General features: G+C 47.0%; 1 pseudogene across 1 annotated transcript; it reads right to left on the minus strand.

Moving 5' to 3' along the window:
- Positions 1-4,277: 4,277 nt before the first annotated feature.
- Positions 4,278-36,617, minus strand: LOC149354991 (putative ATP-dependent RNA helicase DDX43; annotated as a pseudogene). Its single transcript, XR_016289342.1, has 17 exons — positions 36,529-36,617; positions 32,104-32,249; positions 30,220-30,402; positions 26,954-27,064; positions 26,461-26,542; positions 19,252-19,361; positions 17,440-17,495; positions 16,200-16,318; positions 12,890-13,000; positions 11,831-11,972; positions 10,634-10,822; positions 9,235-9,294; positions 9,068-9,135; positions 8,391-8,456; positions 6,418-6,525; positions 5,925-5,999; positions 4,278-4,643 (listed from the first exon to the last, which is right to left on the minus strand). The product of XR_016289342.1 is annotated as a putative ATP-dependent RNA helicase DDX43 (transcript).
- Between the last annotated feature and the right edge of the window lie 35,472 nt (positions 36,618-72,089).

The raw sequence follows: 72,089 nt of genomic DNA on the forward strand, positions 1-72,089 counted from the left end.
CGATAGCTCTGGTTTCAACAGTGCCCAGTTTTTGGTAAGGGAGGCCGTATGTTATCCTGCTCAGAACTAGGGCCTGGGCGAGTCTAAGGGTGTCCTCTTCTCTCATACCCTTGCGGTGCCAGGTAATGCGGCGGATCATTCTTGAGATTTGATTAACTGTTGTTTTGATGGTTCTGATCATATGGTCGGATCTGAGGTTACTTTGAAGCCAGAGCCCCACCCAGGAAAAGCTCAACTTCTCCTGGGGATGTGTAAGGGAGTTTGTGGAGTCTAATGACCTCAGACTTCTCCGGGGCACACTCCAGACCACTTTCCGCAGCAAATTCTTCAACCCTGTGTATGGCTTCTTGTAGGGCTTCTTCTTTTTGGGCTAAGGAGCCGTGTGTGGCCCATAGAGTTATATCATCGGCATAGACCGTGTAGCCTATGTCGGGCTGCGTTTGAAGCTTTCTTGCTAGCTTTAGCATGGCAATATTGAAGAGGAGGGGGGATATTATAGCCCCTTGAGGAGTACCCTTGTTAGGCATGGGGAAGGGATGAGAACGGACTTCACCAATGCCTATGGTGGCGGTTCTGTTGGAGAGGAAAGCCTTGATGTAGTTAAATATCCTCTCTCCACAGTTTAGACCACTCAGCTCCTCTAGGATAGCCTGATGGGAGACGTTGTCAAAGGCTCCTTTTAAATCCAGGGCTAAAAGAAGGTTTTCTCCGTGGGTGGGTATTGTATTAAGCACTTCTTCGCTAATCCTTAGGAAGGCATCTTGTGTAGAGAGACCTTTTCGGAATCCCACCATAGTGTAGGGGTAAAAGTTGTTATCTTCTATATAGTTCTGGAGTCTGGTGTGTATGATTCTTTCATACAGTTTGCCCAGACAGGAGGTTAAGGAGATTGGGCGGAGGGACTCTACTGCCGGGGGTTTCCCGGCCTTTGGAATCATGATGATGTCCGCATGGCGCCACTCAGCTGGAACCTGGCCTTTCTCCCATAACTCCTTGTTAATGTATTCTGTTAGGTCTTTCAGATGGTCGTTGCTGAGGTTTCGAATTATAGCGTTGGTAACCTTGTCTCCGCCCGGTGCTGTGTTCCGCTGAGCTATTCTTGCTGCAGCATAAACTTCAGATACCGTTATGGAGGCGTCTAAGCTTGGATTTTGTTGTCCTTCATAGGTCAGGGTGCATGGAGGGGTGTGGTCTCCTATGTACTTGCGATGCATGGCTGTTATGAGGTCTTGGTCTGTGCCTTGAAACTTATGGGCAACTGTTTGGAGAGTTCGGCTGGTAACTGATTTGGCCTTATTCGGGTCGAGCATGTATCTTAAGATGGTCCATGTCTGGGCTGTGCTTAGAGTGCCTTTCAGGGAAGCACAAAACTCAGACCAGTTTTGTCTACACAGTTGTATAGCATATGCTTGCGCTTGCTGTGTAATCTTAGCAATTCGTAGTTTTAGTTTTCTATTGAGACGCTGCTTTTTCCAGCGTCAAGTCAAGTAACAAATGCACACACACGATTGTCACAAAAGGTGCACAAAGCAAGATTCCAAAGCTGTCATCACTCGCTGCTGAAAATGCTCATCATTTAGAAGCTCGGAATTAAGCTTCCACAGTTCCCACTGCGGCTGAAATTTGGGACGGGCGCATTTTCCAATCCGCGCAATGACCATAGCATGATCTGAGAAAGAAACAGCTAGCTTGACATCACATGAAATGTGCCGTTTAAGGAGATCTACGGAAAGGTAAATGCGATCAAGGCGTGAATGTGAGGCTCCTCTGATGTATGTGAAGGCGGATGACAATCCGGCATCAATTAAACCTGCATTTTTGGTAATAGAGAATAATATACCAGAGCTCTTATCGGCGTTTTGGTTAGGACCTGTGCGATCGCGTGGGTCGCACACACAGTTGAAGTCACCCATGAAAATGACATAACGATCACATCCTAGGAGAGTTGCAATTGCATGAAAAAAAAATTGCTCGTTGCGCCGGATTATTTGAAGCATACACATTGATAACCCTCCACGACTCGCCATGCAGTCGAAAGTCACAACATATCAGACGCCCTTCTATGTCAACCTGGTACTCAAAGTCAGAAATAGGTAGACTCTTCGACACTTTAAAACACGACACTTCGATGTTTGAAGCTGTATAAAGGTGCGTCTAGTGAATGCACAGTCCTTAAGAACACATCTTCGAGATATGCATTAAGGCGTACATGAGTAATCATGAGCATGTTAATTATAGATGCTACAAAGAAGCAAGTACCAAATTTCCTCCGTTTCCAGTACATTTCCTCCATCATGGGTGGAAGCAGGCTCAAGCACTTCGGAGCAGCTCAGGGAGCAGTAATAATGCCATTCTGGAGCAGCTTTGAAGCACAAAAATTATGTTTTGGAGCATTGAAATTATGTCTTGCAGCATGTTTCTAGAGTAAAAGACCTGTAATAATTGCAATTTCACACTGACATATAAAATGAATGCAAAGAAAATAATCTTATTCAACATTCAATATGCTTGTTAGAATTACTTGTTAGATTCCAGCGTGGAACCTATCATTCTAATGCGCTCAAGCACCGCCGGCAATTTGGAGTTCACGACAACGAGCAGGACGTTTCCACTTTCCACGTTGTCCATGTCCTTCGATTTTACTCTTGTGCTGATGAGTTCCTCGGCACTGGTAAATAATGCCTTCAGGGAGGATAGATGGCACTGCAGGGTGGCCTTTTCCTCTTTCAGCCTTTTTTCTTGACTGCTTTCTGTCAGTGGCTCCCCACATTTTTGTTTGCGTGATTTTGATTCTTCTTCCAACACGTTTGCGATAACCACTGTATGACTTTCCATCACACTTTCTCTCTCGCACTCTGCGTTGCCATGTGGCAACGAAAGAACAGCCTTTGTGAGCCTTCCTAGTCTTGGATATTTGGGTTCGCCAGTGGGCATTTTTAGTGCAAACACATTCACCCAGTATTCAACAACATTTGTTGAAATATCCCAATCAAACATTTCACAGGAAAGGCGCAACCACTCAGCAGTTAGAGATAATACTTTCCTGGGGGGTACGACTTGTGGTAAGGCATTCGCAATGTAGCGCAGTGACGTTGTGTAGTGGTCTCCTACTACACCAGGCTTCAAAAATCTAATGTGGAACAGCACTTTGTTGTCCAAAGGTAACCTTGAGACGAGGTACCTTGTGCAGGATATATAAGAAGCTCTGGCCATGACATAGAGCGCCCTTTTCTGAGTTGGTGTCCAAAGCTCCATTTCATTCTCAGTATCTAAGCCAAGCTCAGGTTTCACTTTCCAGTTAGCTTGCGATTCAACTTGGACATTTCTCAACTGGAAACCAGTTACATCTACAAACGACTCCTGCCGCAAAAATCTCTAAGTGGCCGGTGTGGCGCAGTTATGGCGCAATATTGTGTTTTAGAGCAGGATGGCGCAGGGAAAGCAGTTTGGAGCAGGGTGGCGCAAATGGCGCACCCCTTCCACCCATGCTTGGCGTGTAGTAGAAGCGTCATCATGCGGCACCCACTGAAAACCCTCCTCACAATGTACGGCGCTGGCCCAGCAGATGGCGCAGGGGGCAGAGACCACACAGCTTCTGCGCCGCGTGAAAACAAGGTGAGAAAGGCTAATTAATCAGGCGGCCAAGACGTCCGAAGAACGACAGGAACGTCTCGCAAAGAGACGCCACTAAGCCGAGTGTCTCTGCCGAAATGTCAGTAGACGAAACTGCTTTCGCTACGTACATCCTGGCCTAGCTGGGCTAAGCCGAAAAACCCACAATGCATCATTGCATTTTCATCTGCAGAGGACCAGATGTCTGCTCGACTAAGGAACCACCTAGCTCACCACAGTGAAGGGCAAACAGACTAAGTCTGGGTGGAGCTCCTTGCAAGTCAAGTAACAAATGCACACACACGATTGTCACAAAAGGTGCACAAATCTGTGCTTTATATTTACAGCCTGCAATATGCAGATGGACAGTCGGACACACTTTGCTAAGCCTCAGTCAAAGATTAGGAATCAAAAGGTCGAAAGTGAACTATTGGAGCGATCATTGAATTTAACTCAAACCAAAGCGTTTAAACATCTGTAACCCTCATAAGTTCGAAACTGCACATCAAGCTAGACAATAAAAGTTGCCAGCAAATAAACTATTGAAGCACCCCTTCGATTAGACTTATATATATCAAAAAACAAGAATTGCAACTCTACAAAATTGGCTCTGGCACCATCATCACAAAGTAAAACAAACTGACAACAGTTTAATCAAAATCGAGTTTGCATGATACTGCACTGTTGACCTAAATGAGGCACTATAATTTAATGAAATTTGTGACGGTCCATGTGAGGCTTATGAAAATGAGCATGGTGAACAGGCCAGCCCTTCACCACCGGCTACGGTTGCCTCCCCGCCCCAACCACCGCCGCCGCCACCTCTTCGGAAACTGCCACCTCGGCTGCCACGGTCGAAGCCAAAGGCACGCTTCTCGTCATCACGTCGCTTCTTCCAGGCATCGAACCGTTCAGCCATGGAATACAGTTCCTGAGGAACCTGCTGGTTGGCCTCTTCCAGGATGCTGATTAGCTCGCGAGCCTGTCTCCAGTTCTCACGAGTAACCAGTGTGATCGACTCACCACGGCGCCTGCACGAACAGCAAAAGGAAGCAAGCATTTCACCTCAGTAACTGCATCAGCTGATGCCTGCCATCAACAGCAGGCAAAAAATCAATACAAAACACTTGAAGTACACAGAGTACTTCAAACCATATATGCCGCAACTGCAGAAATTTGGACAGATCAAAATATTTCTTGATATAACATGTTTATTTCACTTCAGGATTCAGAATCACCCTTTATTGGTGGAAATTTTTTCTCCGCACTGACTTTTAAGCCACCTACAATTTAGGATATTAGTCGGAAACAGTGCAGTGCAGCTCGGGCCTCATTTAGGACTGTCGCACAGAATGTTCGAACAGTATAGACAACATCCCACGATTAGAAATCATCTTCCAGACCTTCAAGAACAAAACTGGCAGCTGGAATTTCAATGTTCCTGCTCCACTCAATGGCTTGGTATCCCATTCTACAAGAAAGATCTGTTGAACTAGCAACGCCTCTAATTGCTCGTCTTCAACTGAAAAGTCCTTATCTTCTCCTATGCCAGTTTTACCCACCAACAACCGTTGGCTAGCTTTGCTAAAACCTAATCATAGACACACAGCAAGCCTACAAGTGAAAACAAGCAGGAAACACAGAAAAAGCAGAATGACCAACTCACAAAGCCACCCAGCACTTTAAACAAGTGACTAGCCATTGCCTCTAAGCTGGCCAGTCATAATAAAATGCCCAGGACCAGCACTGAGCACTCACAAGCTGCTCTTAGCTTAGTGAATTTAGCCCCTGGTTAGCCATAACACTTCCCACTTTCAATGAGCCATGAAGAAAGTCACAGGAAGGCAAATCCCTGGCATCACGGTGAGGTGTAACTTTCAACATTCTAGAAATCACGACAGGCAAATGTAAGCCCTCAAAACTGTGAAGGCATTTCGCTCTTTGCAAATATGCTGCAGATATGGACCTTGAGAAAGGCCTGCAAAACAATTTAAAAAAAGCCGTGAAATTCCTTGTGCATTAAGGAGCACCACATTTCACACATTTTTCTACGAAATCTTGAAAGCTTTTTCAGAGTAGAAACTTTTTATAACGTGGTGTCAAAAAAAAAGCAGTCTCGCAGCTTCGTTCAAATTATTTTGCAGAGCTAACTTAAGGTAGTTTATTCAGCGCTCGCTCAAGTTGACACTGACCACCAATAGGTGTGCTTGACTAGTTACAGATACAAGACTGAGTGAGCATGGTCCCTGAGAGGCGGACAAAGACAGCACACGACACATCTGAGAAAAAAAATAAAGAAGGAAGACTCTTACCCTGCTCGGCCCGTGCGGCCCACTCGATGAACGTATTCTTCGACGTTCCGAGGAAAATCATAATTGAATATGTGCCTGCAGTCAATATAAAGAGAGGGTTACATCACGCCATCAGCCACATCACAAACTTAACAATGTGGGCAACAAAGTGCAGCGAAGGATATCCTACATGCACTAAAATTTAGTGAAACATAGTTCCGAGGTTATACTGCAAAATTTTTGAAGTTTTCCTGCTCACTAGTAACAAAACAAAAAATGTGCATGAGGTACATGAGCTTTCTCCTGCTTCATGTGCACACTGAATGCGGGCACACAGAAGTTCTGATGGTGATTTCTGCAATTCCTATGGGCTACTGATCAGCAATCGAATAGGCTGTGGTGCAACAGTTCTGTAAAGGTAACACTTCATGTTGCGACGTTTAGCAGCAAAAATCATCTCCAAAATAAGGTGACTGCACTCATGGTGCTAGACTACCAAGCACCATTCACTCACGTCACATCCTTGATGTCCAACCCACGCGCTGCAACATCAGTGGCGATCAGTATCCGCACTCTACTGTCACGGAAGTCTTCGAGAGCTTGCTCCCGGTCGCACTGCTCCCTGCAAGGTCATGTGCGCACACAAAATGAATGCGAGAGCACTTTCTTGCAGCGACGACTATACTGCCGCAGCAAGGTAAACTCGATGAGAGACAAGCAGGCTTGCACAGGACCTGAACTAGCTCCAGCTTTTTGTGGCTGTCAAAGGCACAGGCGCTGTGGCAGCATGTTAGTTCACCGTACTTGTCACTTTCGTGAGCTGCTGCTCCGCATTACAATTGTTAGCACGATATGCAAGCACCTGAATAGCTACACGGCTGGGAGTTTGCTCTCGAACACGGCAAGCGTGCGGCAGGCCAGAAATACGACGTGACCGAGAAGTGCAGCAGTTGCAACTGTGGGGCACCTAAATTTTCGTATGCGACTCCAAGCGCCGAGGTTTTCGTGGGCCTAAGTCGGGAAGATTTCCAGCTGGAGACAAGTTTTCCAAACAGACGTGTAAAGTGAGCATCCCTGAAAACTGTGTACAGAATTCAGCTTGCTCAGCTGTTCCAAGCGATGTCATTGTGTGTGCTGTGGGTCTGCAGCAGCTACGACGGCAGCGACACTAGTGAGGACTAGTACAGTCTAGCCCGGTTATAACGAAGTCGGCGGAAATCGGAAATCACTTCGCTATATCTGCTATCTCGTTATATGTGGACTACGAAAAAAAAATGCAAACATCGGCATACCGATTTATTGCCGCTGAAAGAAGTCGTCCAGCGTCCCCTGAGCACGTTTCGCGAGTGCGGACTTCAGGATTGCGGCTTCCATACCATCCAACTGCGAACCAAAGATCTGGTCGAACTCCGCGATAACGCGATAACGATAAAAATGAGCCACGCTTCCAACATGCACAATGCTGCCGCGCTTTCTCCCTGCCTTGCGCACCGCGGCACCGACATAAAACAAAGCACGCGCTGCCACACCTCCTGCAGACTGCAGTCCAGCCGTGGCGCCGACTGCCTGGGAGAAATAGGGAACCGAGATTGGCCAAGACGGCTGCTCTCTGCGACATCATTGGAAAAAAAAATCGTCTCTGTTCTTTTTTACATTATTCCCCTGCGTGGCGTGCTCTACCGCTCTACGCCGTGACGCCATTCAAGGACGGCGCAACACGAGACCGGCGTGCCATGCGATGCAGTGAAGCAACCTTTCGCTCCACAGGAGAGCAGACGACGCCACGAAAGGACGCCGTCAGCCGAATTTTGCTCTTATTTTCGCGGAAAAATCGCCTCAAGGACGCAAAAATGTGTTGATTGGCAGATTATTTTTCGGTTGGTATTAAATCTCTTCGTTATATCCGCTGACGCGCTCTTATTTACTTCGTTAAAACCGGACCCAAAATGTATTGAAAATGCAAAAATGGGAATGGGAAATTGAAATCCCTTCGTTATAACCGCTATTTCGCTATAAGTGGCTTCGTTATAAACCGGCTGGACTGTACTTCAGAAAAACTTTGTTAAAATAAGCATAGGGTTGTGGAATGTGCATGCTTGTTTTTTTTTCTTTCCCCAACTGATTTTTTTGGGGGGCGTTGGCGTTGGCTGGCAATTGTGTATGCCAAGTTCAAGGTGCGCCATTATGCATGCTGTCTCGAGTCCCAGATACGCAAATAGGAGTGATTGAAAAGGAATAGAAAGGGGAAGTAATTACTTCCTAACATCCACCCCAGCACAGCCCTATGGCCAAAAACGGCGGATCTTAAAACACGACAGCCTAGCGTGTAAGCTGCCATACACTGGCGAACTTGCTCCAGGTGGCAAATGATAACATAATAGGGCTGTACACATGGCTATCAACAGAGCACACAGGTAAACACAACAGACCTCACGACAACACATTGAAAAAAAAAAGAAACCATAGAGACTGCTTTGTGCGCCTCACCTTCCCCCATGTATGGAATCACAATTGACTCCTGCCAGGATAAAGTCACTCGACAGGTGGTCCACCCTGCACGGACACAAGCCCAAAATTGAGTACAGTCAGCTAGGCACCAGGATTATGAGAGAATGACGGCAAATTGAACTTGGTCTCTATCAACAGATATCGGCATTTTGACAAAGAAGCTACCTTCAATGAAAACTGAGCTTTTGTCACCTAGAAAACATTTGGTTTATCGGGGTTTAACGTCCCAAAGAGACTCGGGCTATGAGGGATGCCGCAGTGGAGGGTTCTGGATGAGCTCACATGTAGCTCACACATGTAACCACACATGTAACCACACATGTAGCTCAGCGTTACAGCTATGGCTGTGTGCTCACACTGCGCAGCACAGTGACAACATTTGATAGTTTTTAGCTAATTCACTGCTAATTCAGTTTGGGGATTTTGAGGGACCATTCATCAGTATGCTTTTTGTTTTTTGCACGCATGTTATCCAATAAAGGATGGAAGCTTCCTCCTCAGCACTTATTGGCAACCACTGCAGTTAACCCAGAGAAACAAAAAGAATGTCAGACCCCTGGTATGAAAGCAACGGCAGCAAATTCAGGGTGCGACCTGACGGATACGTTCAGATTTCGCAAAGATTGGCAGAAAGGAAAAGCAGCCATGGCACTCACATGGCCTTTCTGTCGACGAACACAATCACCTTGTCGTCTGGCTGCATGGAGTCCAGGAAGGCTTTGAGCTGTGAAAAGCAAACAAAAAAGAAAATTGCATTCAGTAAAGTCACATTTCCAGCAAGAAGCCAAGCAAAATGCACCCAGCAAAGGGCATGCCACTTTACCTGCTCCCGCTTTTCCGTTTCGTCACACATGATGATAGTCTGCGTGACAGTGTGGACAGCCTGGAAAAAAATGCATACAATCAATGCAAAGCAGTACACATCCAAGGGTATGAAAAAAACATGCCAGTGTAATCTGCCACACTACCGTTGTGGAATAATTCAATACCATCCAGAACCCTTTATGCAATTTTCTTTCATTTCACACCACACACAAAGAATGCCAACCATGCTGCATCCACGCGAGCACTCAAGAGAACCACTGTTTCTGTTTCCACAGTGGCAGGATAACACAAAATTTGCTCGGCACCCGAAGTACGCTACGCAGAGGCGAGCCAAGGCACAGATGCACAAATATATGCAGAAACAAAAGGGACGTCGACTGCTGGCAAAAAGCGGAGAACGGAACCAAAAAAGTCATTCGTTTGCAGAAGCGGAAGAAAGGTGACAACCTGCTTCAAATGTTGGCAGTACTTAAAAAAGCGAAGAGCGTTGAGAGTCACGGAGGGACTTTAGCGCCCGAAAGGGCAAAGGGGCAAATCACCCGATAAATTTTGCGTGAAAATTAAGTCAGAGACATGCACATGTAAAAACTAGGATTCGGAATTCCACTGAAGCAATGATGGTTCAGCCAACAATGCGGCTGGTCAGTATGAGGCGGCTCTCACTTGGCGCGCTCTTAAGCTCACTTTGCTGCCGAGGGCATTGCGGAAGTCAATCATGCCTCCATTTTAATGCAAGTGACAGTAGACTGGCAACAGGATTAGGCCTCGTATTATAAGTGATCACTGGTTCAAAGACCTTTATCTGTGGCTTTGATGCAAAGCACATCAGGCCTAGAAACACTGCACAAGAGGCACTTTGTCACAGGGAAATGCATCGCTGGTATAAGATGCACCCCACTTAGGATTTCCCATAGGAGGGAATGGCGGGAATAAAGAAATGAATGTGTTCTTTTTTTGGTGCGAACACCCAGCATATAGGAAAAGTAAACAACGCAGCAACTATAATAATAAGATAAAATAAGATTATAATGAGATAACCGCTGGTCCTTATGGGTAATGGAGTGGATTCCAGGAGAAGGAAAGCGTAGCACGAAGAGGCAGAAAGTTAGGTGGGCGGATGAGATCAAGAAGTTTGCGGGGATACAGTGGCCGCAGCCGGCACAGGACAGGGTCGATTGGAGAGACATGGGAGAGGCCTTTGCGCTGCAGTGGGCGTAGTCAGGCTGATGATGATGATGAAACAACGCAGCAACAGGTGCCATTTGGGCTAAATGATACACGTGAAATGCAATTCTCCCGACTATTTTTTTTAAATTACCAACTGCCAAGCTGGGATACACAAGCCCTCACAAGTGTACACGGTGTAACCACAGACGACGGCTGCTGTGATAACTCACCGCCAAGTCAAGGGAGCCGATGAAAACCTGGAAGGGGTTGGTCATGTACTGCTGGCCGAGTCGACGCACGCCCTCAGGCCAGGTGGCACTGGTCATGACCGTCTGCCGGTCCGGCCGGATGTCCAGCAGAATTTTCTTGATCTGCGGCTCAAATCCCATGTCCAGCATGCGATCGGCTTCATCCAGGACCTGGCAGCAGCAGCATCACACACATGCAAATGAAAGCCATCAGTGCCCGCAGTATATAGGTACGGCGTTTTATGCACTGCAAATAATTCCAGCAGTCGCTCATGAGCAGTACCACAGCGGCCAGCCAATTTTTCGGATTTTAGTCATTTGGATATGCACAATATTTAAGACTTAACTGAGGAATCATCAGGCACCTCATGGAAGGTGCAGAAGCGAACAGATTCTTTGGACTCCATAATTTGTACTTGCTCAATGCAGTATAATCTCGGTGATAATGTTACGAAGAAGACGAAGCTGGCAGTGGCGCGGGACGGAGCGCTCGCGCTAGGCCAGCGGCTATTAAATAGTCTCTTGTCCATCGTTCATCACATCTCATTCTTCGGCTGGCCGCCACGTAACAATACAAACACTTAACACAAATTTCATGATGATACAAATTTGTAAAATCCTCTGGCTGTCCAGAATTTTGGACGTTCCAAACTCTCTTCTGCGACACTACAGCACAAAACACCAGCTGTACGTCACCAATGCCGCAATCGCTAATCTGCGAGTAGTGAGCTGCGGTGAGCGGCTAGCTCGCAAGTTGCCAAAGTCACGATCACTAATCTAAGCTCACCGCAAGCGGTGAACGGCGGTTCGTAGTCCGCACATCGCTGACATCATGATCACCAGTCAGTAGCGAGCTGTGGCCGCATGGCTGTGAATAAAAATTATGGGCATGCTTTTTTTTTCTTGTCATTAAACTTCATAGTGTCGCCCATAGAGTCAATCTATAGTCGCAACTGAAATATAGAAGCACCACAGCAGCCATGCCATAACATTTTGTTTGCACAGCGGAAACTCGCCAATTGAACCTGAAGATTACTGAAACCGTGACTGAATATATCAAAGTGTAAATTCAGAGGAGGTGCTTGCTTTACGAAGGGACCAATTCCTAGTCGGTCCACACAGAAAGACCAGCCGCACTGCGCACACATGAACATGAGCTTGAAATGCCATGGAACTAACCAAGAACGTGACGTAAGTGAGATCGATGATCTTGTTCATCACCAGATCATTGAGGCGGCCCGGTGTGGCAATGACGATCTCCACACCAAGGCTGACCGTCTGAATCTGCTCCCGCCGACTGCCGCCTCCATAAACACACACACTGCAAGAACAATGCCACCCATGTCATAAGACAGCTTTTCACTTCAACTACCATGCACAAAATGCGCACAAAAATCATCTTTCTCTCATCGTGCACAGGTACGAAGTGCAGAACTGCAGTTCGAAAAAACCTCGAAAAAAAAAATTAGTGAGAGCCCACCGCAACTACAGTGGCACAAAGTGTTGTTCACAAAAGCCCAGGCCAGAACTCATTGAAACTTGTAAAGTCGATTTTTTTTACATTTTTCAACACCAAAGCCCCGTGTCTCCCCTTAACATGAACTTTGGTAATGTAAAGCTTAACATGCTGCCATTATATTGAAGGCATCTTTGGATGTCCGAACAATGCCTAGATAAAAATATGAAAAAAACTGCCATGCTACAGTGCAGTGAGCATGAAAGATCATATTCGGGCAACAGAAGAGCAACCCCAACTGGCAACTGCAAAGAGAAAAAAAAAGGAAAAAGAAAAGCTAAGTGTAGTGAACTTGCTTCACGGCAGGCAGCTTGCCCATGAACAAAACTCCAAGCTGACAACACCCTCGCCACTCAGTGGCAGTGTTATGTGAGGCTTAATATCCCAAACCTGCACGTGGACCATAAGATACACCGCAGTTGGGGGGGAGGCCCCAGACTAATTATGACCGCTTAGGGGTCTTTAACGTGTGCCGTCATCATGCAGCACACGGGTGTTTTTGAATTTCATCTTCATTGAGATGTGGCCGCCATGGCCAGGAGTCGATCCGTTGACTCTCTGCTCAGCAGCCAAATGGGGAAGCCACTGAGTCATCGTGCGGGTACCCCTGTCACTCAGTGGAATTAGAACAGCCACAGGCACTCAACAGTTCGTCCGGCCGCATTCAAAACCAACAGCAGAGGTTAAAAACAAAAATAAAAAAGTCAGCCACGGTGACGCACCATTTGATCCCTCGGTAGTGGTACTTCTTGGCCTCGCGCTCGATCTGCTGGGCGAGCTCGCGAGTAGGCGCCAGCACCAGGCACGACGGCCCCGTCCTCTCCTCCCTCGGCCTGCACAGACGAGCACCACAAGATGAGCACCACAAGACCAATGCCTTCTGTACACCAGCTAACAATACGTGAACAAGAGCTCCCTATGTGCGCTCATATTTAAGGGACGGCTTGCATAAACACCCATGTGAAGCTGCTTGGTACCGAATACAGCAGCCACGCACAGAAAGACATCAATATATAGACAACCCTGTAAACCAGAAAAAAAGTTCCAAAGACAAGTGTGTACAGTAAAACTTCGTTACAGTGAACAGGTGAAAAAAAATCGTAAAATAATGCGATACAGCCTAAGCGTGTAATCGTAAAATAATGCGATACAGCCTAAGCGTGTATTATAACGTTTGCCACTCCATAAACAAGAATGATAACTTTTCTTTCCATTTCTAAAGCGGCAATTTCAAAACCTTACAACAATTTCTATGGCAGGCAGGATGATAATTTCACCCTTATTGCATTCCCTGATGTCAAGACAAATCAATCACATGCATTTCAGCAACATTTCCTACAAAACATTTCTTAAATGCTACAGTGGAACCTCGATTATACGTCCCCCGGTCATGCGACGACCCGCATTTTACGACGAATTTGTGCGGTCCCGGCAAAACCCCCATAGAGACAATGCATTATAAAAACCTCGGTTATACGACGCAAATTTTAGAAGGACCCCGCTTGACGCAAATTTTAGAAGGACCCCGCTTCGTACGACGGCTGGCTCGTACCGTCCGTCAAAAAAGGTCGTCAGAAACGCAGGCCGGGATGTACCGTATTTTCGCGATTCTAAGCGCCCCCCCCCCCCCCCCCCATTTTCGGAAAAAAAATTTCTGAAAAAAAACTTTGCATGCGAATCTAAGCACCCCCTTTTTTGCGCGGAAGAGAGCGTTGCCGAGGCCGCCAAGTGCACTTGCTCTCTTTTTCGTCCAGCCTGTGCAGTCGGAGTCCCGAGGAGGAGGAGGCGCGGCCTGCGCGTTGTTGTTGCGACTGAGAGAAGGATGAAAAGGAAATTGCACGGGCCTGCCTAGCCACCACCACTGCCAAGTGCAGATAGAGGACAGTTAAAAGATCAGAGGAAAGATAAGACGCGCGTCGCGTCGCAGCAACAAATGCGTCCGCGGGAGTGGACGCTGATGAAAAAACAGATAAGCGGGCGCGCTCGCCGAAGCGAGGACAGCGGGAGGACAGCGGCGTCCGCGGCGCTTTTTGTGTTACTGCGTTGTTCCGACACTACAAGACAGATGGCGGCACAGAACTGTCTGCAGCTATTTTTCTTTTGAATGTTTCCTAAATTTTTTCTCGCGCCCGTTTCATCGATATTTCGCCGCGAAAAGAGGGGCCCGGGGGGGGGGGGTCAGTGTAGATTTTTCGAATCTAAGCACCCCCTCTCACTTTGAGCATCGCGATCGTGAAAAAAAGGGGGTGCTTAGAATCGAGTAAATACGGTAGGCACACTTTAGCCAGTCGATAACCGGTGCGCCTTATCTTTCCACCTATCAAGAAAACCGCGCGAGCCGCTGCCCGGCTGCTCACGGCAGCCTCAACGGCCATTTTATCTTGTTTGTTGAAGACTAGCCCTCTGCCGGCAAAAATGTGCTGCATTTGTGTTCCGGAAAAAAAAAAGATGACGATGAAGTTCAGACGTTAAAAAAATATCACGCTTGATTTTCGATTATACGACACCCGGATTATACGACGGTTTCGCGCGGTCCCCTGAACGTCGTATAATCGAGGTTCCACTGTATCTCCAAAAAACTTGCATAACATATGTATACAAGCTCTTATTTTATATGAAACTAAATGACATATTTAGAATTGGCACACAAATAATACATGCTACCTGAAGATTTCAGGTGGCTTCATTAATAAAAAAGCTTTTTCTAGGACAAGTTTCCTCTTCAGCGCCTGTCTTAGGGAAATGGAAACCAAATCTCTAACCAACAGAATATAAAATTAAAACACCTATATGCAGCATATCTACAAACTAACTGTTGAAATGAGATTAACAGCAATGGGACTGCTACAACTCCATGCAGAAAAACAGAAAAGGTAAAAGTGTGTCATCAGTAACCATTTCAGATGCTGCTCCACTGACACGTTCGTCATCACCATCAGCCTGACTACTCCCACTGCAGGGCAAAGGCCTCTCCCCTGTCTCTCCAATTAACCCTGTCCTTTGACAGCAGAGGTCACCGTATCCCCGCAAACTTCTGAATCTCATCCGCCCACCTAACTTTCTGCTGCCCCTGCTATGCTTGCCTTCTCTTGGAATCCACCCCTTTACCATTAGGACCGGTGGTTATTCTGCCTTTGCATTACAAGCCCTGCCCAAGACCATTTCTTCCTCTTGATTGAAAAAATGCGCCAACTAAATTAACGTTTACTTTTTCGACTGAGGATACCCTGCTGTGCCCGATGTCGAGCACATTTCCTGAGTGTTGCTTCTCAAATCATATCAAAGCATTCATCGCTTCCGTATTTTTGCATGTCGGTTCCATTTCTTCCGAGCACTCAGCTGTGGTTGGCCTGAACATGCCAAGATTGCACCAAATTTTTTTTTTTGATGAGGTCTCTAACTCTCCCCTCGTGTTATGTACACGTAAATGCAGTATACAGCTGACTGTTTCACTCCACAGCCAGTTGTCACTGAATTAGTGCACTTCCTTGAAGGGCCAAGCATGCTTCTGTCCATAAGCATGTCAGACAGGAAGAGATTACAGCAGTGGCATGCAGGGTTCCTTGGATTCTTATGGAAGCTGTTGGTGATTTTCCGAGTCTAATAAGTATAGAGAGTAGTGATGCAAAACTATCGATAGTGCTATCGATACTATCGATAGTTGAGTCACTATCGAACTATCGATGCTAAAAAAAGACTATCGATGTCGATTATCGATAATGCACTACCAATAGTACTACCGATAGTACTTTCGATAGTTATATTGATAGTATTATCGATTCTATAAAATCGACCACGTGTACCCACTGCATACAAATGCATATCAATATTGTTACTGTCAATAGTCTTACCATAGACAGTATCACTGTCGATAGTCTTGCTATCGATAGCGGTAATATCGCTACTAATACTATCGATAGCAACACTATCGATAGTTTTTTTTACACTATCGATAGTTTCAGAAAAACTATCGATACTATCGATAGTCAATTTTCCGATAGTTTCGCACTGCATTTGGTACTTGCAACTCACACGGGCTGGCTGTCGATGTGGATCATGGCCGGCAAGAGGAATGCCAGCGTCTTGCCTGTGCCCGTCTGTGCAATGCCAATCATGTCTCTCCCCTGCAGTAAGATCGGCCAGGCCTGCCTCTGCGTAGAAGAGTGAAACCAAAGGTAGTGAGAATGCTTCATGACGGCTAACCACAGCCAGAATTCTCTCCAATAGTGCAAGCAAGTTTGTGAGGTGGTATGACGTAGCCTGGACGTGATACATACAGGCATGAGCACTTCAAGATACAAGAGGAGGACTTTTACACAGGAAAAGTGGTTTATAAAAGATAGCGATTACTTGTTTCATGAGCCCATGACCCTAAGAGAAACTTATTACACAAGGACAGAAAAGGGAACCTTAAACACAGACATGTCACACACATGAATCCATGTTGTACAACATATGCAAGGGTGGATAACTAAAGTATAAAGGCTATAATATTCTTCCTCACAATACACGGTCTGACTGTGCTGCTGGGTTACCGAAACTATGACGTTCCAATTTTTAATGGTGCAAAAGCACCGTGTATGCGTGCGTGGTTCTGCGCAATTTTCGTGGCAGCCTCTTTAATCTTACACAGACCCTGTCTACTGGAACCTAGAAACGGCATTTTTAAGCAGCAGGCTCGTACAGTGCTGCCTGTGTGGCATTTGCAAGGGGCATAGTTTCGTTTTCACGCTTTAGTTATTAGCACTCGCTCGGCAGCAGTGATGAAGAAGCACAAAGAGCCGAAACAAGATTCATGCTGCCTCTAAGTGTACTCGGTGTAAACATGGACGCAACATGTCGGAAGCTGGCAAACATGGTGGCAGCCAACCACCAATGGGGTATATGGTCCCCTCTTTGGCTGGCTGCTGGCGCTGTTCCACACGAGTGAAATATAGGCTGTCAAAACGCCAGCACACGGTCAAGAATCGTCGCGAAGTCACATTAGCGACGTAGCATGCTGGAACACTTCCGCATCTGCAATGTAACATCTACCCAGTATTGCATGGGTTCCTATGGAAGCTTGGGCAGAACTGGCTCATGAAAATGTTGCAGCTGGGAAAATGTAGCAGCCGAGAACATAACAGCAGGGTTCTACTGGACACAACATGTGAAATTTCGCTACTTATCACTTCAGCTGAAAAAATTGCAATTATCATGCTTCCAATGCAGAGGGAACAAACACGCCTTTACTGTTTTCATACAAGCTGCACGAGAGCAGCGCAGTTCTCACTTGTATAGGAGATGGGTTCACAAACTTGTTGGTGTAGATTTCATCCAAGATTTCAGCTGCAAGTAAAAAAAAAATTCATCACACTCACAGTACAGCTGATGATATCAGGGACACACAGCTGGCCTCCTCAGTAGATCCACACAAAATCAACACATACACAAGAAAATGTATAAATAGGGCCTTTCAATTTCAGGTTTGATTTTTTTTTTTCGCACATTGGATGGGGTTAAAATTAAGCCCTGAATTTTGAGTTCAAATCTGAGTACTAATCAGGTTACTGAACAAAAAGTTCCAAAATTCAGGTTTTTTTGGGGGGTTGTCTTTCTTAGCAATGATAATTGACCACTAATGCGCACTTTAACGGCACAAAACAAAGCAACATAATAAGCTACCGAGATTTTCCTTCTATGGAACACAGAAGTGTCTCTTCCCACCAAAACAGGTTCCAAGTGCCCACTTGCCAAGCACTGCAGGTGTCAGTGCAAGTCAGCTGCACCACCACACAATGGGCAATGTTATGAGGCAGGGTGGAATTTGAAAATGCCAAGAAGCAACTGCCACAAATGTACAGACCACACGCACTACAAAATGTTACCTCTCTGTTTGCCATGACCTGCCTTGCACTTTCCCCAACCATTCTCACCCTTTCACTGCCGACCGGCACCAAAACCAGGTCTAATACACTGTAATCCCCAAACGAGCCCTCTTGTAAAGCTGCTTTTTATTTGTGCCCTCAATTCTGCCACAGCCAATTCATACAGCAAGCACACTCTCAGTCAAAGTGAGCACATAAAGGAGGTCTGCATGCCTACAGTAAGGCTACAACAACATGCATAAAGATCTTCGATAAGCCTCGCAAACGTGTCAGAGCCAGCCACACACTGATGGCGTGTGCTGGCCAAAGAGACAGCCATGTTTGGCCACTGCAAGTCTCTCCATCTCATGCACCCTTGCTAATGACCTTCGCAATTAGCAACCTCCTCTCCTACACCTTCTTACCGTGCAATCTCACATCATCTCATACCATTCATGCTTGCAACAAAGCTTGATCAAGGCAAAGCTGCCCTTTTGTCACCTGCCCTCAACACCCAATTCCATGATGCTATGCTAACATGGAGATATGCTAAAGGGAAAACACCTGCGTTTATTGAAAGAAACAAAAAAAGAAGGAGTAAGCTACTGCCAAACAGTCACTGCTAAAAGTACCAATCCAAAGTACAAGGGCAAGCATCATTGTCACAGATAGGCCAGGTAGGGCAAAAACGGGTGAAAAGTGAGGTTGCTGCCAGGAGCGGAACTTCAGGTCTCTTCCGATTCGGTCGCACTAGCTGCACCAGTTCAAGGAGTGCAGTACTTTTGCATTCGTTTTGTCAGTGCAGCGCACACCCACTGCACTGCACTGGTCTATGAAAACACTTCACTGCGATTTGCTGCTTGAAAATTCTCCACGTGGTTTGGCATTCTAGCGACCACCGACGTCAGCAGCATGCAAGAGGCTGTAATTTGGCAGTGATGCCAAGGCAAGCAGATGACCAGGCCTGCACTCAACCATTCACTTTAAAGGCAGCCAGTGCTAAGCTGTAACTGAGCTGCCTTAACTGACGCTGCACATCACGGCACCACCATGGAGCTTCACTGTACTAGTGCAGCGAGTGCACCCAAATCAAGAGACCTTTACAAAAACTGATACCACACGTGTGGTTAGCACTTTCACACGCAAAGCAAAAAGCAGGTCTTGAAAACAAGAGCATGCTTCCGAACACTTCAAATCGCATCATCGATGCAAGAAGTAAGGGTCGCAAACGTGCTTACGATAGTTTGCAAAGGCCTGCTCAAACGTCGTCACTGGATTCGTAGCTACATCGGGAGGTGGATGTCCCTCCGGCCCAAGATACTTCACAACTATGTTGTTGTTCTCTAGCCTGCAATTACAAAAAGAAGGCACATGTTATCAGCTCTACATTTCACACAAGGTGCAAAAACAAGACAGCACTCAAGATGGAATACAGCGCTTCAGAAATGGCCAAGACAAATAAAGAAAAATTTCTCAGGCCTTCTCTGTTCAGGAAAACGGCACCCATGTGTGATTATACAGTAAAACCTGGATGCAACAATCCTCCACATAGCAATTTCTGCAATATTACAAAGTTTGCAAATATTGCAACGTTAACCTTGACGCAACGAACTCGCTACTGTGTCAACCATCTATCAGCCAGTGCTGTGCCAACTTAAATTTGGGCAACCCACGTGAAAGTTTCACAATAATAGAACACAACCTGCCATAAGAGGAGATTCTGTGATCGCAATGAGCAAACGCAGTTGTCAGGCAACATTTCAACACAAGTGGCGTCTCTCCGTGGCAAACACAGCAGTCTCCACACCACTTTCACAGCATCCTATCAAGTGGAATTACAACAGCTCAAGTTCAAAAGCAGCGTAGCACTGCAGGACACATATCACGAGTGGGGACAACAGAGAGCGCCAGCGACACAAGGCAAGGAAGGACTAGAGTCCATTTGCTAGAGCCATGGCACCAGGCAGACCAAGAGAAGGGTAACATAGAAAAAAATTCAGGGGGGCACTTTGTTGGCCTAAAGCGCTGTGAGGCGTAAGCCTTTTAGCGCGGTGTTGCTGCTTGTGTCACTGATGTGTGGTTAAGATGTAAGTACACAAATGTTTGTGAATCTTAAATGCTGGAGACACTGGAGGGCATTTGGGAGGCATCCGTCTGATTCGACGCCCTTCTGCAAACACTCTCCAGCATCCTAGACAAGGAGAACTACATGTGTGTTGGCAGGAAGTAGCGTAGCCATTAGAACGCTCAGCTGCGGAATGGAAGGATGGTGGTTCGAATTCCATCGTGCACAAATATTTTTTTCTGTTCAGATTAGAAAAGCATGACACCTCTGCTGACAACCTTCTGTCGACAATGATGAGGCATGGGGGTGCCTGATGAGGAAAAGGGGTGCTTCCAACTCGCAGACTCTCCCTGCCCCACACGCAGCAGCATCATGCGAGCCACGGTGAGATTGTGGTAGCTCCTACCACAGTTGTGCTTTCAACGTGACTATGAGGAGTTCTCCATGTTTATGACTTCAAGTAGTGACAATTTACTGTGAACATTTGCTAGGCTATTTCAACAACACTTATTTTTCATTTCGGTTTCTGTTCTGCATTGTCCTTTTCACGTCTTCAAATGAAACCTGCACATAACGAAAGGCTGTAAATAAAAAAAAAATGGGAGTTTTCTCAATTTCAGTATTTCAGGAATATACTGGGAGACATTCCACAACAGGGGGCGGCTGTGGGTAAGGTGGTCAGATGAGCTAAGGAAGTCTGTGAGGATAGGGTGCCCACAGCTGGCACAAAACAGAGCTAGGTACAATTGGAGAATGATGGAAAAGGCCTGTAATCTGCAGTGTGCTGTAGTAGGGCTGATGATGATGGTGGCAGAGATGAATGGATGCTTCTCAAGGTACATGTCAGTGTGATCATCTCACTACACAGGACAAAGCTTGCGCAGTTAATATAAAGGCCCACATTGTGCAGCAGCCGGTGCAAGATGAGCCAACATGTGCCTGACTGCTGCGACCAGAATAGGGCCATAAGATGATGGGAGCAAGCGAGCGATTAAATAGGACACCTTAAATCTAAAAAAGGATCAGTTCAGGACACCTGATACAACTGTCATGCCTACAGTCTCAAAAAATTCTCTGCCCTTTACTTAGTGCAAAGCATTACACTCAACTGAGAATGGAACTTTCAGGCCAGTATGCTACATGCTTCCAAACAGTGACATGAACCACTAGTCATCTAAATTGTTGTCAGCCTGCTTGCATGAACATGAACCAGTCCACCACACCAGCCACGGCAAATGACAGGATTACAGGTACTAAAGCAAAAAACAGTGCCCAAGGAGGAATGTGAGAAGAGTGCTGGGCAAGCAGACTAGACACTACCATAAGTCCTGCCCGCATGTAGCAGACAGTCTGTTGTCTTTTTGCACCAGTAAATACTACTCTTAATTCACCAAGTAACCCAACCCAATGCCCCAGAAACTGCCAGGGGAAGGAAGAAACTAGAGCCACAAAGACAGAGTTCTGAACAAAGGTGGCAAGAGAAGAGTACAAGACATAGGAAACATCTCTCTGCTCCAGCAACATCACCCCACATCTGCGCACATTCTCAAGCCAAGTGAATCAAGCAAGTCCACTCAACAATGCCCATCAGAGCACTGCACAGGCTGCATTCTCAGGCCCGAGCCCAGTCCAGCCGCGCGCTTCAGAATGCAGCCCATGCAGTCCTCTAGTGCCAATAACACCAGTGACAGCATTCAGCTTTTTCAGGTGAACAGCACCGTCCTCTCAATGCCCAGTATCTTATAAGTCAACAAGAATACGAAGGCTAAAAACGTTTAACCAAAAATTTGTATTTACTAAAGCCAACAAAAAGTTCCTTAACAGTGCATGAACATTCAACAAAAATGCTATCAAGGGAAGGTGATCATAGAACACATGAAGTATTAGTACCTCTTCCCTTTTGTTATGCAATCACGACAGCTGGAGATCAAGTGTGCAACCTCATGAAGTCTATCACTGCACCACACCATCGCGGGAGGTCGTAAACAAACTGGCAGGCTTGAATCTCAGACCAACGAATGGACTGATGAACAGCTCCAATCTCAACCATCAGCCCAGCAACATGCTAAAGCTAGTTGAGCCGAGTTGTTGTATGCTACAGGTGGGATTGTTCTACACTTGCTGCCTCCAATCAATGACAAGTTGTCCCCAGACTTCCAAGCAAGCTTTCCCAAGTGCTTACGGCCACCTCGCCAGTGTGGCCCTCGGGGTCCATGGCACAAGATTCATCGGCACATCGTCTCCTTCAAGGCCAGGCCACACCCGTTGCCGCTGCCCGCACAGACCTGGACTACGGGCACCTCTCCTTTGCCACAGCAGCAGCAGCAGCAGTTGAAGGCCAGGACTGCCTTTTAATCGCCACGACTTACCAGCACTGAATGGCAAGCAGCTATCCCCCCTCTCGTCGCAAGAAAGCGCACGTGATCCCAGTCTCTACTTGCACTTGCAACAATTTTAGCAGTTGGATGCAGGTGTGTTCCCCAACCTCACAACAATGGCCATGCATAATCACCGCCACAAGGTAAGCATGCATACGCAGCAAAAAGGGTTGCATGCAGATGCATCACATTGCTCTCAGAGCCTTCCTTCCACCACCCCTCCCCAGTTTTCCCCATTTCCTATTCTCTCGAAGCCAGATCTCCCTCCCCGTTTCGCTATTTCCTATTCCCTTGAAGCCAGATATCACTCCCCGTTTCCCTATTCCCTTGAAGCCAGATATCCCTCCCCGTTTCGCTATTTCCCGTTCCCTTGAAGCCAGATATCCCCCTCGTCCCTTGGGATAACAAAGAAGTCTGCAGACATACTTAAGAATGTTTACATGCGAGAAGGTGCAAGCTCGCTCACTCACATAGTAATCGCAGTGCCGTGTGCTGCGGCATGATGTAAACCACACACGTGACAATTCTACCTCTGCACGGCTCAAGTAGCAACCACCACACCCTTTCTGATCTGCGCGCTAACTTCATGAAGGCAGTCGCCGCCGTATCGCGGCCTGCGCTCCATCTTAAGGGTATGACATGATAGCTAGTGGGTTAATGCTGCCCATATATGCAGTATTGATCTTTCTCTGCTTAACATTCATACATTCCTGGGAGTACTCATACCACTCCTGGTGCAGTGGTGCAGAGTTTAAGTGATATGCCACTGCCCTGGGACGGCAGGTGCTGCCACCGGTGGGACTTGTGCGATCCAGGTTCTACTCAGCAACCCCGCGTGACCGATCACTAATTTAACCACCACCTTCCAGGTTGCATGAGGACACCATCTTTTATGGGTGCCATCGAGTTTATCATGCAGGCACACACGCACAGAGGGAGAGACAGACAGATGGGTTTTCGCTCAATGGGGCAAGTAAGGCTTATACCTTAAAATTCTCCGAGCACTGCCCTGCCTTTCATCAGGTAGAAATGGGTGCTTCTCTTTATTGGACTCCTGCCACGTGACATCACCACTACAACTCCTTACATGGCCACGAAGAGTTACTCAAGGCATGAACAAAGTGAGCCAACCCTTGTTGCCTCTCCTTGTGAGCCCTGTCTTGGCAACTTCTCCCATGCCCACTGCTGTGGCTTCTGTCTTTCAACACGGGGAAAGTTGGGGGTCACTGCCCTGACTGCTAGGCCTAGTTGAAGGCTCCACTAAGAGGGCAACTGCCACTGCTAGGCAATTTTGCGTTGTGCACAAAAAACCACAACACGTTAGGCTATTTTATAAGACCAGACATACCAGACCTCCTTTCCTTGACAGCTCTTCATTAAGGTTTCAAATCTCAATCACCAGGAATGTGTGAATAGGCAACTCTCTCTCTACTGTGGCATTAAACACACCCGAGAGCTACGGCAGGTTTCAGCGCAGGTTCCACAATGTCCTCCCCACCCAGAAGAGCAACCACGGATTAATATTTTATAATGAAACTGCTGCCAATTTCACTGTACGGCTCACATGGTACCACATCCATTGTTACACGTGCACAATGGATCTGAGCAGCTTTGTTATAATACCAAGGATAACAATGTTTTGACTTTTTCAGCATCATCCAGCAGGAACTAACCGTAAATATGGTGGATTTATGTGATTACAAAGAGATTCCTAGACTTGCCTAAACTACATAAATGTTGCTGCACATACCACAAATGCTATTCACGACTTCATACAGCCAGTTCACAAAAATGTACTGGAACACTGCTGGACAAAAAGGCAATACATTGGAATCTGGATGATACAAATTGTACGAGGTCACAAAAAATGTTTCTATCACCCGATATGAACAAAATCTCCATCGAAAGCAGAAGCGAAGGAAATTTCTTCACATAGATCTGTTTACAGCCGACACGATTTATCTACGCCCACGCACCGCTGCTTGTGGTGGGTACCAAACGACTGGCAATTGCACACCGGCACTGTGTGGGCAACAATTTGTGCTCAAGGGCACAGTCTTTGTTTGCACGTTCATATCATCCGGAGAGATGCAAGAGTCTGTTCAGAACACATGAAATTCTGCATACTATACACAATGCACTCCGGCTAGAGAATTTCACGAATTTGTATCAATAGGGATCGTATCACTGAGATTCTACTATAATGCAACTTTTTAAGCACAAATTTTGGTGTCCAGAAAAAGTAATTATCATGAAAATAAACCTACAGACCAGAATTCAGAGCAGTTTTATAATGCAGCCATTTTCTGCTGAGTGCCACGCAAGGGTAAGGAAGTTTCTTAGGGGTGCGGTAGCTCCGTGGCCACGCCTGCTTGATAGATGCAACTTACTGCCCTTTGGGTGCTAATAAACATTGCTGTGTATATTTCTACAGCACAGTTATGTTGCAGCAAGATTTTGTGTTATCGAAGAAGTAAAATCTGTGCATTAATAACGACATTTAGTTTGACATTCATGTTAATTGTGCCAGTGCCAGATTATTTTGATTGCAGTGATACATCAGCCCACAGACATCAGCACATTTCACTTCCAACGAGACGCAGATGCTGCAAGAAACTCCACATGGCATGTAAAAAGGAGACAAAATTAACAAGCAAGAAAAAAAAACTGAAAACTTGACAACGGCATTCTACAGGCTTCAATTTCACCTTACGCTTGAGCATGGAGCATCAGTGATTAACATTCTTCCCAGGCCTTTTGCACAGATCAAGCCACTTTCCTTCCAGCCAATTCTTCACAAGTGACGTCATCATTTGGTGTCAAAACCCAGTTTCAGCTACGATTACCTTGTTTTTGATCTTTTTAAATATTTCTACTCGGTTATTTTCAGAAACTTATTTGTACCAGAGAGAGGGGGCTCTGTGGATTGTGATGAGATTATCAAAACTAACTTTTAATTTATATGCAGGGCTTTGTATTTGTAGCTCTTGCGATCATTTGCATGCCTGGATGGCCCAAGCACCCTGTGATGGCTCAGTTGGCCTGAGGAGCTGTTGGTGGAGAGGAGGCTGAAGCAAAGAGGGAGGGTGCATGGAGCCGGCAAAGCCTGGGTACATGTGTGCGCTTCCACGCTGTTTGTTTTCATGGTGGCCACTTTAATCCTGCACAATCCTTGTCTATGGGAACCCAGGAACTGCACTTTTAAGGTACAGGCAACCGGGGAAATACGGATGACAAACACACCTCGGGGCCAGCCTGCACTGCCCCCCGCAAAGCACTGCCAACGCGGCGTTTGCCACAGCATAGTTTCGTTTTCGTGCCTTCGGTCGTTTGTGCTCACACTTCAGCGGTGACTCAACTGCACGAATGGCTGCAACCAGATCCACAATGTCCACAAGTGTGCTCGGCGTTAGCATAGGTACAACATGCCTCAAACTGCTGAACACGGTGCCTGCCAAGCACTGATGGAGTTCGGTTTGGATCTGTCGCCATTCCGCACACATCAAATGTTGACTGTCAGAATGCCGGCACGGACTGAATCCCCATCCTGAATGACAGTCGTGATGTAGCATGGGGGAAAGTTGGCACAGTTGCGATGTAACAGCATGGGTTTGTTTGAGAGCTCGGACAGAACTGGCTCACAAAAACATAGCAGCCAGGAAAATGTGGCACCCAGGACCTAGCAGAGGGCTGTTCTGCATTAAACAGCATTCTAAGCAGTCAAACACAGAGCCAACCTCATTTCACTTACTACTGTCATTCATTACACTCCTTTGCATCCTTTTCTTCAGAACAACGGTGAAAAACAGAATCAGACTCAGCCTGCAATCCTTTCAACAGCAGTCTCAGAATATTGTGCCATAACAAGAGGTTCTACCGAACTCAAATATGCCATGTGTTAGAATTTAGACAATGTGCCATTCTCATTTCTTGCTCCAAATATCATGCGCATTCAATCATGTGAGTTGAAACTCACAGCTTCAGCCTTGCCAACACAAACTCACCTGAACTGTTCCACCTCCGCTCTAGACATAGAAGCAACGCGTGGGTCTTCAGTATAGAAGTTCTTGATGATGGGTGTGAGCGCTGCAAGGAGATAAAAACTGAATGTTCAACTTAATCAACAAAGGTTTCCTTTTTTCCACTAAAATGCAAATGCACATGCAAACACACTCAACAGTTAGAAAAAGTTTTGAACATCTTGCAGCCCTTAAACTATACGCCTCCAATCAGAAAAGCTGAGCGAGATCCTTGTGCACTGCGTATTTCTGATGAGCCTGAAACACTGCCACATCCCTCGAGATGCATCTTAAGAAAAATTCCAGTCAAATAAATAAATCCTAAATTTCAAAACCAGCTATTCAAAGATGACAGCCCAAAGTACTTTTTATTCTCAAGGTGAGAAGGGAAAAGTCGCAAACCTGCAAACAAGAGGCCCCCTCCCCCAACTTTTTCCGAAAAAGAGGAAAATAGCTGCTCTACAAAAGCTGCACTCACAGGCCCAGTGCTTCTTCCGTTGTTCGTCGCACTCGGCTATCAGCCTGGCCCAGTCAATGACAGGCACCGGTTGTTCCTCGCTCGAGCTCGCCTCTCTCTTGCTGAAGCGAGCTGCAGTGGAGGAGTGGATACGCACCACGATGAACAAAAGAAAGCTCACATAAGAATCATTAACAAAGATTCAGTGGTGCCATTTACCAGCTTTTTCCAGAAGCAACTTTAGAACACAGAAAGAATGTCTCACCAGCGGAAGCTACAAACTGGTGTAAATAAAACTCAATCAAAAACCTAAATGACCCTAGCATATTAGAACAATCATTTCTTTCTGATGTGTTCATCTGTAATGTCTAAAATTAAGGCACACACTTATAGATACAGCCCCTGCCAAAAGTATACAGCCCAAGGGGTTTGCTTCTAAGCTGTTTAGCACGGCCTCCTAGCAGTCCAAAGCTTGGAAGGATTGTGGACATGAAGCCATTCCTCTTAAGAGAGATTATGGCTGCTGACAACCCATTAAGAGGCATTCTACAGGTCTCACAAGCAAACCCCTCGGGCTGTATACGTTCAATGGGGCTGTATCTCCCTGTATGATGTGTCACATGCAAACCTTTCCCCATGAAAACTGCCTTTCTCTGAAGCAAGAAACATATAAATACTACTACATACCTACTTCAGCTGCAGAGGAGAGCACAGAAAAGGCAAAGGCAAATCGGTATGTACAGTGTGCTTCAAAAGTTCTGTCCACTACACATGCTAGCAATAAAAAATGAACCAAAAAGTAAGGAGTCAAAACTCGTGGTGTTCCTGAAACATTCGGACACCCTAAAACCAGCAAAGAACAGTGTACATCATACAAATGAAGGGTTTAAAATTTAAATCTAATACATAAGTACACACCACAACACTCTTTAGTCTCATCTTGATGCTCTGGAAGGCAGATCCCGCCAAGATAACTTAGCTTCTATGGTTTTGCTAACTGAAAACAAACGCGGCAATAAACTGAAACAAAACTACTAACAGCTGCAATAACTTGTATTTTCCTAATTCTCGCTGGATGCACCAGTAGTAGTAGTAGTAGCATAAAACTTTATTCCACAAAATGGGACGGGGTTTAGGGGTTGGGGTCTTGAGCTGCATGTGGTGTTCCTAGGTACAGGATCCCATTGGTTCTTGCTGCCTCCCCGGCCCGCTCAACCAGCACAAGCTGGTCTTGCGGGTCGGAGCTGGACAGACGCTCCTTCCACTGCTCGAGTGACGGGTTTGTAATTTTGGGCTCTATCGGGCTTGCCCGACAGCCCCACGTGAAGGGGTAAGGGGTGGCTATCTCTCCACACCACATGCATTCTGGAGTGTAATGTGTAGGCCAAATCTTACTGTATCAAGCATGCCCACCGCTTCAGAACACACTCTTGTAAACAGCCCCACCCAGTATAGCTAGGTTTTTTTACTTATAATTTAAGAAATGGTGTTATCACTGCACCAGCAGTTCAAATCCAATGACACCACCATTTGTGAAGACTAACTAGCAATCATTCTTTTTTACCACAAATACCACAGGATTCGAATCTCCTTCCCTCTAGCAATGTTTCCACCTATGGTAATGCACAATTAAAAAATGCCTTAGCTAAAGCTTTATGATCAGAAGTTGCCATCCTTTGCCTTCTTATTTTTTCATATGCCCCAACACTTGTTGCTCACCCAAACCCTCCATAATGCTTCGTTCCCGAGGGTAAAAAATGTTAGAGATCACTGCGCCGACTTGGGGGAATGCGAAAGCAATGACGCCTGTTCCACATTGTCGACTCTCTTTGGTTCATTTGGTTCTATCATTTTCTTTTTTTACTTTTAAATCAACTGACACCTTTCTTTAACATGGTTTGTGCTTTTTTAATCTTTTTTTTTGTTTTATACTATTTCGACGTCCAAGGCTGTTTTAACGTCCACCCACTTTACTGGTGTCCATGGTTTTTTCAACAACTAATTGACTTTTTGCCTCTAATTACTTAACCGATTCCACATCAACCAAATTCGGTGCGCAGTGACATTTTGTCATCCTCTATCTCATACAATCATTCTTTTACACCTAAATCTTTTCTGAACGATGCAAGGCCCGCGGGTATAATGTGTGTCAAATTTCATCTGACACGAAACCGCGAATATAGACAATTAATGTTTTCGCATTAATACACAAATTAATGAATAAATGCTGCATGGAAGTGTAGAGTAGCACAATATGAGCAACCAACTCATTAAGATGACACAAGGACTGAACTCTAGGCAGCACTACGAAATAAAAGATGCAGCATGGGGTTCATCACCTGAGCAAGGTGGATGCAGACAAGCCCCAATAAATTTCTGGCAGTGACAAAGTTTAATAGTGACAAAGATATCATTCTCAGTGGTGCAGGAGCTATAGCCCGAAGGGGAATGAGCCCCCGAAGACTGCCAAGCAGCATAAACCAGCAGACTCAATTAAATGACTAACTGCTCGCTTCTCCACTAAGATCTAGGCCCAGCACGAAGTTTTCACATCACCCAGAAGCCACAAAACATTGCCAAAAATGGTGAGCTACGTGTGTCCAGTAGAAAATCGATGCATGGCACAAGTCAACAGAAAGAGAGCGTAACACATGCATAAAAAAACATGCGTCAAATTTTAGACACTCCTCCCATGCACAAAGCAAGGGTAAGTGGTCTCTTGGGCTAAAAGTAAGTGGTCTTTTGGGATAAAAGGTCTTGGTGAAAGCAAGGGTGAAAGGTCATGAAGTAAGCATTTTTTGTGCTCCCAATGTTCTGGGTGGTTTATAAGATGAACCATTTACATGAAGTCACCTCAGATAGTTTAGGAAGTAGCATATGTTTAAAAAAAATAGAATGCAACAAGGCACATGCAAACGAGAAGAATCAGACAGCCACAGCACACAGCTTTGTTTGCTTGCTGGCCATGCAGCCTCTCTAAGCAAGGTATCGGCGGCCCACCTACTACATCATAGCTCCAGCCCAGAATTTCCCCAGGCAAACTTTCGCACATCCTGCCACTGGTAGTCTTGGCACCATGGGGCAAAGTTATGGGCAACTCTCGGAGGGGCCAGTCCTACTTGCAGAATGCATGTCTGAAATTTTCGGCCTCAAAAAGTAGGGCTTCACATGTTATTGCCCATAAAAAATTTTCTTGCTTCAGGCACCCACAAGGCAAGGCACCCCTTCTGTCACTGAAACTCAATTTTTAAACTTTGCTAAGTGAGACAAAGGGCACTGTTACATACCTCCTGGAGGATAGATGAGCTCCTCGATGAGCTGCTGTGCCTTATGACGGGCTTCATTGGGGCCCGAAAGCTTCACTTTTGCTTCATGGTAGGTATCGTAGCCGCCATCATCCTCATCCCTCAAGACCTTGATGCGAGCACCGCTGGAATCCTGAAGCTCCCGTATCTTGGAGCCACCCTTGCCTGTAATCAGATGCAATAAGAGTGCTTACCCTGGGTACACGCCACACACAAACAGGTTTTTCAACATGTGACCCTCTCCGCAAGGAATTCGATCAGTGTGATGCAACCCTTCTTGCAATAATTTGCAGCCGATGTTTACATTGCTGGATGACTTGGTTCAGAACAGATTTGAAAGAAGCGAAGGGCCTTTTGATGCCACTGAAAACAGGAGGAAAAATTTGTTACTTTCTTAATCTTTTACTAGCAAGGAAACAAAATGAAGTGCTCATTTTAGACAGCAAATAGTCTGAAAAACTAGAAGAAAGAATGCACCACTGGCAAGACCAGCAGACTTGCTTGCTTCTTACAAAGATATCCTAGCAAGCCATTCATTTCCCCATTCTTCTATACTCGTTGGTTCAGAACAGTCATTTGAGTAGCTGTAATTGATTGCAGTAGGATACAAGTCAAGAAGGTAGCAGCTAATTCCCCTCAAAAGAGGCCATCCAGCCATAGGTGTAGACAGGTTGACATGACATCGCGGTTAATCCCACTTCACAAAGCCACTTACATACTAGTCGCCTGTGATTTCAAGCTATACTCAAGGACAACTTTTTATGGCAATGCAGCAGAGGCTAGGCAGAAAAGTGAAGGAGACTGTCCTTTGTCCCCGTGCCATGGAGAGCGGGCTCCTAAAAACTAGTGACCCTGCACCCTTTCCAACCTCTTTTCTTCACGCCTCTGCATCCCTAGCCCAAACAACCAACTACCCACTCAGATCAGCTTCGTTGCCCACTACATTAGACCACTACAGCTGAACATCTCGCTTGTTTAACTGCCAGTCTCTCGCACTGTGCTTTAGATGTTGGCTTCATCACCTTCCATCCTAAACAAGGGATCCAGAACACACCACTATCGCATTGTCCTCTTAAACCAAGCCTTCAACTAAAACCAAAGTGAAAAGCGAAGTGAGAGTGCACCTAATTCGCAGTTGGCCTAACCACGCTTAATTGTCCTTTTTTTTGTCTTCACATGTTCTCTGCCTTCCAGCCTCATATTTTTGAAGCACTGAGTTTGGTTGTAACGCATAGGTGTCAATATTTAAGAGGATGTTTTTGACGACGATGACGAATTTTTATGCCGCAAGGGCATCTGTAGCCAAAGAGTGCCAAGGCATATGGAGTTTTCATTTACTCAAGGTGGGGTCAAAGGCCCATTTCCCAAGTATTTCATCCCAGTGAAGCCAAGCACTAGGTCAGGGGAAAACCTGAACCCACATTATCACCACTGGGTACCTGAAAGCACTGGGGATTGAACGCTGCACCTCCCAAATGCAAGGCAGATGCCCAAGCCAATAGACCACTGCTGCAGTGAGATGACAGTTGTTAGTTGAAACAAAACGAAATCAGTTGAAAGTGAGTGCCTGTGTTTGTTCTCTTACCCCTCTGTCTTTTTATGGTGAAAATAGTACATATCAAGCTAAGTAATAGAAAAGCCCTTCATTAGTGCTAGTGCTACTTTTTGCTGAATTCTGGAATGTGACTCCTAACTGATGATAGCAAGAGCAAAACTGAACAAAATGAAAAAAAAACCTTAGCAAATCTTCATCTCTTTGTTAGCATGCATTTGGCCAAAAGAAACAAGGACAATTATGCTCGACAACCACACCCAAGTGTCACGCTGAATATCTCCTCACTCTTCATGTTAGCAGTGCAGACTCACCAATTATCTTGCCGATATCTTTTGCCGGCACAACGATCACCTCGGTATTTGCATTTGCGTCGGCCCCATTCCTCCAATTCCCTACACCGTCAGATCGCTGAACATGTCTTTCCGTGCCAAATCGGCCACGGCCCCTGCCAGGTCCTCTAAATATGGGACAGGAAGAAAATTGAAAAGAATACAAGCAGTTATCTATTCCTCCCTTGTCCCTTAGCAACAGGGGTGCACATTCATTTCAAAACCCCTGCCATATATGATGTGCAAAGAACTCGAATGACAGTGTTGTTAACATATACCCTCTTCACTCAATGTGCAGTTAATATTGCTTAATATTACAGTGCAACAGACCTAGCCACACACAAGGAACACAAACCAGGTGGCCACAGCAACTGGTTAGTGCTCCATGTGTGCAGCTAGGTCTCTTAAGCTGTTATAATAATTGTGTAGCCCTACCGGCTTGCCAAACTTACTACACTAATTCAATTAATATTGGCCAGTGATGACATGAGTGCCCTACGGTTCATGAATGTTAAAGGTTGGGCACAGTGATAATTTAACCAAGAATTATTGGTTAAAACATGAATAAGATGAATAGAAAATCACAAAGACTGTGCACATGTCCCATTTTTTTCCTTCATAGTTATTTTACAATCACTCTACACCTCAGCACAAGCAACATCAAACTGCTATTTTATAGCATGTAAATCTGACACAAGTTGGTCAACTGTTTCATGAAAACAAATCATAAAAGCCAAATCGCTAGACAAGATTTTAGCCTAGATCAGAGGGTGTCTTATACCCCTGTCAGACTAGCAAATTTAATGTCATCTGATCAGAATGGCATTCAAACCGTCGAATGTCATTCGGTCTCTTTCGGTGCTACACAGTAAAAAATGTCATTGGAAAATGATGGCCGCGGCGACCAGTGAAAAAAAATAGTGCAATTGAAAGACGTCAGCACACATGAAGATGTTTGAAATTGTTGGGTAGTGTTTCAAGAGCGGGTGAGAACATTTCTGTGCAATATTATAAGCTTAAAATATCATTTCCGGCCATTATCCAGCACTCTTGCCATCAGAAGCCAAGCCAAGTACAAAGTCAACCACATATTCGATACATGTAAACAAACAAAATGGCTGACACGGCGGCGCGCATGGAGGAAGAAAAAACTAGGAGGGAGCATGACGTCACAATCTTGAAGCCTAGTCATAAAAAATATAGTGGAAAGCATCATGGGAAAAGGGCCCTCACGTGACAAGGCAGCGGTAGCTCTTAGCCGGATTTTGGTTTCGGTTTCGCTCTCTCGCTCTACGAGCAACTGCGCGACCATCTGCTTGTGTTCACTGACGGCTCCGTGGTGAGCACAAACTGCTCGCTCGTCGCAGCGGCCACCATCCCCGAGCGACGCGTGCGCTGACTGCGGCGCAGTGGAGACATTGGAGCTCATTTTCCTTCGCTGTGCCGCGTCGCGAGATGCTCGCGGCCTACAGGGCGCTGGGAATCATCCCGGGCAGTCTCGAAGCGCTCCTGTGGCCGCGCGGCAGTGCGCGTATCCGTGACAGAACAATAGTGAGCCTTTGTGCGTTCATCGAGCAGGCGGACTTGACTTCCCGCTTGCTCTTCGTGACACGAACGCTCCGTGGGTGCTACCTCGGACGGTATACGCGGCCGGGCGCCCCACCCCGCCCGCTAGTGCAGTGTGCCGGGCGCGTGATTAGTCCGAGACAGGACGATACGTGCGCGCGGCTATGCAGTACATACGGTTTACTTCTTTTTGTAAGTGATTGTGCGCAGTGGCCGGGGGACCCCGCGCGGGGGCAGACGTAAAGCCGCCGGCTCTCTCTCTCTCGACAGCTAGAGAGACCAATACTTCACTGCTGCATTTCACGTCGGAACCGCGTATGTGCGCGAGCGTACTCGGCGCGACTTGTGCTTCGAGAATAGCGGAGAACGGCGGGCCCATGGGCCGGCCGAAGTCCGCCTGAGAAACAGAATCTTGCGCAGGGCGCCGGAGCGCTCGCTAAACACGTCCGTCCGCCGTGAGCGCTCTGGAAGCCGCTGCGCCCTTTTTTAGAGGCTCGTTTCTTCGCCTACTCTCGAGTTCTCCGCTTACAGCATGCGCTGAAATAAACGCTCCGTATGTGTGTATAACGACGAAAGGAATTCCTCTCCATTCTCTTTATGAACCACAGTTGAACAGTGACGAGGTCGCGGCCGCACCCTTTGATGAAAAGTTCACCTGCAGTTTTCTACAGTGCACCCAAAAACTCAAGAGTGTAATCAACAGAAGTGTTGAGACGCGGAGCCTTCAGACAACCTCGAGCTCGGTACGCATTCCGCCAAAGCTGCAACACAGGCGCTGCGCTTCTGCTCTACATCGGAGCACGGACGTTCACTAAAAAGCACCGCTGGTTGGCAGTCTGGTAACTGTGGAGGAGGGCCTATTTCCCAAGAGTCAGTGCGCAAAAGGGCCCTCGGCAGCGGCGTCAGAGGTGGATGGCTTGCAGAGGCTGAGCGCACTCTCTCCTAGTTTTTTTTCCTCCATGGCGGCGCGCGCAGGAGCACGGAGCGCGGAAATGACTTCCAAAAGGCGAACTGCTCAGCCATATCTTTAAGTACTTCCGAGCTAAACGAACATGGAACAACAACCGGCAAGAAACACGCAACCCAAAATGATCGACGGTCGCGGGAAAGGCCCTGCTTCACGCTTGCTGCTTGCGTTGGCTGCTGCTGAGACCGAGAGTAATAGCTATCCACAAGTGCCTCTAGTGTGAACAGGTTCACACCAAAATTAACATTTTTTTTAGCAGAACTAAATACCGGGTCTTGAATATTTGGGGGCAGGCTTTAAAAAAATTCCTATGCAAAATCTACTACCCCATGCGATTGGTTTAGTTTGGTTTAATGGGGTTTAACGTCCCAAAGCGACTGAGGCTATGAGAGACGCCGTAGTTGAGGTGGTCCGGAAATTTCGACCACCTGGGGTTCTTTAACGAGCACTGACATCGCACAGCACACGGGCCTCTAGAATTTCGCCTTCAATAAATTCAGCCGCCGCGGCCGGGTTCGAACCCGCGTCACTACTACCCCATTCGAGCTGAAATAACGTTCACAAAGTAGCAAAATATGGTCTGCGTTATCTGATAAGTAATTCAAAATCGGTACTTGCCTAGATTTTCCGGAATGGACGGAAAACTGTTCTCGGCGGCGTGCACAAATTTAGCAGAACCGAGTCGAGAAGCTGCTTTTACATGGTGCGCCATCTGTTGAGTGGCGAGGCAACCGCCATCTCCGGCAAGGCCGTTGGCGCGCTTGCTTCGAAGGTGCAGATCGTCTGCTCGTTAAAAATAATGCCACAAGGAAGAGTAAGAGAAGCGGTGACTCTTCCTTGTAGCATTATTTTCCACGAGCAGACGATCTGCACCTTCGAAGCAAGCGCGCCAACGGCCTTGCCGGCGATGGCGGTTGCCTCGCCGCTCGACAGATGGCGCACTATGTCAACGCAGCTTCTCGACTCGCTTCTGCGAAGATTGTGCACGCCGTCGAGAGCAGTCTTCCGTCCATTCCGAAAAATCTAGGCAAGTACCGATGTTAAATCACTGATCAGATAACGTAGACCATATTTTGCTACTTTGTGAACGTTATTTCAGTTCGAATGGGATAGTAGAGTAGGCATTCGGTTCGAGATCGAATGCGAATGAGTTCCCCAAACTCATTCGATGGCGAATGACATTCGAACTTACTGGCATTAAATGTTCCCGTGTAGCAGCCGATTAATGACATTAGGAGCCAATGCCATTCGATGCTCAAACCTTGAGCCTTCGTGGCGGAGTGTTAGCGTCGCCGCTTCAAATGCCAAAGGCCCTGGTTCGATTCCCAGCCTCGACGCAGTTTCTTTTTAAGTACTGTCGCCGAAACGCGGACAAATCTGCCGACACGGCTGTTAACGACAGTATGAGGCATTAAAGGCTTTCGCCTTAAAAGCCAAATCGCTAGACAAGATTTCGGCCTAGATGAGATAGTGTTACACTGATCATTTCCAATCTAGCACAAGAAAGTTACAGTCGCGTTCACAAGTGTCATTGGAACTGCGGGCCAGTTGTTCAGGTGCTTGAGCCACGTGGCAACGCGCATTCGGAAGAAAAAAGGCAACCATACAGGGTTGGAAATCAGCGCTGTGTCGTAGTAAACTACGTTCACCGAATTATCACAGCCTGATTTGCAACAAGTAAAAAACAAGTAACCCGGCACATTTCTTACGGCGCTGCAATCGACAAGGCAAACTTCAGCGCAGGTTCCCTGTAGAGACACTACATGTGCGGAAAGCATAACTCCGAATGAGTAGCACACTCGAGCTTCGAACGTTTGTGGCAAACATGGCGTTTTAAGCCTGCACGAGGTCAAAAATCGCCACAAAGAAATTACCTGTCACGGTTGCCGCCACCTCCAGCGCCATTATATCGGCCACCACACCGCGGAGCTTCACAAGTCGCTGGGTCGACAGACCTAGACATGCTGTGGTTTGATATCACCTGAAGCAAATCAAAGACGATGAGAACACTCAACGCAACGCCAAGCTTTCATTCGGTAAATACTAACCAAAAAAAACTAAAATAAAACGTCCTCTCAGCCTTGCACAAGAAAACAAAGCCGTGACTCTGTGCACACTGCAATTTCACCAAGGGAAACGCCACGTGTTCAAGCAAATCGAACATGCAAAGCTCGTGCAGCGAACTGTTGCATGGCACGAAGCGCGACAGTACATACCGCAGACGCACGCCATTCAAATGACAGCTATAAAAAGAGATGTTCAACTCACAGTTTGCTTTACTGTTAGTGATGAAACAAGGACACTTCGCTATCCTTTCGGACTGTACCAGAACCGCATTGGGTGCGCGACCAATCCACTTCTGAGAGGTTCTCGAAGTGCGGCGGCTGCGCGGCGATGCGTAGGTTAGGGGTAGCAGGTTAGCCACGCAGAGCACGCTGATTGGGCGACGAACGTGCGCTTACAGCGACGCCACGTTGACGTACGTCATAGCATTGGCATTGAAAGTTGCTGAGGCTCGGCTAATTCCCTTCTCAAAATAATTGCAGAGAGCTAGAATATTTTTTTAATTTTAGTTAACGGCAGTTAGAGAAGTAGTTATCTTTATTTGCAGTTGTTGCGAACCTCCGCCGTTTCCGCTTGAAACAAAGTCAATTTTCAGTGACCACACTTTAGATTGCTTTAGGTAAGCTCGGACATCAAGGATGAAAGCGCCACCTGAGAACCGCAAATAAAACTACAACAGTTCGTAACCAATCATAACCGTGCAGTTCTGAAGGGTTAAACTTTTCTTTATTTTTCAGACTGATACACATTTATTTATTTCCTGCTTCTGTTTCACTGATTTTATAGCTAGAGTACAGTTTGTTTCATTTCCCTCAGGTGGCGCGCCGATCAGGAAACTTTGATTCTTCAAGGCAGCGACCAAGGAGGTACTTGGCAGCGATGTACTACTCCTCGATCTGCCTCCCGCTGTGTGCGCACCCGCTGTGCACGGAAACCTCCTCTCCACTACCCTCCTCAAGTAGTAGTAGTTTGATTTTGATTTTATTGGGGTTTAGCATCCAAAAGCGACTCAGGCTATGAGGGACGCCGTCGTGGAGGGCTACGGAAATTTCGACCACCTGGGGTTCTTTAACGCGCACTGACATCGCACAGCACACGGGCCTCTAGAATTTCCCCTCCATAGAAATTCAGCCGCCGCGGCCGGGATCGAACCCGCGTCTTTCGGGCCAGCAGCCGAGCTCCGCAACCAATGAGCCACCGCGGCGGGTAAGTAGTAGTAGCGGTTTCAATAAACATATAAATAAAATGAAATACAACGATTTTTGCTAGCCCCGGCACTGCCATCGCTACGGGAAGCACCTGAGCTGGGCAGCGGAAAGTAGCAGGCAGGGTGTAGAAATGAAATGAAAGAGGTGAGGGCAACAGCATATTGACATATATATTATGTACAGGTCGTACGCGCGTGGTGATCTAGTTGAAGTTGAATACAAGCACACGCGTCATGCACAGTACAGCTGGAGAGGGGCGTCCGGCTGATCATCGGTAACACACGCGGATCGTTCGGTCACTGCGCGTCACTACCTGACGCAGAACATGCAGACGGGACGTCAAACCCGTCTGTTCGAGGAATGCACAGAGGAATCTCTTCTGTGTTCTCAGTCTGTCTCATCCACTCCACAATCCCCTCCCAGAATTTCGGGCGCTGGCGCTGATGGCGTTGGCACTGATTTGTGGCTCCCACATATACAACACCGCGCAAGCGATTTTGCTTTTATTGCTAAAGCAAAACTACGCTCATGACCGGCCTTTCGCGTAGCGGCGGCCGATACCCACGTTTGACCTTTAGAATGACATCTGACGTCATACCAGGGTGAGAGATGGCTACCAAGTCGAGTCGTCACGCAGCGGTGGCCGGTAGCCACGCGTGACATTTAGAATGACCTAATGTCATGCCTAGTGACGTCGTACAAGGGTGAGAGATGGGCTACCAAGTCGAGTCGTCACGCAGCGGTGGCCGGTAGCCACTACTACGCTCATGACCGGCCTTTCGCGTAGCGGCGGCCGATACCCACGTTTGACCTTTAGAATGACATCTGACGTCATACCAGGGTGAGAGATGGCTACCAAGTCGAGTCGTCACGCAGCGGTGGCCGGTAGCCACGCGTGACATTTAGAATGACCTAATGTCATGCCTAGTGACGTCGTACAAGGGTGAGAGATGGGCTACCAAGTCGAGTCGTCACGCAGCGGTGGCCGGTAGCCACGCGTGACATTTAGAATGACCTAATGTCATGCCTAGTGACGTCGTACAAGGGTGAGAGATGGGCTACCAAGTCGAGTCATCGCGCAGCGGCGGCCGGTTGCCACGCGTGACCTGTAGACGCGACGCACTGCGTTCCTTCTTTCGACGCGGCGCGTCGCGTTCCTTCCGTTAGAGGCGCTGTGCTCGCTTTCGCAACCTACAAGGCTTAACCAAAGCTAAGCCCCCGCCAATTTTTGACCATACGTACCATGAGTCAATATATGTATACTGCGGCGCATGCTGGCAATTTGATGTTTAAAAACGCTTCCTCTCTATGGATAGAGAGTTAAATGATATAGCGTTAATTTATGTCTGATTTCTAAATTTATTACCGCACTGACCTCAATACCATATTCGTTAGGATTGTGGTTACCAGCTATGTCTTAGCTTCCTCTGAAGCATGTTTTCTTTCGAATATAGCTAGGAGTTGGAGTTTTCGGTTTAAACTAAAAAAACGCTGAACGCGTATGCGGAATCCATTTTTTTTAATTAGCCGCGGTTTACTACTACTCAACCTCGTTAGAGAGCGAAAACTATGGCGTATCGGGCAACTATACGCGCCTTGGCGTCTGTAACGTTGAGTGAGACATTATGCAGCGCGCCCACCCTGGCAGGTGGAAGTTAATGGTTGATCGCGAAAGTTTGCTGCTCCCCCAAGAAACGCTGCGCCCTATTGCTGCAGTGCCGCGTTTGCCACAACGTTGTCAGCGCGCACGCATGTAGCCCACATATCTCATCACCACCCCATGCATACCTCAAATCGCGATTCAGGCGTCCACTGACCCAGGGAGCCAGTTAATGCACTTCCTTTCCGTAAAAAAAAATTCAGGTGGGGGGGGGGGGCACTTTGTTGACCTAAAGGGCGGTGAGGCGAAAGCCTTAAGCGCGGTGTTGCTGCTTGTGTCACTGATGTGTGGTTAAGATGTTAAGCTTCGCCTCTAAGAGTGGAACGCGACAGCGTCTTGCAACGCTGCCAGGGAGTCCAAAGAACGCCATCGCCCGTTCGGCTCTACGCCTTGCTCGTCGGTAAACTGGTTTTTGAGGAAAGGAAATGTATCTGTCTCGCATATCTCGGTGGACATCTGAACCTCGCCGTAAAGGGAAGGGGGAAAGACGGGAGTGAGCGAAGACACCATATTCACTAGACACGCCTTTGTTCATTACAAGCCCTCGAGCTGGCATGGTGGAGTGGTTAGCATGCTCAACTCGCACTCCGGAGACCCTAGTTCGATTCCCCAACTCGACCAATTTCCTACTCGGTTTTATTAATTTATCTGGTCTGACTAGAAAGGTTAATTAGGCTAATTGGTTAATTAAGCAATTAACGCAACTCAGACCCATTTACTTGGAGCATCACTACACAATCCATTTAATTGGTTGGATTGTTACTATTGATTGTAAAACATTTTATTCGCCGGGAAGAGCTCGGCAAGAGGTCGCGTTAAGTGGTCGAGAGTACATAGCCCTCGACGACTTTGTAAGCCCACTCCACCGCCAAAACTTGCGTTCTGGGGTCAGAGCTAGCCAAAGTACAATTGGCCTCGTTTGAAATTCGCGCACTGTGATGTCCCGACCATATCGACCAGTTGCATCTGTTAGGCGCGGCGGATGCTCCTCGAGGAGCAGGGGGGTCCACGGACCACGCGACGAGCGGTTAGACCTGGCGTAGTATTGCTTTCGCAATAATAATCGGAGTCTAAAATGCCAATGCCAACGCCAATGGACACAATGATCATCGCGATGGCCTATAGCTTCAGTGCCGCGTTTTTATTGCGTAAGCTACATACTGCCCGCAGTCTCGCCGTTTTGCGTGCTTTCTTGTACGACTATACTGCCCATGCGCGAGGAGCAAGTGACGTCACTACGCAAAGCTGGCGTGCCTCGCCGCGCTCCCTCGCCTTCATTTCCTTAAAATCATCCGAGTGTAAAACGTTGACAACGCCAATGCCAATTAACCCAATGAACGCCGACGGCCTAAGGCTTCAGCGCGGCGTTTCTGGCACCTTGTTTTTTATTAGGGTTAAACGTCCCAAAGCGACTAAAGCCTGTTTCACATGCCAGCGAAAATGCTAGCGAATCCTGTCGCCGCGGCGGAAAAACCTGTTTTGAGTCGTCGCTGCGACGAGCGGCGAGGTTTCAACAAGTTGGAAATTTTCGCTGCGACGCGCCGCTCAATCGCTCAGTCGCTTGCATGTGAACCGGCCTTAAGGCTATGAGGGACGCCGTAGTGACGGGTTCCGGAAATTTCGTCCACCTGGGGTTCTTTAACGTGCACTGACATCGCACAGTACACGGGCCTCTAGAATTTCGCCTCCATCGAAATTCGACCGCCGCGGCCGGGATCGAACCGTGTCTTTCGGGTCAGCAGCCGAGTGCCGTAACCACTGAGCCACCGCGGCGGGTAGACTCAACCTTGTCAATGCCTGAAGCCCACATTTCTCTCTCATCACCCCCCATACCTATAAGCACGATTCAGGTGTCCACTGACCCAGGGAGCCATTATGCTAATTCCTTTCCTTCAAATGATCGGAGTGTAAAACGTTGCCAGCGCCAATGAACACAACGAACGCCGACGGCCTATGGCTTCAGCGCCGCGTTTCTGGCACAACGTTGTCGATGCCAACGCATGCAGCGTACACCTGTCACTACCGCCACATTGCTTAAAGCACGGTTGGGGTGTTCTCTGTTCCAAGAGTGCAGTTATGCGCCTTCCCTCTGGTTCAGGTGTCCACCGAGATGTGGACACCTCGCCCTCACCTCACGCTACGTATATCCTGGCATAGCAGAGCTAAGCCACTGCCAATTTTTTGCCACAACGTTGTCAATGCCAACGAATGCAGCACACACTGTCACTACCGCTACATAGCTTAAAGCACGACTGAGATGTCCACTCTCCCAAGGGGCCAGTTAAGCGCCTTTCCTTTGCTTTCGCTCCATCCATTGGTTTCATAGCTTAAAGCGCCACTAAGGTGTTCACTGTATCAGGTGGTCAGTTTGCGCCTTCACTTTCGAAGCTCAAGGTCATTGATCCCGTAGTTCAAAATTCAGTTTTAACCGCAAAAGGTCAGTATTCTTTAAGGTACGCCAGCTTGCTGGCTATTAAGTTACAATATGTCCCCAGAGAAAGAGTGCAGACGCCAGGAGCGCAGAGAGACATGGGATAGTATAGTTCGGTTGTAAGTTCTGAGGCACTGCTCCACTACTTCAGATAAATACTGAGTGCAAATCGAGCATCATGCTTTGTCTACTAACATAACGCCTTCCATTCACAGGCTCTCGTCGCAACACCAAACGTCCCGACGACGTCCTATAATGGTCAGAACGTCCTCATCCCGAACAAGACATTCTGAGTACTTTTTGGGTGCGTCACGACCAAAAGTCCTCTTGATGATATCCTCAGTTTGTACTTTGCTGGACTAATCGAGGCTGAAAACTCCTCAAATGTCCTACAAACGTCCGATCGCAGGACAGTATTTTGGCATTAAACTGAGATAAAACAAGCTTTATCCCTCACTCTCGGCTTTCATTAATTAAAATTGGCAGGTTTATTAAAATATACTTGTGTACAATAGAAAGAAGCAATTTTGACTGAAGAAAATTATGTGCTTGAAGAGAGATATCTCAAGATATTTTCGCTTCTAAACCTGTTCTTATGTACTGCATGCTTCCACTGAGGTGGCAGTGTTCAACTCCTGAATGAGTTGTAGTCGTCCTTATATGAAAATAGTGCATGATGAGCAACCTGTATATGTACCAACAAATGCAGTAAATGAACCAGTGATGAGCATGGTGAAACTTTTGAAGCGGTAGCTTCACTACTAGAGGTCTCGGACTGAGACTGCCCTGCGTTGCCGATGACCTTCAAGGCTCAGCCAAGGTTAATCTTCAGTTTTATAAGTTTAGAGAACCGGTGGATGGTCAATGGCCAAGCAATTGGACAGGTCAAGGTCATTTCAAGGTCAAGACAATGTCAAGCCGGGGACATCAAGGTCAACCAAAATTTAGTCACATGATCGACCACGTACCTCAAAGCGCGAATCAGGTGACCACTGATCTAAGAAGCCAGTTATGCGCATTTCCTTTTGGCTCACCATAAACGTGGCGTTTAGGTGATAGGGCGTGACGTCACGCCATCTTTAACCGAGTACATGACGGAAGGAGTGCTGGCGCACCTAGGAATAAGTCGACGTGGTGTTCCAGTGCTAGGCCATGATATCAGGGCTTCCTAAACCAAGTATAACGAAGTAGCACCAGCACGCCTGGCAAGAAGTGCACGTGTTCACATGCTAGGCCGTGACGTCAGGGTCTGCAGCAGCGGCGCTCCTATGCACGAAGTCCACATGTGGTGTTCACGTGCTAGGCCGTGATGTCACGTGTTCAGGTGACCATAAAAAATTAACTAAAGCTTTCGTTAAACCGAGTGAGAAGTGGTAGCTTCGAGATGGTTTAGCCTGGAATACCAAAGAAACGCTCAACGAACAACATAACAAGACTTTGCCATGCTAAACCATCGTGAAGCTGTATACTGCTTCTGGCTCGCTTTAACCAAAGCTAAAGCACCACTAGCTTTTGCAAAATTTGTTTGCTAGAATCCAAGACAAATGAAGCAAAAAGCTGTTTCACAAAAGTAACCCCTGTGCACACAACCTACAACAACAAGCAGATAATGACCTACATTCTCTGGGCCCAGTCGTTATCTCACGTCCTCAAAACATACTGAGAAGGTCTTTCAGAGGTAATTTGAGGATGTCCTGAGGACTTGTTGAGCACGTCCTCAGGACAACAAAATGTGCTAAAAAAATAATCCTCAGGGTGTCCTGGCGATGTATATTCGTTATCTGGGTCAGCACGATATGCTTTCGTTTCAGAACACTCCACCTAGGCTCAAAACGAGCAAAGCTCTCTCCAGTGCTTAACACAGACTCTAGACTACGATAACCTAAGCTAGAGCAGTCTGCCGAATTGAGGGGAAAACATCAGGCGCTTCGCACCATGCTGAAGTAGCTGATGCCAGTCGATCCCGCAGCTGCCATCCACTGTTGGGCAAAGCCTCCCTACAATGTCACCACTATTGGGTCTAGGGCATCCTAGCCTGCTGCCACTGTTGCGCAGAGCTCAGCGATGAAACGGTCAAGGCGACAGTAAGTCAACAAAACATTTATATACAATAAATTGCAGCGCTCTAAGAGTGCTGCTTGTGGTTGAAGCAATGACTAGAGATTCATAGTTTGGCTTCGGGGAATGAATTAAGCTTTCGCTTACACACCAGGTTTTAGTAAAGATAAACCATCAGCAATTTTTTGAGAGCACAGCTCTTCGGTGCCCATTTCTGCGTTTCGCGGCGTCGCCGTCATAACCAGCAGTGGACACCTTAGCCGTGCTTTAAGCTGCGAAACCAATGGAGTGGTAGCTTGGAAAGCAAAAGAAAGGCGCATCTGCACTCTTGGAACAGTGGGCACCTCAATCGTGCTTTAAGCTATGTGGCGGTAGTGAGAGGTGTGTGCTGCATGCGTTGGCATTGACAACGTAGTGCCATTTTAAGGAAAGGAAGTGCGCATAATTGGCTCCCTGGGTCAGTAGACGCCTCAATCGCTGTTATAGGTATGTGGGGTGATGAGAGAGAGAGATGTGGGCTGCAGGCATTGACAAGGTTGTGCCAGAAATGCGGCACTGAAGCAGCTGTCGGCGTTCACTGGCGTCGTTTTACACTCCGATCATTTTAATGAAAGGAAGTGCACATAACCGGCTTCCTGGGTCAGTGGATGCCTGAATCGTGCTTATTCGTACGTAGGGGGATGAGAGAGAGATGTGGGCTGCAGGCATTGACAACGTTGTGCCAGAAATACAGCGCTGGAGCCATAGAGCATTGGCGTTGATTGTGTTCGTTGGCGTTGACCTTTTACCATTTTAAGGAAAGGAAGTGCGCATAAGCGGATGCCTAAATCACGCATATATATATATATATACGTGGGGTGATGAGAGAGAGGTGTGGGCTGCATGCGTTAGCGCTGACAACAGTAAGCGAACTCTCTCTATCATAAAGCTGAAATAGCTGATGAGCCGCACTCAAATTTCGCATTAGAAAGTAACGTAATGTCGGCAATTTTTTGTTTGACCTTGACCTGACCTTATGGGCCACCTTACTGTAGCACCATAGCAACACACCATGGCTGCACTGTGGTTTGACTTTTAAATTGTTTCAAGGTGAAAACAGTAAGCGCCACGAAGAAATCCTGAGGTCCCGTAGAGAAGCTTTCGCTTCAATATACAACGGTGTTACTGCACAGGGGCCGAGAGCACAACGGGCTTGCACAAAGAAGCGCGGCAATGCCCTGGGAGAGGCTTCATCTCGCTTGATGTCTTCCGTCTGCTCCCCGTCTGCTGCTTTGGGAACTGTTGCAGCAGCCAGCCGTTCGAATACTCCAATCAGGTGAAAGGGCTGCCGGCGAAGCATCGGTTGAGTCTCGAGCCAGCACTAGCGAGGTGAGGGGGAGTGATTCCGCCGGGCAACCCTGGATGAATCATACTGCAAGCCGCGACATGTCCCAGAGTCCGTGCTTGCTTTGAGCGATAGCAGGCGCGTGGCACTGGTTTCAGTGCATGCCAGCAGCATGCGTGCTCGAGCAAACGTGAATAAATTAATAAACAAAACAGCCAGCTCACACCCATAATCATAGGGACGGGGTCTGTGAATGCGCCACTATCTGGACACATGGCCAGCGACTCCACAGGCATAGCTAATAGGACAGTTGTCCTGCGTGCCCCATGGGTTTAGCAGGTGCAGCCAGAGGCAGGAAATAGGACCGGAAGCCGAGGGTACAAGCCGCTGGGTCTCAAATAGATAAGGCGGGGCATCTTGTAGGTCAGGGCGCCATGCGAGGGCCTAGGCCTGGCAATGGCATCTACCCATCAGCATGCTGATGATTAGATGGCAGTGCCGCAGTGACCTGCTCTTGTAAGACGCGCTGGAAGGCGAAAGTCATGACGACGTAGGCGGAGAGGTAAAGACAAGGAGAGCTGACAGCAGACTTCCTCGAGGACAAACTGCTGAGTGTGCTGGAGGAGTGACATGGTCCAGAGCACCATCTCTTGCTAGAGCCAAGATGGAAATAGAGGCCTCCTGGAAGGCGGCACACCCTGTGGTGAGACGCTCTTTGCACAGCTCGTCAAAGCTTTGGCAGGAGCTAATGACGTCGGACAGGGTTAATTGGAGAGACATGGGAGAGGCCTTTGCTCTGCAGAGGCAAAGGCTGATGATAATTTTTATGAACTAAGGGGTACTGTTTTCTGAGGAGAGCCTCTCTCCTCTGCCTATTGTCACCTAAACAATGCGAGAGGGCGTAAATTCATCCTTTCGCAGGGTACCGGCCAGCTGTTTGCACGCCTGCCCTGTCGGGACCAATCAAAGTGTGCACAGGGCGGCGTGCAGAAGTGCATAGAGCTGCGCTGTATCTTATACATCCTCAGCGATTCAAAGGCAACAATCAGGAACTTTGCTATGAGAAGGTTTCATACCCCAGCTCTCTTCATCCTGGCAAGAGCCAAATTATCCACAGAATGATAGCAGGTTCATGAGAATCAGCCGACACCACTGGCTGGAAGCGGGCCTTTGATAAAGAAAAGCTGCTGTTTTCTTGATTCACATCAGACTATAGGACTCAGGAAGTTGACACAAAGGATTCTCAACATAATGTCACTTTTACTTCCTTGAAAAAAGAAGTGAAAAAAGCTTGTACAAAAAAAGTGTTTTACAAGTGATATTAGCCATTTTGTTTGCCTATGTACAGACAAGACTGCGTAAAAAACAAAGCAATATGCAACAAGTGGAATGTATGCAACAGCACACTTGAAAAACCTTGCAACAGTTTCCATTCATGCAAAAACAACCTACTGTAAAAGTGACTGCTACAGCTTTATCAAAATGTTTGCTCAAAGACGAAAAAGGGACAGTACTCTTGGTAGTTGCTTTGTGCTTTGGATGCAAATTTTGCAACACCTCCACACTAGATTTCCAGGTTACTCCTGAATGCAGGCATCAAAACATCAGTAACCAGGAGTTAACCGCTCTTAAAGCTCTATCTACTCAAGCTCATTTTTAAAGCCAGTCTCACTAAAGGAGAGTTACAGAAAAAAATCAGGCAACAGACAACAACTGCATTTCGTAAAAATCTCAAAAAAACAATATAAAAAAACAATATCAGTATGATGGCTGTGGACGCAAAGCTCTGTCAGCTTTGCTGGGGAGGTGATGATTACATCACCACCAACAAAGACAGGGCTGTGGGCTCCAGTAAGAAAAAAAAACAAACAGTAAAGTAGTTCCGAGCAGAGCACAAGAACGAGCCCAGAGGCATTGTCTTCCCTCGTATATTCACAGGTTCTATTCTCTAGGCGTGCAGCAATTCTGGCTCCTTTTCAATCAGTTAAAACAAAGAGAAGTATTGGCTTAAACTTTTTCTCTTCTTTTGTGCTATGCAAAACTGTACAATTACATCACTCTCACATTTCATAAGTAAGAAAAAAAAGGTGGTGGGGGCCTCGAAAACTAATTGTGGGCACTGTGGCAGCACGGACTCTCCTTTCCTCACCTAGCCAGGCAACTTAGTGCAAGAGTGGAACGAACACTTCTTCCTGCAACTGGGATTCCATGTTTCGCGCAGGCATCCTCGTCGTTCACTTCTCTGGCCTTCCAGGAAGTCGCCCTGTGAAGCTCAGATGCAGGGTCACTGTGGTGGAGGTGTGGGGGATACCTCGTCGTGGTAACAAGCCATCATCTGCCCATCACGAGGAGGAGGAGGAGCAGGGGGAGAGGGGGAGAACAGAAGTGATGACCGAGCAGTGCACATGCAGCCAATTTTTGCTCCTACCAGGCACCTGCATATACCACACACGTGCCAAACATTGGTGAGAACACTTTTGGTGAAACATCCCGGTGTGCCAACTGCAAACAGCACCCTTGGCCCACATTCCAACTCGGGTGCCCCAGGATACAGGTCCCCAACAGCACTCATTGGCCAGCTGATGCAGTAGATGTTGCGGAGTTCAGTCCTACTGTAAAAGCCGGAATATAGGTCGACCCCCCAACTAACCAATTATAAAAATGAAAAAATTTTTTTTTCTGTGCCAAAAGTACCGAAAGACACCCTTAGCTTAAAACAAATGCGACTCAACAGGTTGCACAATGGTGACAGTATTTATTTTCATTTAGATGCTGCTCATACGTACACCCGGACAATTTTTTAACACTATCACGCGACCATCGACACGCATGCCTGTCAGCGCCTTATTAAAGGCACTACGCAGTAAATTAATTGTGATTATGTAAAGAAAATGACAGATAGGCATTCCATCACTCGTCACCCCAGCGCAAGAATTTTTGAGCTAGCATCGATAACAACAAAGTTATAGACAATTAAAAATCACGCTCCTCCTCTCCCCCTCAACTCGTACACGTGGAGCACCAAGAAAAAAATGAAGAAAACAGCTCTGGGACTGGGCCCCGCCCATGAATACGTCATTCGCTGAAGTTCGGTTTGCGACTTCCGGTTGTCGCACCCAGCACCACAGCAGCAGCGTCTCTCCGGTCTCTCTTCACCGGTCTCTCTTGCCTCGCCATTGCAATGAATGTGGCTGTTATCCTTTGTTCAGCAATGCCACCATTCTTGGTAGAGGCAAGGGAAAACAGGAGCGGGAAATACTGGAGGCATATCATATCGGTTTGTTAGGCTCTGATTGTATAAGCACAACTTCGGTGCACTTACTTGAAAAAGAATTTGCTTTTTTAGGTCGTCCACGATAGTTTAGATTTCTTGTCTTTGTCTCTTTTGCGCAGTGATTAGTGATGATGCTGTTGCGCATGCTCTGCTGGCCTTGTTCGGACCATGTATTTTCCAATAAACTTCAGTTGTTAGTCCAGTCGTTGTGGTGTGTACACTCTTCTTGTCCGTCGTCTTGTGTGACTGGTTTTTTTCCGTTTACAATGTACCAACTGGCCCGCATTTCAACCCTTCTCTTCACCTTCCTGGATCGTGGCGCACATCGCATTTCTTTGCTTGTCACTGAGATAAAGGCACTGTGAGTGGGTCCCGAACTCCCGACAGAAAGAGCTGGCTGAGGTAAATTGAAAACATATGCGTGAAGGCAATGCTCTGGCTCGCGCCTGCCCGAGGGGGTCGCGCGGCGGCTCGAGTGGACGATTTTCACGGCTACCGGAAGCGTGCCCGTGACGTCGTGGCTGCCGTGGCTCCAGCAAATAACATGTGGTGGCCTTGCCGACGTCACGGGTCTAGTGACATCTATTTTCTCGATTTTAGCTTCAAAGTCGGTCCCTACGAAGACACTAATCGACCCGCGAATTTTAAAAAACGTGGTTTTAAAAATTCGTAATAAATTGCCGGCTCAGTTCCGAAGACTCATATTTGGTGTGAATGCTTGTTAGCATCATTTCTAGGTATTGGAAACATTTACAAGTGACTTTTAATTCATTGCATAGTCCCCTTAACAGTTCTGAGCAGCGAAACAAATGAGATATGCACATGTGTACACTTGCGCTTACTCTCGCTTCTTTCACCGCTCCCTGCTGTGATAAGGCGCTGACAAACATGCGAGGTGATGGTCGTGTGATACTGTTAAAGAATTGGCTGGGTGTACAGCACAGAGAAGGGCACAGATTGCACAAGCACTACTCTGAGTCATCAGAGTGTGCCACCTAGCACATTGCTTATGCTGCATTTTCTAAAAGACTTGTGCACAATCTCTGCAGGGAGAGATTTCTACGCCAACGACATCCAGCCACAAACCAAAATAACTTTGTGACAACAGAAGTGCGAAATGGCACTGCCATAACGTCGCCACAGCGCGCTGCTGCTGATGACGATGGTGATGGAGGCTGTTGACTTCAGCCACCAATTGTTGGAAGACTTTCGTAGTTTCTCCACAAATGACCGGCATATGAGACGGGGGTCAACTTTTTGCCATGGTTTTTTTAAACAAAGTTCGACCAATATTCCGGTTTTTGCGGTACTTTCTGTACTTAACAATGCCCAAAATTATTCATCTACAGTTGCTACCCTGCAAAACTAAATTTACTTTGAACACTTGCCTCTTAAAACAGAACAAAACTATTCCTGTGTTGTTTTGCTGGAAAGAAGAAAATGAGATGAAAAAATAAACCTGGCGTATCAACAAATGGCAATGCTGATTTGCACTTAGTTGGCATCACTCTGAAAGGTCCCATGGCATGAATAAAATAAGAAGAGGTAAAAAGACTAGAAAACTCAAGCAGGTTCAACTTCCAGTTCATTCAAAGTAATGCTTAGACACCTGCCATGGCATTGGTCACCCTGTTTCTTTTTCTAGTACACCTGCTTCAGTGGGAGAGTGGTTTATATTGGCAGCCACATGAGTGGCACATAAGTGACCCCTTTATGCCCACTGGACACGACTAAAGATCCACCAGCTGCCCTCAATGCCAAGTGGCAGCACGCAGGCAAAAAGGTCTGGCGAGGCTGATGAGTCTCCAGTATGGTTACCTGTGCAAAGCTGTGCGCCAGCCCCTTGTTCAAAATGAACCCATGTTCGGCCCCCTCTGAATTAAAATGATCGAGATTCAACCATAGCGACGTAAATATCCCAACATAAACTGCAGTCCGCATCAGCCCTCCTCATGCATTTAGATTTCATTAATAATAACGGAGTAATTACTCATTGACATCCACCCAAGCGGAGCCATACGGCTACAAAGGAAAGCTATACAGCTTTCTCAGAAACTTTGCAGTTAAAGAAAAATTCGTCCTGGTCCGGGGATCGAACCCGGGACCACCGCTTCACCGGAGCAGTTGCTCTACCAATTGAGCTTTGACCAACACTGTTCCCACTTCAGTTATTGATCAATTCTCTCTCGCCCTACCATAAGCTTGCCATCCCAGTTAGCTCAATTGGTAGAGCGACTGCTCCGGTGAAGCGGGGGTCCCGGGTTCGATCCCCGGACGAGGATGAATTTTTCTTTAACTGCGAAGTTTCTGAGAAAGCTGTATAGCTTTCCTTTGTAGCTGTACGGCTGCGCTTGGGTGGATGTCAATGAGTAATTACTCCCTTATTACAAATCTACTCCACCTTGGGGGATTCCCCTAAACATATGACCAACACCATTTCATTAATACTTGATAAGTCAGAGCTCCAACTATGGAGGCGACGGCTGCATGACAACATCTGTTCAGTCTTTCCTGTACAGTCATCTCCCTGTGAAGCAAACATCGACCAACTAACCCCTAACTTCAATGCTTTTGACATTACCTCGGCTGAAACGGCACCTGCCATTGCATCAGTAATTGCAGCACAGAAGTGAATATTACAGAACTGTGCGACTTTATTAAACAAGTGCCCCTAAGATTTGAATGGCCATTCGTGAAGCTCAAATGAGTCTATACCGATTGAGTTCAATCACTGAAACCGGCTGTGTGGGACTCCCCTATCCCCATTGAGTATCATGTCTAGTGACTCAATGGGTATTGAAATTGCCCATGCAACAGGGTATTAGCCTACAGTACTAATTCCATTCATCTGTAGCACAGTTTTACTGTTATGCAGATTGTTTTCACTTTTCTAGCTAAATTATATTGATAAATGGAGCACATGTATTCTATTGCAATATTCACTTGTATTTAAACTATTGTACTGTGCATGTAAGGTAACTGCATGTATTCTATTGCAATATTCACTTGTATTTAAACCACTGTACTGTGTACATAAAGTCGCTGCTGCCAAAATGGCTCCCTGACCTTGTCAAGCTGTGTCCACAGATTTTTGTCAGGGAAGCCACCAATGGTGAAAAAATAAACTTGATTTGATTTGAAAAGGCAGTAGGAGCCTCTATACAATCAGTGTGACCCAAGACGGTGGCAGCAATGTTTATCTTTTTAAGGCGAAAGCCTTTAATGGCTCATACTCGTGGCCATAACTCTGTCCATCTGTCCATTACATCTGAAGTGAAAGTCATTACTAGTGACAAGTCATGACTAGTTAGTCTTCAACTAATTAGTCATGACTAACTAGTCATTAACCAATCCCAACTAGTGAGCCATTAACCAATCATGGCTAGTGTAGTGAATTACAATGAACGCGCCTGAACTATTATGAATGCGCCTCAGGTTGCCTCGATGGCAGACGAAGAAGTTGACGACGAAGTGTGCCGGCGCGCGGCTCCAGCTCTCTGGCTGTGTAGACTGACTGTGATTTTGCTGCCGTCCGCTCAGCTGTTTGGTGAACTGTATAGCTGAGGTCACTAGTACGCGAACCCCCTTTCATTTGGTGGAGGTTGCGGTCGTCTGACGCCCTGGACCTTCGCAGCCGTCTTCTCCCGCCGCTCACAATGCCTAAGGACTCCGTGCCCAGTCCTGCACCACCCACCCCGACCGTTCTGTGCGCTGGAGCGCTGCGGCAGCGTGATCCCGCTTTCTTCAGTGGCACCGGCGACGATGACGTCGAGGATTGGCTGGCATCGTACGAACGGGTGAGCACCCACAACAAGTGGGACGATGCACTCAAACTCAACAACGTCATCTTCTACCTTTCGGACGTTGCGAACCTATGGTTCAGAAACCACGAATCCGACATCCCCACGTGGTCAGCTTTCAAGTCCAATCTTTCTGATGTATTTGGGAGGCCTGCGGTGCGCAAGCTGCGCGCGGAACAACGCCTGCGAAGTCGGGCGCAGCTGCCTGGTGAAAATTTCACCAGCTACATAGAGGACGTTGTGAACCTGTGCACACGAGTTGATGCCTCTATGTCTGAGCGCGCCAAGATTGAGAACATTTTGAAAGGAATCGACGACGATGCGTTCCAGATGCTTCTGGCACGCAATCCCACCACAGTCGCCGACGTCATTACTCATTGCCAGAACTTTGACGAACTTCGGAAGCGACGCATCCTCACCCGTTCTCCGCTCTCGCAGCAGGAATCGCTTGCTTCCCTCACATCTGACACCGACCCGGCGCAACTGTCACCGCAGATAAAGCAGTTTGTTTGGGAGGAAGTCGCGCGTCAGCTCTCGTTGATGCCCTCCAGTCACGACGCTGCGACTCCTCTGGTGGCGCCATTGCAGGAGGTCATCCGCCATGAAGTTGCCGAGGCTATTCCTACTGCACATCCAGTCCCTTCGGTTGCTCCCTTAACCTACGCCGAGGCTCAGTATCCCCAACCATCTCCTATACCCGCCCGGATGACCTACGCAGAAGCAGCGGCGCGCTCCGTGCCCCTGACTGTTCCACCTCGTCAGCCCGTCCCGCGCCCCGCCCCGTCTCTACGACCAGCCCCGGTTTCTTCGCCGTCTCCGCAGCGGCTTTACAACCCTTGGCGCACATCGGATAACCGACCCATCTGTTACTCCTGTGGGTACGCGGGACATGTCGCCCGCCACTGTCGCCGTCGCATGGTGGCATCGCCACCCATCTCAACCCCTGTGCATCCATCCCAGATGTTTTATTCGGCTCCTCCATCCTCGCCGCTAGACGCGTACGCCCCCGACCGTCGTGCTTACGAGACCCGACGTTCTCCATCACCGCGCCGTCGCTCACTGTCACCAATGCGCCGTCGCCCTCCCTCTGCTGAAGAGGGAAACTAAGATCCGCAGTTCCGGAGGCAAGAACTGCGCGCTGTTCGAAAAGCTCAAGGCCTCCGTTTTCCCCACGCAACATTCTTCAGGTCATCGTCGACGGACTGCCGGTACATGCGCTTATCGACACGGGTGCCTCAGTATCAGTGATTCACGAAAAACTCTGCCGCCGCTTGCGCAAAGTCACGACGCCATTTACGGGTCTCTCGCTCCGCACCGCTAGTGAACAGTGCATTGCCCCTCTCGCCTCGTGCACAGCACGAGTCATCATTGACGATATATTGTATCCAGTCGAATTGTTGGTGCTGTCCTCATGCTCGCATGACATAATTCTCGGGTGGGACTTTCTGTCACACAACAACGCCGTCATCGATTGCGCCCGCGCTGAAGTTGAATTTTCTCCTTTGTTTGACGAGCTTACTACTGAAACCTCTGCCCCCTTGCCACTCAAGGTCACTATCGCTGAAGATGTTGAAGTAGCGCCGGGAGCATCTGCCCTTGTTTCCCTGTCGTGCCGTGCCGCGTCGGATGACACCGTTTTATTTACGCCGTCTGCTTCCTTTGTACGCCGGAAGAACCTGCCGCTACCTTCTGCTGTCCTCGATGTTCGGCGGGGTGTCACGAAGATGCTGCTCTACAATCCATCCTCGTGTGCCCTTACCCTGCTACCTGGTGAGTCCCCTGGCTGCATTCAACCGGTCTGCCTTCTCTCTGCCCTTAATGTCCACGAGGCAGCCAGCGGTCCCTCTCTAAACGCCATGCATTCCGAGCTCGCTACTGAACCTGAGCCTGACGAACTTTTCCGCGCCGCCATCGACGATACTCTTCCGTCCACCTACCATCAGCAGCTTTCAGCCCTTCTCCACACTTTCCGCTTCGCTTTCGATGCAGCCCATCAGCCTTTAGGCCGTACATCAACCGTGGCTCATCGCATTGAGACCGGCTCCCACCCGCCTTTTCGGCAGCGCCCCTATCGCGTCTCTGCGGCTGAGCGTCAAGTGATAAGTGAGCACGTTGAAGACATGCTGCACCGTGGCGTCATCCGTCCCTCTCACAGCCCTTGGTCTTCTCCGGTGGTGCTGGTCAAGAAGAAAGACGGTTCTATCAGATTTTGTGTCGATTACCGGCGACTGAACAAAATTACCCACAAAGACAATTATCCGCTTCCCCGCATCGATGACGCTCTTGACTGTCTCCAAGGCGCCGAATACTTCTCCTCTCTTGACTTGCGTTCGGGCTACTGGCAGGTCCCGATGGCTGCCGCTGACCGTGAGAAGACCGCATTCGTTACCCCCGACGGCCTGTACGAGTTCACCGTTATGCCATTCGGCCTGTGCAACGCGCCAGCTACATTCGAAAGAATGATGGATAACGTCTTACGGAAGCTGAAGTGGCATACTTGCCTCTGTTCCTTGGACGATATCGTTGTCTTTTCGGTAGATTTCTCCACTCACCTCACGCGCCTGCAGCAGGTTCTGACTTGCCTCACCGACGCCGGCCTACAGCTTAATCTGAAGAAGTGCCACTTCGGCGCCCGGCAGCTAACCATCTTGGGTCACATTGTATCTAAGGAAGGCGTTCTCCCCGACCCGGCCAAACTTCGCGCTGTTGCGGAGTTTCCCAAGCCGACAACAATGAAGCAGCTTCGGAGCTTTATCGGTTTGTGCTCCTATTTTCGGCGCTTCGTCCGCAATTTTGCGTCGATCATTGCGCCACTCACGAAACTGCTTGGAACAGACAACCACCTGTCCGCTTGGTCCCCCGAATGCGAGTCATTGGTCAAGACTAGCCAATCAAAGTCGCACCACAGCCGCCACGTGTATGCCTACGGCAAGTTGCGTGGAAAGGCTGTTGCCTCGCGCACTTCAGATCGTCAAAGTGCACCCTGAATTTTTTTCTTTTGAGAAAACACACATCCAGTTTGAGCCTTGCCCTTTTCGACACATCACCTCGAGGACATTTCCCGAATAAGGGCTCAGGTGTTCGCGCATATTCAGAGTCCTTGCGCAGAATGTCTGCCTGGTCAAACTCACCAGCCTCACTGCCACAAGTTGGTGGAGAGTGTGTGGCCCTGGTGGGCAGGGTTGCTGAGGGTGGCCCAGGTGGTGGCCATGTTGGAAGGGACCCCCCGTAGGGCGAGGCAGCAGCCGTGTGCCCCATGGCAGGAGGCCAGGCAGCATTGTTGGCTGCGCCCAGCTGCAGGCCCGCCATTTGCTGCTGCAGCTGAGAGGGCACGAGACATCATGCAACAGTTGAGGACAACAGGCATCAAACAGGGTATAAAATGTTTAATGCAGAGCAAATCGCTTGCCATGGCAGTTTAAAAAAAATCGCAATGTCCAGACAATGATAACAAGATTATAAATCTTAAAACTACGCGGGGGACAAGATACAGAAGAGAAGTGGACAGGACGAGCGCAGTTTTACGACGAGTTTTATGTTTTCGTAAAAAGATGTCATAGCAATTAGTCCCTCACCACTCACTCCTGGAATGCAAACAAAAGTTCTAAACTTCCATCGTTTTTTCTCAATATCCCACAGCAGCTGCTATTTGAGTTTTTTTTTCATTGTGATCTTTTCTTTCCATTCTGCACTGAGCACTTCAAAGGTGCCCAAGCAGGGCAGCTGTATCTCTTATCTAGCTCCCTCTGCAGCATAGGTGTTAGTACCAACTCCATGACCAGGCACACCAAGCCCCTAGTAGCACAGTATGTTACTGCAATGTTGCAACAATATTGCCAATGTTGTACTATGTTGTGCTAACATTCTTCAACATTAGATAATGTTACTGCAATGTTACTAAGCAATATGCTGATAACGTTGCCCTAAAGTGGTCTTTTTACATTGCAGCAATATTGTCAAATGATGAATAAATGTTGAATCACATACGATGACATTGATATAACATTCATGCTATAGGTTAATTGTCTGCCCTCTCGGGCTATTTCTGAAGCCCAAATAGAAAAGCCGGTACCAGATCACTTCTACTCACCATGACAGTATTAATTTATTTATTTATTAATTTTTACTTCGAGGGCAAGTTTGCATATGCAAATGGTGAGCAGTCCAAGTGTACTTGCACTCTGTGACACTAATGTAGAAAGATATATTTCTATCTAAAATATTTTTAATGAGCTGGAAGTACTTTGTTTTTCAATTAAACATGCAGACAAAATTAAAACTGCCGAAGAAATTTAGTTCTGGTTTCACTGACGCCCCGCAGTCTAATGGCCATGGAGATCACTATCACAAATGTAATGTCCGCCCGTTACAAAGGGATAAGCCCCAAGTCCAATCCAATCTAAATCCAAACCGCGGCCGCGCCGAGAGTCAATCCTGCGATGCGTGCTCATCGGAGAACCTGCGTTGCGTGTCAGCAGCAGTCGTGGCAAGATATTCACGTTTTTTGTTCTTCTAGTACAGTTTTTCTTGCGGTCGCCGTGCCCGCGCTGCTGTGTTTTGTTGTGGTTTCACTGGAATTCAGCTGAAACAACAAAGGCTTGCCCAGAGGATGACCTCAATGGTGAGTGATTTCTAGACTTCCATTGTTGTGCTGTGAGTTGTGTTGGTTCCTCGTGATAGTTTGATAAAGTGTTACATTCGTTGTATCATGAAGAGAATGAAGTGTTCGCTAAGCGAAGTGTCCATTCAGCAACGACGCCGAAGAACAGCAGAGGTTGTTCACGACGAACTAGAAAACTGTTTTTCTGTTGTTAGGCTTGATAATGGTCATGGCAGCAGATTGTACGCAACATGAGCAGAACAGTATCAAGATGCCTTTTGATCGCATAATATTATTTTATCCTCTTTATCAGCGCCAGGCGAGGACGCAGTTGAAAGCCGCAGTTCACTTGTCGGATTTTAGCACCGCTAGCAGCATCTCTGACATAGAAAGGGCAACATAGGAGTTGTCGCGGATTTCTGACAATAAGGAGTTGGTGGTTTATGAAGATAGGATGACACTTGAGTCTGGTGCCGCTACTCAATGTCTAGAGCACGACTTGCGCGAGTGGGCAATTAATAGCCTGCTTCTCACCTGCATTCCCTGCTTAAAGTGCTGAAGCCATACCATCCAGAGTTACCCACGGATGCTAGAAAATTACTAAAGACGCAGAGGCATACTGATCCAGCAGTGATGACCGATGGTCATTACCACTACTTTGAAATGTTTCGTTCTCTGGAAGAACATGTGCATGTTCCTTAACGTCTGCACTTTGTGCGAGGGCATTACACCAGTTCTCATGCATTCTACTGGAAGATAGTATAAATCCAGCGGCATTTTAAGCAAGGAACCAGAATTTGTTCTTTCACTCGAAACTGACGCTGCTGCATTATACTAGTCTTTGCCCTCTCATTCCCAATCAGATGTATACCCTTATAACCAACATTTATGGGACTGTGCAGCGATTTGCGCCAAGGGTAAGAAAAGTGAAATATTCATTGGTGTTCAATCATCCTTCATCATCGTCAGCCAGACTATACCCACTGCAGGGCGACAGCCTCTCCCATATTCCCCAAATTAGCCCTTTCCTGTGCTAGCTGCATCCACTTGACCCCTGCACCCATCATCAGTTTGTGATCTAGCTTATGTAGCCCAGGAAGAATCAGCCGTTAGCAACTTTGCCTTTCAAATTGTGCACAGCAGTGAGACTGAAAAAGACTATAGGCTGGGCCTGCCCTCTTCGCTCGGTTTACTTTGTCGGCCACCTGCCATGGCGCAATTGAGGGAAGACAAAGGGAGTGATGTGCAACCACCTCCAGCCGGCTACGCCTTCATCTACAAACGCCCTTGTGGTTTTAAGCAATTGAATGGTCGTCCCCATGGATGACATCAGTATGTCCGCTTGTAAGGCAGGATTCAAGCGAGACAGCAGCACTGGCAATCGCTGTGAGGTGCGGGAATGGGAATTTTTGTTTGTAAATTATTTGCTTGCTTTGGAGGAATTTTAGGTGGCATGAATAGTCGATGTCTTTTATGTAATGAATGCATTTTTTAGCCACTTTCAGAACAATTTGTTGCTCAGGCTGTTAAAATATGCTCGCGGTGCCAGGGAAGGTCATTTTTTTTTTCACTATTTTGGTTTGAGCCAAGTGACTGGACATAAGTTCTTTAAACAGAGCTGTCCAATGTCTGTGTTCCTTGAGGAGTGTAGAAGATTTGTTATTAGACGTGTATGCTTATATTAGGAAATTTCTGGTTCTTTTTTTTTGCAGCGATGCAGCTTCGCTTGTGACATCATGAATTAGAAGAGACCATCATCGTGAGCAGCTGGAGGCTACCAGAAGACAAGCATATTTTAGACGTGCTAAATTGTTCAGGCAAATGTTGACAGTACTTTAAATTTGTAGTTTTCCAGTGCAACGGTGCATGACCAAAGAAGGGAAGAAGGATACTTGAAGAAAACAGCGCAGCAACAGGGACAAGAGAGAAGATGAGACAGGTGCTGACTAGCAACTGAAGGTTTATTGAAAAGGAACGCATAAAACATACTCTCTTCACAACCAAGAGTGCGCATAAACTGCGCGAATAACACTGATAACCTGTCAACTTCAGTCATGGTGGTCAGGATACAATAGTTCACAGTCATGAACAAGGACGGACAGTCGTTCATGACTGTGAACTGTTGAATCTTGACCACCATGACTGAAGTTGACAGGTTATCGGTGTTGTTTGCGCAGCTCATGTGCGCTCTTGGTTGTAAAGTGAGTATATTTTAAGTGTTCCTTTTCAATAAACCTTCAGTTGCTGGTCAGCACCTGTCCCATCTTCTCTCTTGTGCTTGTTGCTGCGCTGTTTTCTTCAAGTATGTACCAACTTGCCGTTTTACTGAAGTTGGGAAGAAGGATAAAACACAGCGCTCACTGACAACTGGTTATTTAACGGCACAGACACTGCTTAAATGCCCTCAGACCAGCCTTTATCATAAAAACTATGAAAGAAACATCATATCTGCATTATATGATACAATTGAAGTATTGCTCGCACATTGTGAACCAGCTTTTTTAATATGATGCGTCTCTGTCGCTTCACATGTGGTTTGTGGTCTGCTTCTGCTAAGGATCTTCGCACTTGAAAATCTCTGTACAATCACTGCAGTGCTTGACAAGTTTGGAACCTGTCTTCATTCTTTAGATCTCTTGCATGCAGATTGCATTTATGGGCCTCTAGCATTTTGCCTCCATCGAAATGCAACCACCGCGGCCAGGATAGAACCCGTGTCTTAACAGGCCAGCAGCGAGCACCATAACCACTGAACCACCGCAGCGGCTCATGTATCTGTGTGTGTGTGTTCCGTAGGGCTGGAAAACTATGCACTTAAATCAGTGATGTTAAACAGCCCAACAACTAACTCTGCTGTTCATAATACCTCTGCTCCTTGTTTCTGAATGGCCAACTAGGTTGAACTGCTACTTTGTTTATTTGTTGCAATTTTGTGCACAAAATGAATGTGTTATATTTGGGAAATACAAAGTACAGGTGGTGCATGTTTTCAAGGTGTGCTATTGTTGTGTAAATAGTTTACTCAAGTGTTTTGTATTTATAACATGCCAGTTGAGAGGTGTGTGCACGTTTTCATGCTATGGTAATGTGCCTAGTAACTGTTTAAAACATTAGCTCTGGTTCTTGTTCCCGAGTAGCTCACATGTGTACTGTTTTTTTTTTAGATTTGTTGCAAAATTCTTTATGAAGTAAATAAATAAATCGTATCCGTGAAAATGTAAGCCCTCGTGTTGCATTTTTCAAGCTGTATTGTTGAGTGTATTATAAGTCTGCTTCCTTTTTCGAAATTATATTTCTGTCTATTTAAATAAATCAGTCTAATTGTCAGAATAACCATGTCATGGAATCTTGTTGCATCTAAACGATAGGAGCACTGGTAGAGAGCTAATGAATGTAACATTTAAGGATTTATTTAGAGCAAGCGGTCTGGAAAGTATGGAAATACAATGTGTTGTGCAGTGCAGTCTTGTATTTGTATTCTATAGCAAGCACCGCATTACTGTGTAGCAAGGAGTAATGCTCTATTGCTCATTCTTGTAACCTTAAGCTGCTGCAACCATTCTGGTATGATGATGCCATTGTACACAGTTTAGTCTTTCAAGAGATCACTTTATGGAGCAGCAGCCATTATTGGTCGCTGAAATATTTCAGTAATTTAGAATGCTGTCTAAATGTTTCTGAAACATTATGACAGCATTGCAGCAATATTGTAGTAACATTGTCGTGGGAATGTTGCATGTGTGCGAATAAAAAGTTGTATCAACATTAAGAAAATGTTGTAGCAATGTTGCATTAATATTGTCTCCAGAAGTTGCTTTAACATTGACTGAAAGTTGATGTAACATTGGAGCAATATTGTCTCAACGTTGTCTTATGTATGTTGCGTTAACGTGGCAAAAAGAGGACGCTAGCCACGTTAAGGCAATGTTAGAAGGTAACGTTGTGGCCACACTGAGGCAACAAAGCGTGCTACTAGGGGCACTGATCCATACACCACAAGCAATGCGTGTGGCGCCGATATCCCAGCCACCTCGGCGCAGCAATAATGCAAGATGCGACACCACATCTGGTGAAAATTCAGCACAGAGGTCTTAAGACCCAATTCCACGAGCAGCTGCACTTTGCGTAAATTCGCCTGTAGTGTAGGAGGCAACGCACGGCACGTGACGGGCACGCCATTCAGAACCGACGGCACACCACCTTTGCCACGTCGACAGGATAGCTTCCCCCCAAGAAAGCACGCTCCCGCCAGATGGCCTTCCCAAGATTTTGTGCAAAGGGAAGCCACCTTGTGGGGATCCACTTTCTTGCGTAAAAGTATTTTATATACATTTTTTTTCCCTTGGCAACATTGTGCAGATGCCCCGCCCCGTTGGTGCAGTTATGCAGGGTCATTGTGGTTCATGGCCGCTGCGAAAGTTAGTCTCAACCTAAGGACACGCAAAACAGTCTTAAGAGAATTTTTTTTTTTTTACATAGAGTCCTATGGGAAACTGAACACATGGTCACACATTGTTCATCTTATCCAAAAATTCGTCTTAATAGAATTCATCTTAGTGAGAATCTACTGTTCCTTACGAAATCCTGTAGCTAGACATTACTTGCATGTGCTTCATAGCCAGAAATAGGATTTTCTTTCACACACCCCTACCACTAGCCACTTAAGAGATGTTGGTGAAATACCTGAGGCAAGTGGTGGAAGTTGGCAGGCTGTGTAGCCACTGGAGTTGTGTAGTTGTTGCTAAGGAAGGGGTTGCTGTGGAACTGCCGTGCTTTGCCTGCCGAGCCATCCCTGCCACCCACTGGCAGGTGCGGCTGTAGTGGCTGCAAAGCGACACTTTGCTGCTGAGGTCCACCCTTTGAGGCATTACGCTGCAGCGCAGATGGCAATTACTTGCTCTGCAGTTAAAACACTATGAATGAAACCTAACGAAAGGTGACAAATGAATTAACTACCTTCACAAAGAAACCTGGCATGGACCAGTGCCCTCATGAAGTCATTCTTCGCCTCGACTTCCTGTTTGAGCGTTCAGCCCTCATCAACTGCGCCACTAGTGTTGTTCAGCTAGACCTTCCTCTTTCTGCTGAGTCGCCGTCCTCAGTTATACCTCCTCTTTGTGCTGTTGACTTTGTCTGTCTACTGCCTCAAGCCGCAACTTGCATTTCTTTCTCATCTGTTCCCCCTGTCCCTGATGGTCACTACGTAGTCACTCCGGAACTTGACGTCGCCCTCACGCAAAGCATTGCGCTTGCACACACCGTCTTTACAATGTCGGCAAACAGAGCGTACCTTCCGGTCCTGAACTTTGGCTTGTCCATCCAACCGCTCCCACAAGGCATATCTCACATGGTGTCACGGCAGGGGGGTCAGGTGTAGTCGTGGCAGAGGGGTCTCCGGAATCAAGAGGCCGCCTCGGTGGTAAGGCCCCCCTTAAATAGCCTCCATCACGTAGCCCAGTTCTTTCTGCCCCACCCAGGAGAGGAAGGGTTGTCAAGGGTACCTGTGGTGAGCAGCACGGGATTTTAGTGAGCCCACGTGCGGGCCCTACAGTCTCGAGACCAGTGTCACAATCAGGGTTATTCCCTTTCTCTATCAGGCTTCGACACTGGAGACCTTCATCACACCGTGTGATTGACATGCATAGCAGGGTTGATATGCCTCTTGTGTGGCTCTGACACAGTGCCATGCCATCTCCACTATAGTCTGTGATTGCTGACCGATCCTTTCTCGGTCGGTCAGGCAGTTTCACGGGGCAGACGAGCTTGCTTAATCCCGCTGTACTCAAAACTTGCAGGCCCTTCTCACGAAGTGGCAGCTGTTGACGCACAGAGGGAGGACTTGACTTTGACGAATTGTTTTTGCTATTTTTGGCTGCCAGAGTTTGTTAAAGAGCTAGAGGTATTGATGTTTTCTCAGGGCAAAGGCTGAAAACGTTTGAACCAGTGGGCTGCGCGACAAAACTTTGAGAGCCTCATGAGGCAACCCACGTGTATGATAGCTCTGATGTAAGGACTACTATAGTAACCAGAGTTCCTCCGATGCTATAAATTGGCGCTTGTGATCACATGCCTTCAGAGCATACATGTATTGAAAACTGACATCTCCACTCGTTTTGACACTCGAGTGCTCATGAAAGCCAATTAGGTTAAATACTCTTCTCAGGCTTTGTGACCTTTTTTTTTTGCCCAAGTCCACGTTTTCATGGACACTTTGTTTTTGTTTCTAGAACCTGCTGTTTTATAACAAGTTTCCTTTTCTCTTCGAAAAATATTTTGCTACAACCGTCGTTTTGAAAAGACGGTGCCACTCATCCACACCGTCAATGATAGGATTTTTGGCTGCACTTCTTGTCAGCCAGCATACTACTAAGATCTCAAATACGCAGCGCTGGCACACGACGGACGAAGAAAGATGAGACAAAGCTCTGAACTATCAACTTTAATGTCACAGGTAGATGATCCGCAGGTTTTATGCAGTGACCCAAAAATCATAAGCCAGTGATGCTCGGCAGCATAGGCAATTCAGGTAAAAGGAGTAACTTGCAGGCGCCCATTTCCACACCCTACAAAATGCCAAAATGCAGAAGCCTCCCTCCCCCCCTCAAATAAAACCACAGGGAAGCATGGCCGATTCAGTTCTACCACACTCGGAAACACCCCTAAGAACAAGTATAACCACGAAGGAGCAGTGCGAAGGAGGGGAACTTACCCTAGGCAATTCAGGTAAAAGGAGTAACTTGCAGGCGCCCATTTCCACACCCTACAAAATGCCAAAATGCAGAAGCCCCCCCTCCCCCCCCCCCCTCAAATAAAACCACAGGGAAGCATGGCCGATTCAGTTCTACCACACTCGGAAACACCCCTAAGAACAAGTATAACCACGAAGGAGCAGTGCGAAGGAGGGGAACATACCCTAGGCAGAAAGCATGCAAAATTATTTTAGTACTTTTTTTTGGGAAGGGGGGTCGCAGTAAGCAGCCGTATTGGCCAGACGACTGGATGCTTGTTCGTATCGCTCCAACATTTTGGAGATAATTGGCCCAGGACGTTTTTGGGCTAAGCTCTCGAAAATGGTGTTCCTCACCACCTGTAGACAGCGGTTTCAACGCTTCCATGTCGAGTAATGTCAGGAAACCATCTAGATACATCGGACACACCTACCGCCGATGCCGCCAACATGGCTCGAGGCCAGCCTCGGCAAGACGCCACGCCAATATCGCTCCGCAGCGGCACAGACAACACGGTGTAATCTATCTATCCCCGTGCTTGACGCGGACGGAAGCATGACGGATGAGGATTCCAGCCAAGTGGTAGCGCCGATCCTCGTCTTCAATTTCTCCTCTTTTCTTTCCACGGAAAACATGCCTGGAACTAACCCTTCTCAGGTAGAATCTCTCAGTTTATCATCTTCGAAATTTGCCAAGCAACCTATAGGATGGGATTAGGCACTTCCCAGGCAGCTCAAAAAAGTGCTCGTTTGGTTGCTCAGCCGCTCGCATACGGCTATAAATGCTCGCTACACGGATGAGCACCTTCGATCGCGGGGCTCCTCGGCGCCTATATGGCCACCACATTCGACAGACTCAATCACTTTGCTGATAATGGCCATTCTGAAGAGGATGATTGGCAGCCTGTTAGGTCAAAGAACAGAGCTACAGCTGCCGACCCAATCAGTGTTAAGCACACTGTGATAATTAAGCTAAGCTCAACTGGACAACTTGGCTCACTTCTTGCGAACTGGGTGCACGGAGCCATTGCCGATGAGCTTCAAAATATTTATTTTGACTCATGCTTCTAAATACGCCGTCTTTAAAGAAGCAGTCAGTTTGCAGTCGACATATCACTTACGCATGGCAGGAATCATCTTCTTGGACTAGGCTCTCTTAATTTCTGGCAAGCCTACACCTATACAGGCTTATGAAACCATTCGGCATGGCCAGATCCGCGGTGGCGTCTATCGTGTCAACGGGTTAACAAGCAAACCGCTCATGGCCAGCGCCACGTGCTACTCGTGCAATATAATTAACGCCAGGCCCAAGGGCAAGAACGGAGCAGCTCTCGTCACTTTTGAGACCTCCAGACTTCCCCGAAAAATCTATCTATACAGCGTCCTCTCTCGGTAACACTTTGTCACCCGAAATATGCCATATGTGGGACCTGTCACAAAATTGGGCACAGGACAAATTCGTGTCCACTAGTCGGCCAAACGTCGATTCTCGTTCTGCGGTCGCCCCGCACATGGCAACCTCGAGGTTTGTCTGACAGAACCACTATGCCGAAATTGCTAAGGTCACCATGTAGCCACAGACCCGAAGTGCCCTGTTCAGCGATGGGTCACCAAAACCGTGAGGAACGGCATTGTCCATCCTATCCTAGTATTGCGACGAAAGGAGCGCAAGCAATAAGGCGAGCTTCTACTTGCAACCAAGCGTTGTCGATGACTGCGCACCAATGCCCAGCCAGTACACAGCAACCAGCCTCGGTGACAATTCTGCTCGTTAATGAGTACATCCATCAAATGCAAAGTCAGCCTTTCCCAAAGACACGAGGCAGAGAACATAGGTCAAAGTTCAGGATGCACACAAAGTCTCCAATTCAATCTGAGAGCATTAGTGTAAGGAATGCCACTCCTTCACCCCTAACAACAACTTCTGAGCATCAGGCAATGGCACCAAAGTAAGCATGCATGCATCAGGCTTATGCTAAAACTTTCCGTGCTACACAAGATGGCGCAGAAACACATCTTGTGAAAGAAAAGGATTGTGCATAGTACACTTAGATGAAGATCAAATCAAGCACATTATCACACTGGCCACTGCTGAGGTGATCAAGCGCATGCTTCCACTCTTAGGAACGCCGCAGGTTTCTCCGAATCAAGAGCCTGTAGTCAGGCACGCATCATCTTCACTTCCACGCGCATTCCGGTTTAAAAATGGCGGGCATTAGCACGAAACCTCATTCCATTTTTCTTTAAGACTCTCTTATATGGTTCTTGCAATGGAACTGCCAGAGAATGTGTCGGAAACAAGCAGAACTTCACCGTTCATGGCACAATTATCGCCTTAGCATGAAGCCATGCCTTCACAGGCCGCATAGATGAGTGCAGTTTAAAAAAGAATGCTTTTGCAGCAGAAGAAAGGCACATTCACCTAACATGTTTTACAATACTGGTGTCAACGAACTCTAGAAAAGGTTGCCGATACAACAGTACAGGAAACAAATACTCTGTAAGTGCCTGAGTCGTCTGCCATCTGGAGAGGCTATACAGGTAGTCCCAGTGAGGAAAAGCGCCCAGAGAGGAAATTGAAGGCTTCAGCAACTTCTTTAAAGAATCCCCATAAAGCGCCCTCATGAGTGCGTCCAGTTGGTGTGAACAGGAAAGGCAAATGATCACTGAGACGCTTAATATGCGCAGTAACTAAAAAAAGGTGGTTTGCCAATTTGAAAAAGAAAAAACGCGAAACAAGCTGATGCAGGAATAAGTGAACAAGGCCTATTTCACCAGACTCTAGAGAAAGAAATAGGTCATCGCGACACATGGGTTCCCATTGGGAATGCCATACGAAGGTAGCAAATATTCTGTGCATCACCTGCACTTTCTTCCTCGCACAGTGGAGAACCTGCGGCACATAGGCAAGTTTTGCAAATAAAAAAATGTTGTAGACTTGAGCCCGAGCAAACACTGACAGTTCCCCACCCAGCCAAGCCTGGGTTTGCCACCTCATGGAGATTATCTGTGAATCCCAGTAAGCTCCACTGTTGTGAATTTGGTAAAGAGGAACCCCTAGGTAGCGAAGGGTCCCGCAGTCCCAGCTTATGCCACCATAATTACTTGGAGCTGTACCCCAATGGCCCAATCAAAACCCCTTACATTTATCTAAATTAAGAGCCGCACCTGATACCTTGCAAAACTGTTCAGTCAAATGTAATGCCTCAAGCACACTCGTTTTATCATAACAAAAGAGGACGACATCATCTGCATAGGCTAAAATCTAAATGTCACATTGCGCCAGGGAGCAACCACGGATAGTTGCGATGTTAATAATACTGAGGCAAAGGGGTTCAAGATATAGGGCAAACAACAAAGGTGATAATGGACAGCCTTGGCAAACAATTAATTTCAATGGAATAAGTTTGATTAGCTTTTGGTTAACAATTAGCCATGTATAGGTCTCCTTATAGCACAGTCTTATGCCCCTTTGCAAAACATCTCCAATATTTGCATGCTCTAAGACCGAAAACAACGAACTTTATCAAAGGGTTTGGCAAGGTAAATCTGAATTAGATCTATTTGTCCGGTCCCATCTGATACTGTCTCCAATACTGAACGTGCTATATGTATATGTGTTTGGATGCTGCAGCCTCTGATACCGCAGACATGGTGCATGCCTATTAAGTGAGCGACAACTAGCTGCCGACGACTGCAAAGAACCTTGCAAAAAGATTGTAATCTACATTATAAAGGGATATTGCATGATGTTCCTCAATTGTTTTACACCGATTTAAATTTATGCTATCGCCACATCCAACACGCCTCATGTTAAACTGCACCACACTCTCGCTGTTGTTGTTAGCCTTTGAAAAGATGACACATGCCCACACTGGGCGATCGGCCAAGAATCAGAAGTTTGGAAGTTGGTAAGTGCCAACTTTTTCCTGAAAGGTGTGTGGTAGCAACAACTGGCTCTGTCAGCAGCCATGTGGTTACAGGTGTTTCGCTGGTGCCAAGAAATCTGCCCAAGTTCATGCAATGTCAACCACTGGAGTGTCCCAAGGAAGTGAGATTCACTTCGATGCTACTGACCTTGCCGGTGGTGCTGGACATCCTCTTCGAATGGCACGCGAAGTATGCCCCAGCAGATGCCTTCTTGCACAACTCGGTTCCTATCGAACGCAGGCAGATGTCTTCCCCAAATGAGGCATCAAAGAGGAATTTCGCCTACCGCATCTTGTTCGTCTTCTGAATGTCATCTGCGCAGCTCATCTACCTGCATCCGATGCACCCAACAACATGCTCCAGACACAAGTAGAAAAAGAATTAGCAATCATCGAGTTTTTTCGGCCCTCAGACAATCTATATATATGAGAGAAGCCAACAGCCACAAAAGCCAAGGGAGAGAGGGGATTTTAATTTATTTATTTTGGGGTGTTGATCAATTTAGAATATTACTGAATATGTTATCGCTTAAAGCTAATTGATTAGAAAAGCAGAAAAAAAAATGGCTGAGCCTTAGCTAAGGTTAAGCCTAGTCAGATGCGAAGCATATTGATGGCTAGGCTTGGTAATACATGGCTTTCCTTGGTTGACGTTCATCCCGCTCTTCATCGGTCTCTGTGGCACGCTGAAGCTTTCGCTTCTCGTTCAAATCAGCCCTGCTTCTAGGCGGCATCCCAACACCTGGCCGCCTCGTAAGTGCCCGGAGAACGAGGCAAGCTCAGCTTTATACCGCTGCTGTAGCGTCACGTGGTCAGCTCCAGCGCCTCTGATGTGGAGCCTCCACCGCCGCGGCCGACCACGCGAGCCGGCAGCCCATCTCTCCTCTGCTGTGACTTCATGTTGTCACGTGGTGTCACGTGGTCACGCTAAAGGTCAATGGTAGCTCCACCGCCGCGCTCGACGGGCTGTAGTGTAGCTCTAGTAATATGCTTCGCATAAAAACAACCACATGCCACCAATGGGATCCGAACCCACGACCTCCGAATTACGCGTCCGGTGCTCCACCTCTGAGCTATGGCGACGGCAGTCAAATCTTCTGCTTTCGGGGGTATTTATGTCTACAAGTAACCTGACCTTGTTTGCTTAATTGCTTAGCGAAGGCCTCGGTTCTGGCAGCCTCAAAACCATAGGAAGCTTAACAGGGTTCTCACACAGCTTCTACTCTCGCCATTCGATAATGTTCCACGTCACACCAGCGGTAACTCAGGACATACTATGTCCACCACTTATGAACGTGGGTGGCGCTGATGAACACTCTCAAGGTCAGGATACTTGGAGACATAGATACCCCCAAAAGCAGATTTCACAGCCGTCACCGTAGCTCAGAGGTAGAGCACAAGATGCGTAATTCGGAGGTCGTGGGTTCGGATCCCACCGGTGACGTGTGGTTGTTTTTTCTTCTGCTTTTCTAATCAATTAGCTTTAAGCGATAACATACTCAGTAATATTCTAAATTGATCAACACCACAAAATAAATAAATTAAAATCCCCTCTGTCCTTGATTTCTGTGGCTGTTGGCTTCTCTCATATTTATAACGAGCCCCTCATTCCCCTTTCCTTGTTTACTATATATATATATATATATATATATATATATATATATATATATATATGTATATGTATATAATTTTGAAATGCTCGATGAGATACATTGATTTACAGCTAAACAAGCTTGATTTGAACACTGGTTTCACAAGTCTTCATGGATGTACACTCGGAAACGCAATCTCTCAGATCTGGGTGAAATGCACGTATTCGTGCTTAACTCGACTAGATACATCGATTTAAAGCTTGATTTGAACGTCGCCTGAAGCATCTTAGCAGGAGTGGGAATAGTTTGCCCACTGACTAAAAGAGAACTGAAAAACATTCTGCAACCTAGACCCCCTCCTGTGTAGATGTGCGCAAAATGGCACACAACCATAGCTACCGCACTGAGTGTCGTAGAGGCCAGAGTGATGCCTATGCAGTACTCGAGAGTGTTTTCTTGTTGATAGATACCGTGCGCTTCACATTTTGAAGCAGAGAAAAAAGTGCTGGTTTTTGCGCTACTTTTAAGTATTGATTGGTGCCTCGCCGCGTAGTGTTTGTGCGGCGAAAAATAGAAGCGCATTTACGTCAACATGACCTCTTGTGTGGAACAGGTGGTCTAAACAACACTGCAGGATCAACGTGAAACAAAACCACACTTAAGAACGGCGCGTACTCTTGGACTGTAGCATGGTAAACGAAAGAATGGAAAGGCATCCATCCATACATCCACCACATTGTGCCTAAATCACAGATTGGTGTTGGTCTATATGCGAGCCAATGGCAGCTAGAAATATGAACTTGCACAGCCGTGACACAGGTATGTGGGTACACGAGAAGCGTTGGAAGGACAAACAGCGTACAAAACCAACAGTGGCTAGTCGGCTGGTTTGCAGGGCAAACATATGCATCAAGTGCAGTGGGCACGTTCATGAGTGGATACACCTATTTTCGAAGCACCCTAATTTTTGAACATTGTTCACAATGCAATTCAGCCAGCCAATTTCACAATTTCATATCATATTGAAATTCATATCACCCATGATCATGTCAAAATTCTATACTAAGAAAAATTTTCCATACCAAGCTCATGTTCTCACACTGCTCATTAAATTCAGCTTAACTGTGTTTACCTTCAAGAGAGTATACATCATGTACTATAAAAAACTAGGCTACCAGAAACGAAATGGCATCATGGTCTGGATCACTATCCCGATATTGTAGCACTGATCTGCTGCTATGTGCAAATGTGTCAGTAATGAAGTTCAGTTAACCTTTAGTGTGCCAGCTGCCAATGATAAGCCACTTATCGGAGCACAGTTTCTTTTGTGTGAGGACGACAGGCAAATACAGTAAAACCTCGTTAATACACACCCGCTTACAAAGCAGTTGCGGCTTGGTAAACTTAGCTCAAATGTTGGCTTTGTCCGACTGCCAGCACCATGAAGGATCCAACACTGTCTCAAACCGAAGGCATGAAAACACAACCACGCAATGTGGTTGGCATGTTGCGAAAATTGTGAAGGATGAAAGCGGTCCCCGGGAAACAACCGCAGCAACACATGCAAGACACAGCTTTGCCCCTTTTACTATCTTCTGCAAGCCCTGCTTCTGTGCAAGTCTCTTATCATCGAAAACAAGAGGATAGTTGCTACCCATTCGCTTTCGCAGCCGCCATGTTCACAGCCAGTTGACTGCATCGTGGCACGTCGCAATGACGTGCTACGTAGTGCTACACTTCGTTTCCTGACCCGCATGCGTGCAGTGGCGGCTCGTAGTGGCCATCAGTGTACTCGCTTTATGAAAGACAACACTATCACATGTGTGCTTTTTCTGGGCACTGCCTGCTGATTCTATAAGGAAACAGCAAGTTAACTCATGTGGCAAGTGCGAGTTAGTTAAATAGAAAGCGCCGTTTGGATGTTTGGCCACGAGTTCAGATAAATAGGAATTTTATGATTTCTGAGTGTTTAGAAGGTTCTAATACTTCAAAAAGAGAAAATGCATTGCGAATTAAGTTGAATAGTAAATACTTTTCACAAACTATTCTAAATTTCAAATATTCATACACCCGTATTTAAAAGTTATCGATCTCTGCACTGCTTTCGCTAACAAGCACACAGGCAAACATAGCAAAATGCTTAACAATATCAAACAAAATGCAATTACACCCCCATTACCAGCAACTCTCCTCAAAAGAATGCAGGCTACTTTAATTCACCAAGTTCAAACACACACATTTCACTTACTGTATAATACGTCAGCCCCACACCTCAAGATGTCCACACTGCCGTGGCTACCCTACCAACGAAAATCAATCAAGCTGTCCATTCATCCCGCCACAGACTACACAAACACTAGCTCACATCCAACCCCACCTCAAGCTCCACAGTTAAAGCGGGTGAAGTGCTTGCTGTGGTCACTCTAGGTTCAGCAAATCCCCAGGGATGGGAGGAAGCTACAGAGGCAGCAGACTAGCATTCAGATAAAAAGATTCTGCTCTTCTGGATGCTTTGTGTATCACTGTCACAGGGAATAAACTGAAAACGCTTTGCTGTCAAAAGGTAAGTTCCATGTTGTTGCACATAGGAGTAGCAAGAGCAGCTTTGTGACACTCTTAGCAGCTGCAGGCACTCAGCCACACAATTAATTCCAATAGAAACAGTAGCCCCGCTGGTGCTGTGCACATTACAGTGAGAAGGTGACATTTCATTAAACCTGTGATCCTCTCCACCAGTGGAGAGTGGCAAGCAATAAGCACAGCACAAC

The sequence above is a fragment of the Amblyomma mixtum genome, chromosome 3 (genome assembly GCF_055824585.1).
Source record: "Amblyomma mixtum isolate Tamu chromosome 3, ASM5582458v1, whole genome shotgun sequence".
Taxonomy (NCBI): domain Eukaryota; kingdom Metazoa; phylum Arthropoda; class Arachnida; order Ixodida; family Ixodidae; genus Amblyomma; species Amblyomma mixtum.